At 48.6% G+C, this 60,948-nt stretch overlaps 1 protein-coding gene and 1 pseudogene across 1 annotated transcript; one reads left to right on the top strand and one right to left on the bottom strand.

Moving 5' to 3' along the window:
* Nucleotides 1–2,498: 2,498 nt before the first annotated feature.
* On the bottom strand, nt 2,499–5,572 carry LOC123366101 (annotated as a pseudogene).
* Nucleotides 5,573–13,435: 7,863 nt separating this feature from the next.
* FAM167A (family with sequence similarity 167 member A) lies at nt 13,436–44,591 on the top strand. The gene is made up of 3 exons (XM_045010707.1): nt 13,436–13,698; nt 29,148–29,705; nt 42,763–44,591. The coding sequence occupies exons 2-3, from the start codon at nt 29,334–29,336 to the stop codon at nt 43,024–43,026; spliced, it is 636 nt and encodes a 211-aa protein (XP_044866642.1). The 5' UTR covers nt 13,436–13,698; nt 29,148–29,333; the 3' UTR covers nt 43,027–44,591.
* Nucleotides 44,592–60,948: the final 16,357 nt, after the last annotated feature.

The raw sequence follows: 60,948 nt of genomic DNA, 5'->3' as shown, positions 1-60,948 counted from the left end.
TCATGTGCAGGCACTAGCTAAGGGCCTCTCGTATGGAGTTCTTGAAGAGGGACTTGGACTCTGGAGAAACCCTTCCATGAAAAGTGGGAAAAGTTCAGCGTTTTGCTAGGGAAGACGTGAGGATAGCCTCCGATGCCATGCAGAGACTCAAGGGTAGCCACGTGTACTGACCCTCCAAGCTGCATGCGACAATCCTCTGACATTTGAGAGCCGGGGCGTGTCTGCCGGGGCTTCAGCCCTGCTTCTGTTCGAGCCCCAAGCCACTGCAGGAGCCCCTGGTGGGGCTGAAGCTCCAAGACCCCCCTCCCCTTTGGGCAGTATCCGGAGGCAACATGGGGGGGGGGCACATGGGGTCATATCCCCCCCCCGATTTTTGCCAGGGTTTGCTGGCCACGCTCAGTCACATGGTGCTGCAGGGCCCACTCCCTACATGGCAGCTGCTGGAGCCGGCAAGCTGGGAGCTGCGGCCGTGGGGAGAGGCAGCAGCAAACAGCGGGGAGCTGCAGGGAGAGCCGTTGCTTTTGCTGCTGCCTCGCCACGTGGGGCTAACGCCGCGGCCCCTCCCTGCAGCTCCCAGCTGTTTGCGGCTGCCTCGCCGTGCAGCGCTACTGTAACCCACACACCTCCTGGGTCAGGGCCGGCTCCAGGCACCAGCGAAGGAAGCAGGTGCTTGGGGCGGCCAATGGAAAGGGGTGGCACGTCTGGGTCTTCGGCGGCAATTTGGCGGCAGGTCCCTCGGTCCTTCTTGGAGCAAAGGACCCGCTGCTGAATTGCGGCCGAAGAATGAAGCAGCGCGGTTGAGCCGCCGCCGATTGCGCTTTATCTTTTTTTTTTTTTTTTCCCCCGCTTTGCTGCTTGGGGCAGCAAAAAGCTGGAGCCGGCCCTGTCTGCTCTCCAGCCTTAGCAGCCAGCTGGCTTTTCGCTCACGCGGTAGAGGCTTCTGCACTGAGGTCCCAGGTTCGATCCCACCGCTGTCTGTGGGTGTTACATTAACACCTGGGAGCTGCAGGAAGGGGCTGCTGAGATGTGCCTGAGGGGGCATGACTCAAGCTATTGGGGGGGAGGGACCTTTAAATTGTGGGGGCCCCCCACTCTCAGCAGGCACCAGTTGTCTCTGGCAGACACCCCCAGTCCCACCACCCTGCTGCAGGGCAGAAACCCAGAGCTCCTCCCACAAGTGGGGTGGTGGGGAGAGCTCTGCGAGCTGCACTTTCTCTGTAAAAGAGCTACAGGCAGCTCACGAGCTGCAGTTTGGCCACCTCTGCTCTATGACATACAGTCACGTGAGGCAATGTTTAAAAGAGGAGACCTGGTCTGGTTCCACAGTCCTAGGAGAAAGGAGGGAGGAGCCCTAAGTTGTATATACCTTGGGAGGGAGGCTACTGAGAAGGGACTCAACTAAGTGGTGTACAGGACACAGTTGGGTTCCAGGACTAACCCTGAGTTCTCCATAAGGACCCAGGGGGACAGGATTTCAGCATGGCTGCCCCCTCCCCCCCCGTCCAAATCTGAGAGTGTAACTGTGGACGCTGAGGCTGAGAAAGTTGTGACAGCAATGAGCCCTTCTCCCTGCCCCCATTTGAACAGAATGGGCAGTGTCTGGCTCAGCCAGCAAATTCCACAGAAACAATCGGCATTCCTCAGGGGCTGTCTGAAAGGGGCCCTTCTCTTGCAGATAAAAGGAAACGGCAGAGACAAGCCTCAAAGAAAATTGGGAGGGAATAAAATTATTTTGGGTTGGGCTTTTTTTCTAAGTCAATCGGTTGAATTTTATTTAAAACTGGGGAGTAGTTACAAACCTTACCAGTGACTGCACCATCTAGTGGCCTGTTTTACAACTAAAAATACTCTCGTGCTATTAAAAAGCTTTCCAGCTAAAATCAGACATAGACTATTATAGGTCGGAGTACAGCATAGAAATACAATTGTGTTTTGTTTAAAATAACACCTGTAAAAAAGCGAACAGCTCTGAGTATCAACCTCAGTCTTAACCCAGGAGCTTGCAGGAATTAGGATGTCTAGAAGCTTGGGATTGCTGAAATCTACCACTTGCTGACTGATACGTGGAATTAACTAAACTTTAAAGGAAACTCAGCTATCTCCTCGGATGATAATTGGCAACAGGAGGTATACAGAGTGGAGGTTGATGGAAAAGACAATCCTTTTTTAAAACAATGCACACTAATGTATAAAGATCTGTACTTTTCTTCTTCTTCCGTGTTCTATTTTTCTGTGTTTCTCTTTTCTCCCAAACTTGTAACCATGTTTGGGGTGTATACAATGCTACATAATCCCCAAACACGGGGTCCTTTGCAGCATTACAGCCCCGCTCAGCATCTCAAGTCTTTGGTCTGTGAAAAATGTTGTCAAGGTCGGCGTTTGTGTGTTCTTATTTTCCATGCAAGTTTATTTGAAGACTAAAACTCTAGTTTTAATCTGTATTCTTTGTCTTGCAAAGTCCTGCCCACTAGGTTCTTTCTTTTAGTAAGCTGGCTTGCTCAGTGCTTTGCATTCTTCAGGAAAAAGTGGGAAAGGAAAAGAGTCAAACCTCCACGCTACATTCCTAATTTTGGGTTGTCAGTTAACCTTCCAAAGCTCTTCCAAGTCTGTTTTTATTAATAGCATATACAACACTTGCTGCAAGAAGTGGACTTTGGATTTATCTAGTTCACTGAATTCAACTACAATTGTTCTCGGTGCATTAGCACCCAGGACCTTGAAGACCCATAGGGAGAGTGATTTTGTCTTTAGCAAGTGGGCCAAGAGAGAAACCAGGTTAAAGAAATTGGTAGCCAACAGGTTTCCCAAATCTTGGATTTTGTCCCACATATTGAACTGGAATGTTGTCTGAAATCTTCTATCATATTCACAAAACTTGTTAGCCTAATATGCAAAAAAGGGGTTATATGTCTTCTCCTGTAGGCAGCAGTCTATGAGAACATGAACCGTCTCTCTTGCTGATCTTTAAGGCCAAGCTTCAAAAGTTTTCAAATGCATCCAACAAGTCCTCACTGCTCATCAAGACACCAAAAATATTTCTCCTGATGTCCGTGTTCATTCTCTGCTTACGAGCAAGCTCCAGTATCTTTGAACTCATCTTTCCTACAGGCAGTTTGTGCTGAGTCTTGCTGTTGGGAACACCAGTCATTGGTACTCCACTCTAGGATGACCCTACTATCCACTAACGGCCAACCCAATCAGCACTGAGGGGAGATTCCAATGACACACGAAGTTGAGTTTCTCTTCCAGAACCACTATGGTGGACCCGTGTTCTCTGCAGCTTGCCCAGCTTCTCAACTGGCTCAGAGTCGTAACCTGGGATTTTCTGCACATCATTGTTTTTTAGTGCCAGCGTAGTAGTGTAAGCAGAGTCAGGATGAGCTCTACCCTGACATCTGGTGGTGAATTGTAGCGAGTTGTGGAAAAGAACTTCAGGGGCTGGTCTTGTTTGCATAGGCACACCCACCCTGCCTCGCATGAGCCCACAGCTGCCCAAATGGTCACTTTGGCTGCTTTGGGATCCCCAGTTTCTCTGTTATTCGGGCAGGAAGAATAAAGTGTTGTTACCCTGATTATGTGAATCAAGGCCAGTGGAACTGTTTTATGACAGAGGGACTCACCATCAACTATGTAGCAATCACTAGACAAGGGACATGGAGAGAGGCTGAGGAGAGCTATGTATATTTGATAGTATAGGATCCCCCTTTGAGGGCCTGAAACACTAATTGTGCCTTCTCCTATCTCCACTGTTGAATAGCAGAGCTAATTTTGATTCCCTTAAGAATCTAGTTACAGGCTGCTGTGCTGAATTCACTTTGGGCTCATGGTGCACTAGCACTGGGGTTCCCCTACTACAAGCTGAAATCACTAAAGAGCTAAAATTCCTAAGAGCTGAGATCACTGAGTGCTGTGTTAACTAGTGGGGGAGCCTGAAAATCTATCGCTAAGTGGCTGGCAGAGTGGAGCAGTTTGTGGGATGGCTGGAGTGGCCCACAGGACAGCAAGTGAAGTGGGACAGAGCAGAGCAGTTCATGGGGCAGCTGGCGCATATCATGGGATGGCTCGTGGAGTGGAGCTGCTCGTGGTGAAGGCTGCAGCAGAACCCCAGGGAGAGGCGGGGCAGTCAGCCGGACCATGTAAGGTGCCCCTTAACACCCCGTGTGCCCCTTTCCCCCTCCCCCATTTCCACCCAGGCTGGGTGGGGAGGGACTCTGCAGATAAACTTTTGAACTCTGGGGCGGCACTGACCAGGGACAGAGACTTTTGGGTTGTTGGACTTTTGGATGATTTTTGAGTTGCTGGACTCAAGAGACTTTTGGGACTTTGGGGTGATCTTTTGGGTTGTTGGAGTTAAGTCCTCGAAGGGGAAAGGATACTGCCAAACTTACTTGGGGGTGAGTCTTTTGCTCCTGGTTTATGTTATGAATCCTGTTTGTGGTGTTTCCCCAACATGATGCTGCGTTGTTTCCCTCCTTTATTAAAAGGATTTTGCAACACTCAGACTCTGTGCTTGTGAGAGGGGAAGTATTGCCTCCTGGAGGCGCCCAGGGGCGGGATGGTATGTAATTGTCCCAGGTCACTGGGTGGGGGCTCGAGCCGGTTTTGCATTGTGTTATTGACACGGAACCCCTGGATACGGAACCCGGCCCTTGTTGCTGCCAACTCAGATGGGCAGAAGGGTTACAGTAGTATAAAGTGAACCCTAGACTGGTCCTGAAATTTCTTCCCCACAGCATGTGCTTTGTTCCAGGCCAGCTCCTTCAGGGCCAAAGCATTATCTTTTCTCAAGGAAAAACTCACATTTTCCGGGAGGAGCAGAATCAGTTCAAAGCCCTGTTCTGTAAAACTGCTAACAAGCGACTTCAGAATATTAGAGATCAGCAGCAAATGCACTACGTGAAACTTTATACAGACGGCCAATCAAGGCAAACAGGTTATCCCACTCTTTCCTTTCAGCATCCCTTTGATAGAATTCATCAAATTTCCTTACCACCGCTTCCAAAAAGTGAGCACCTGCCACAGTTCCCACGGGATGATGAAGAATGCTGTCCCAAATGACACACGCCATCATCCATCTATCCAGCAGGCATCATGACTGCAGTAACACAAGCATTCGTAAGAACATCTGTTAGCATTTATTCCTGTCCTTGCTACTGTTAGCCATGTATGTCTCTTCCAACTGTCCACTTATGGAGGCCAAATTTGGTTCACTCAACCTGCTAATTAGACCTTTCACTGTTTTCTTCAGTCTTCCCAGTTCTTCCTTCTTCTTTTCATCCACTGTCTCATCAGCTGTTCTCACTGGAGGGGGAACACACTTTGGAGCCCTATGGCGAAAGCTCGTCTCCTCTCTGGAGGTCTTGGCTTTGTTGGGTTTATTTATGCCACCAACCTCTGGGGACATGGAAAGATTTCTGCTTCCTTTCCTCTCATGCTCCCAGGTCCTTTCCACCTCTGCCTCCTCTGAGGTTTCTAAAGTGTCTTCTATCCTCACTTCCTCATCCCTGTCTAACTTCCCCTCCTCATCTGCCTCCTCCCCATCTAGCTCCCACCTCTCATCTAGTGACTCCATATTGATATCCTCCTTATCATCTTCTTCCCCTCATTCAGATCTAGGTGCCCCTCATCTGCATCCTTTTCCTCTTTGGCTCTAGATCCTCCTTGCTGCTCTCCTCATAGAGGCTGGAGAAGGTGGTCTCGGGCCCCAGGGCTTCCAGCATATAGCCCAGCCCATTCTGCGTGAAGCTGTGCAGCACGGAGGAGATGCCCCCCTCTTCCAGCTGCTGGATCCCCTTCTCCACGTTGGCCACCAGCAAGGCTTATTTCTGTACAGAGGCTGCGGCAGAGGCACCGGGTCCCTGCTGGAAGAGCTGCTTAACTTTCTCCTGGGAAAGCTGCAGGTGCTGGTCTCCAGGGGGTGATGAGGCCAGAACTGCAGCAGAGCAGGGGCATCTCCCTGGGCCCCATCCGGGCCCTCTGGCTACTCACCCCGGCTAGCCCCTGCCTTGCCCAGCTCCTGGTGGTGCAGGCAGCAGTGGCAGCTCCACTTGAGCCTGCACTTTTCCTTCCTCAGCTCACGGTGGCTCTTCCTGCCCCGGTCCCCTGTGGGCTGGGCTCCCGGCTCCCCAGGGGAGGAAGAGGGTGGCTCCCAGCCACCTGCATGAACTCCTGCACCACCAGCCACAGCTTCTGCAGCTGCCTGCTCCCAACGCGGCCTCCCCGGACTCCTGCTGCCCGCATCATGCTCCCCACAGTGGGGCCACAGTGACGCAGCACACTACCTGGCACCACCATCTTGGCTTGGTGATGTGGAGACATCTGGGCAGTTGTAAAGTTATTTCTATAGGGGATGGGTTTCAGGCCTCCTCTGGATGATGAATGAAGCTGAGGTGAGTGGGTGTTTTTATGGGCTGGGTTAAAACCCCATTAGATTCAGAGGTGAGAACTTGCCCTTCAGTTAACATTCCTGCAAACATAAGCCCCACCTAAAACAAAAGGTGTGTGTGCGAACTGGCCCAGGAGCGTCTGGGCTGTGTACTGTCATGCTTTGGGTGTGGGAGCCTGAGCAAACCCACCTACTGAGGTGACAGACAAGAACAGAGAGAGGCAGTGGAAAAGCAGGAGCCTGTTATCATAAAGAGCTTGGCCGGATCTACACTAGACACTTACTTTGGTATAACTACATCGCTCAGAGGTGTGAAAAATCCACACCCCAGAGCAACGCAGTTATACCGACCTTAACTCCTCGTGTAGAGAGACAGAGGGAGAGCTTCTCCTGCCGATACAGCTACTGCCTAAGCCAACGGGCGAGTTCTCTCCCGTCGGCTTAGAGCATCTTCATCAGAGCGCTACAGCGGGGCAGTTGCATTGGTGCAGCTGTGCGGATGCAGCGTTTGTAGTGTTGACCTGCCCTGTGTCTACGCTGCAGTGAACTGGCCCAGAAGTGCAAACTCAACCTTATCTAGAAGCCAGTGTTACATGAATGCACTGAAATAGACCCATTGCTGGTCCATATGAAAGTCGCTCCTGTACAGATGTTCTTATCCCATTACCATAGGATATCACAATTTGTAATGGATTTATTCTCACAGCACCCCTGTGAGGTAGTAGGACAGTGCTCTCATCTCCATCTTGCAGATGGCGAATCAAGGCACAGAAAGATGGGGTGACTTCTTCAAGGGAGTCTGTAGTAGAGCAGGGACTTGAACCCAGGCCAGTGCTCAAGCCACTGGCCCATACTTCCTCTTACCCCTGAACTTTGGACTTAAGAGGTATTCAGGTGGGGTAACTCTCAGCGCCTCCTGACTACAATGGGAGCTGAGGGCACTCAGCTTCTCATAGGAGGGACCCCTCCAGGATTAGTCCGGTTGGGCCTGTGGCTCATGAGGCTATCGCCTTGCAGATCCTCTAACACAACTGTCAGGGCCCCTCTGTCAGGAAATGAACTGGCACATGCTCAGGGATAGCAATAGCCTGGCATTGCCCAAGTGTATTGCAGCACAGTGAGGTGCATTGTGGGAAACTTACACCTTCTTCCGGAGCATCAGCTGTAAGCACAGATTTGTGATAATTAATAAAAGTTTGTCCTTGAACTGTACTTTTTATTCTAAGATTTCCAAGCGCTGGGTAAGTACAGTCGTCTCCGTGTGACAGATGGGGAAAGTAGGAATGGAGTAGGTGAGTGACTTGTCCACGCCCACACAACAAGACAGATGAGGGAAACTCTGTGGGTGAAGCAAGTTTGATCGTCAGGTGACCTCATTGTTATCCTACAAAAAGTAACCCACTAAGCCCCCTTTCTGGCCTATCACTGCAGGCGTGTTAACGGACCACTTCACCTTGAAGGGACCCTTAGAATATGTACTAACTGCTTTTGATAAACTATCTGTTCCACCTTGTATTTAGCTGTGACACTCTGAGTACCTCTCCTAGTGTGGACACAATAAATCGCTGAACTCCAGCAGTCGAGAGGCTGAAGCAAAGTTGATGGGGGAGCCGCAGCCGTCGATCCAGTGCCGCGAGGACGCAAGGTAAGTAATTTTAATTCGATCTTTGATATGTCGACTTCAGCTACGCTATTCTCGTAGCTGAAGCTGCGTATCTTAGATCGATGCAGGCCCCAGACCTGGAGAAGAGCTTTTATGTAGCTTGTGAACCTCTCTCAGAAGTTGGTGAGAGGTTCCCCCTAGAGGTGGTAGCTAGGTTGGCAGAAGAATTCGTCCCTCACCTTAGGGCATAGGCGTCGACTTCCCCACTTGCCCCTGGGTGCTCGACACTCCCACTCCACCCCTTCCCCAAAGTCCCAGCCCCAACTCCACCCCTCCCTGCCCCATTCCAACTCCTTCCCCAAATCCCCACCCAGGCCCCGCCTCTTCCCCGAGCGTGCCACATTCCCGCTCCCCCACTCCCTCCTGGAGCATGCTAATGCTGCCAAACAGCTGTTTGGCAGCAGCCAGGCAGGAAGCGCTGGGAGGTAGGCAGAGGAGCAGGTACGTAGTGTGCTCAGGGGACGAGAAAGAGGAGAAGGTGGGGTGGGGGGTGAGGGGAGCTTGGCTGCCAGTGGGTGCAGAGTACCCACTAATTTCTCCCCGTGGGTGCTCCAGCCCCAGAGCACCCCTGGAGTTGGCGCCTACACCTTAGGGCCGTCTACACGGGGGGTTAGGTCAGCTTAACTACACACGTGAATTTTCCCCACCCCTGAGCGACACTGGATTGACCTAACTTTTTAGCATAGACCTGACCTAGGTGTGTATCGACATGCCAGGAGGGGAGTGCCAATGTCGCATAGGCCCAGCCCACTCCTCCTTTCGCAGATTCACACTGGACTAGACATAATTTGGCACCCAGTCCGTTGTTCGGAGATGCATTCTGCAGGGCAAGTGCTCCATAAAAGCAGTGACTGATGGATAAATAAGCATCAAGATTGGGCCATCAATGGTTCTTTTTTGTACTACAGCGATTTAGTTACTGATGTAAGGCCTGCTCCCAAGCCTACTGAAGTCAATTCCTGTGTATTCCTGGCAACTTTGAATGTGCCGAGTTGAAATCAGTTACACAAATATGAATAGAATATGAACAGGGGGTCAGCGCCGGCTCATCATTGTGGTAACGCAGTTCTCCAGCCTTTGTTTGAGTGTGTATTGATTTTATTGTGCAAGTAAATGACTCATTTATTTGCTGGTTAGAACAGAATTTCTTATTAACGTTTAAACTCAGCTGCATGCCATTCTAATATGCAGGGGTCTGGGTGCTTTTCTTATGTAACTTGCAGGTCTTCCTCCTGGGCCCGCCTGTCTGGAACTCAGTGCGGGACTGAGGCCTAAATGTGCATTTTGTAATGATTATTTTATACTGTTGCCGCGAAGGGCAACACCCGCATGGAAGTGTAGGAATGATTATATTTTACACCTGATCAGAGGATCTCAAAGCACTTTACAAACAGTCCTGAATTTATCCTCGCAGCGCCCTTGTGAAGCAAAGTATCGTCAGCCTCCTTTCACAGAGGGGGAAACTGAGGCACGGAGCACGGGAGGGAGCAATAATCAGACAATCTTGTGCCTATATGGGGTGGGCTGGGGTCCTAATTTGTACCCATGCCCTTTATCCAGACTCACGCCCTGCTCCCCCCAGCAATATAACCCTAATCTCCCCATGCTGTTCCACAGGCTGTGATCACTACAGCTTCCCAACTCACACCTTTACTACAGTATAGTGTTAGTTACAGGGCATGGCTTTTAGCTCAAGTTAATTATTGTCAACTGACTTGGCGAACACATTGGTGAGTAGGGCCCGGCCCCTCCCCAGTTGTTTAGTCCAAGTCACACGTGTTTGGGAAGCCAAAAACCTGGAAAAAATTGGTGAAAGTCCAGGCAAAGGTGTTAGCTAAATTGAATTAACCAGCATCCAATTCACATGGGTTCAGAGAAACTTTAGTGTAAACAAAGCCATGCAGGATAGAAAGAACTGGCCTCGCTTTGCATGACTCCACCTCCCCACCTCACGCTCATTTTGCTCCGCCTACCCCTCTGTTTGCTCATTACAAATCTCCCTGTACAGTTGGAAAGGGATGTCTTCCTTTCCCACTCTGGCCCTTGGGCCTTGTTGGATGCTACCCTGTGCTTGGAGCAGCCCGTGGAGGGGAGCCAGTGTGGCCTAGTGGCTGGGCTTCTGGAGAGTTGGGTTCAATTTCCTGCTTTGCTAAGTAATCTTGGGCAAATCCCTTCCTGGCGTTTGCCTCAGTTACCCCAACTGTAAAAGGAGGATAATGGTACTGACCTCGTTTGTAAAGTGCATTGAGATCTGCAGATATAAAGTGCTCTACAAAGCCTATTATTATTATTATTTATGATGTATACCAAGGCTCAGTATTTCCTTCCAATCCCTTCTTAAAGGGTATTTTCCCATGAAGCCTGTCATTGAGGATCTGCTGCTGGCAGGCGTGCTCACAAGCACCTGCCTTTGAACCTTCGTCCCATGTCAGATCTGCCCAGGCTAGACTCTGGGGTGGGAAGCATGTCTCTTCGTGTTTTATGCATCTGTAAAATGCCAGGGACACTTATGATGCTCTCTATTCACCGACATACAATAATCACAACTCCATTTGACGTCATGTGGATCGGCAAACCCACAATAAGCCAGTCCAGTACGATGGACCTAGCAACCAAGTTTTCAGTGTGTTGACTTGAGAAAGCCCTTGATAAGTACTAGGCAATGATGCATTGACAGGGACATTGCTGGAAGATGAAGCCCACCAATGGCAATGTACGGGAGCCAGAGACCAAGAAATCTAATACGATGGTGGACAGGCAAGCAGATCGGGTCAAATAAGTGGTGTGATTACTGAGCGGCGGGGTGGGAAAGGGATGGGAGAAACACACAGTTTTATTTTCAAACACAAACTCCAGATCATATATTTTTTATGCATCCACACTGAATGTTTTCAAAGCTACATCCAAATTATGTGATTTTTTCGCATTAGTTAATATAAATAATAATCTAAACCCCTCCCTCCTGGCACCTGACTATATATAGAAACATGGTTCATTTAAGTGGCTCAGATGACTCATAAACCAGAATGAAGTCTTAAATCACTAACTCAGATCAGACACACACCTTGGGGAGAAGCCATCTTTAACACTGTAATGGACTGGCTGATGAATTCGCAACACTGCCCTCTACTGGATGGAATCCAAATTCCTCAAGAGGAAGAGCAGGGCAAACTCTGTGCAGCAAATAATTAACTTGATAAGTTTTCCTCTCCTGCCCCCACTTATTTGCAAATTATCCACAAATGAACTTTGATTTTTTTTCAAATGTGTTTGTTATCTGGACTGAAAATCATATTTCTGCCCCGTGGGCTGTTTGCGAGCTGTTAGCTTCATCAATGCCTTGGACATTTATGGTGTATGATTAGTCGGGCACATATTATTATCACCATTATTGTTATTTATTATTATCGTGGGAGTGCCCCAGTCATAAGCAGGACCCCCTTGTGCGAGGTGCTGTACAAACACAGAACAAGGAGACATTCCGTAAATCGCCTAGATACTTTGGACAATCCCATCCTTAGGCTGTGATTTTTCAAAGGAGGCTCCCCACTCCCTTTAAAAATTCCAGGTGTAATCCATCGACTGTAAAGAACTGGCTAGTGTGTTCGATGCCACAGCTTTTTCTTGATTGGGATCAGCACTGCTCAGCTGTGTGTCATAGGCCCTGCTCTGCTAACAGCTACAGGAGAGTCTCCTTTTACATACGGGCCTGTCCTGTGGGAGCAGGAGGAGCTGAGTTCTCGCTGCTGTGTGTGTGCCATGTGAATGGCCCTGGTGTGCAGCAGAGAGAGGAAGGCAAAGAAAGTAGAGTGGGAGACATTTTTTCCCCTGACCTATACAAAGGGGGAGGTCATGCATTTCTCTCACAAAAGCTTAAGAGCAGTATGTGAAGGTGGGGATGGGGAATGAAAGGGTTTAACCCTTCAGAGCACTAGCAACTTCCAAACTGCCAGACAGACAAATGCTGAATGCTCAATGTGTTTTAAAGAGACAAGGCCGGGGAGGCAATATCTTTTATTGGTGAGAGAAATGAGCTTTCGAGCTTACACCGCGCTCATGCTGGAGAGCTCGTCTCTCTCCCCAACAGGAGTCGGCCCAATAAAAGATTTGACTTCCCCCGCCTGGTCTCTCTAATATCCTGGGACCGACACGGATACCACAACACTGCAAACCACAGTCAGGTTTAAAGTCAGGCACAGATACTTAGATACTAAGGTGAAAAGTGCTTTACAAGTCTCCAAAGGGTTAAACTTTAACATTGCTAGAAAGGGATTAAATTCAGCCCGACACCTGGCAGCCACTGCTCTTTACTCACTTAAGCACAGTGTTTAAATCCATCCCAAGGCATAGGGCTTTGGTGAATCTGGGCTGAGCTAGCTTCTGGCCATCCAGGATCTCTTTCAGTCTCTGAGGCTATGACTACACTGAAAGTACTACGGCGGCAGGGCTGCGGCTGCACCGCTGTGTAGACGTTCTCTACAGTGACGGGCGGGGTTCTCCCATCAGCATCGTCAAGCCACCTCCCTGAGAGGCGGTAAGAGTTCTTCCATCAACCTACATAGGGGTCGGCACAGCGATGTCTCCTGGGGGGGGGGGGGGATTTTTCACACCCTGGAGAGATGGAGCTGTGCCAATGTAAGCTTCCATTGTGGACCAGCCCTGAGATTTGAAGGCATCTGAGCACCTTTCCAGTAAGAAATGTTTAAACACAAGGGGGGGTTGTTGCTAGAAAAGCACATAACACTGTTTCACTGGCTCGTGTAGCCAGGGCCAGACGGTGTCATAGGTCTTATAAGAGAAACATGTTTTCACTCATGTACCTAGTCGTTCAGAGCTCAGCCCTACTCAGGAGGTGCTCAGTAGCTCTCAGGATCTGGATCTGAACAAAGGGCTTTCAAAGCTCCCCCCACAGGCCCCCCATGACTGCTCTGTGGCCTCTGTCCAAGCAGCCTGGTCTGGGAACCAATAAGCAAAAGCAAAATATTCAAACCACCGCTGGTAATTGTCCCAAATAGGAATATCCTGGGGTGGCTCTGGAGTTGCTTCATGCCAGGGAGTCTTCATGCAAGAGCCATTGGCACATTTTGAAATACCCTGGACTCCTGTTGTTTTTATTACATCTTGTTTATTCCATCTGGTTTATTACATCTCAGGCATCTGGGCTTGCCATCCTCAACAAGTGCCAGCAACCCAGCTGCTTTGTCAGCTACACTGACTTCGCGTCTCATGCACCCGGCCCTCCTTTGCTCCTTACCCAAACGAGCTGAACCTGGGGGTGTTTAGGACCCAGCCCAGCTGCTGCTCCCTTTCAGGTCTCTTCAGGGTTATTCCTTGGTGGGAGGTAGGGTCCAGGGCTCAGTGGTGTGAATGAGAGGAAGACAGAAAATCTGGACTGAAAAGCTCCAACTGGAATAGCTCGCCTGTATCCAGGCAACAGGCCTGACGCAACCACCGAAAAAAAAGCCCTTAAAACACACACACACACATAGACACAGAGAGATTTCAGCAGCAAGCCAGAGACAAGAGCAAGACAGAAACCTGATGGCACCACTGACCGAGCTTCGCAAACCCCAAGTTGCAAACCAGAGGCTGAAGGCGCGACAGAGCAAAAAAATATGTCTCTGGCATAGTAATTGTCACTCAGCCCCCGGTAAGTTTGATTCCTTCTTTTACTTCTTAACGTGGGTTGTAGTAAACCGTAGTTTCACCCAGACGATGGAGCGACGTGCTAAATAAAAGATGCACTAGCAGGAGGATTGACTCGATGGCCTAACAGGTCTTTTTTTTTGGTCCCTGGTAATATGGACAATGGTCAGATATTGGTATCTGAGCCTGTGAAGTGGGTGGAGGTAGAGTGGAGAGCCCATTGGTGGGAGCTGTCCATGCTAACCCAGCATAGTTCAGGAACGGGCATTATCCTGTGTGCTCATGTGCTCCAGAGGTGTGCACCCCGGAATGCACACTTTTTGTGGCTTGCCAAAATCCATTCAGGGACTACACCCTGTGCAGCGCTGTTGTTTTGAATGGGCTTGTGGCAGGGTCAGAGCAGAATTTGGCCCTGAGTGGCTGCTGCATCCCCCCAAAAAACCCATCAAGGACATTCAGTTAGATTCCCAGCTAGCCTGTACAGGAACAGATTCCCTGCTCGGTTCCATGGCTGTAAGCGGGATCTGGGTGAGGGCTAACTTGGCCAAAGTCAATAGAAAATGCCTAGACTGACGCCGGTGGAACTGAGCAGAGTCTGGTCCACGTAAGGGAAAATCATCTGCTGCTCAAAGCCCCGACACAGTGCAAGTGAATGTTGGGGTGCTAGGTGTAGGCATGACGGGCTGCCCTGGGGGAGGTGTTTTCAGGTTTAGCTATTGTCATTCCGTCAGACACGGTGCTAGATCCTCAACTGAAGCAAATCAGCTCCACCAGAACTCTACCGATCTACATCAGCTGAGGAGATGGCCCATACAGGCTATTCTAACACTGGGAAAAAATCCAGAACTCTTGCAAAGCCTTTTACACTGGCTGGGGGTTTCTTTAATCATAGCACAGCAGAACACCGCCAGTCCACGCGCTGTATAATTGACACACCCGTACATTACTACGGGGATCTCTCTCTACTTCTCAGTAAAGATTCCAGCACAGCCAGCTCTCTTAGTATTAAGACTTCTCTGCCCTTATGAAATATACAACAGCATATTTGCTGTGATTACAACATTAGTAACATGAATACAACCAAACTGCTCCTTTCCAGTAAATAAACCCTGGTCCACCTGGCGATGGACTGATTATCTTTGCTTTGTTTGCTCATGGATTTCCTAATTTACAAAGTTCAGTGGAGCTCCCGGTTGTCAGTAGAAATTTGGGAGATTCTGCTGTAAGTAGATTCCAGTGATTTGTTTCTTTAAGTGCCATAGTTTTAAAATGTGGCGTTGACTGGTGTTCGAAGAGTTAACATTTCTCATCTGTCTGCTAAAGCAGGACTGTCTGTTAATGCTTATTTAAATGTTACCTCTTGTCCTGTGATCATTACAAACTCATTTTGTATATGTGTTCTGCTCATCATCACCTGATTTAGTTGGGGATTGGTCCTGCTTTAGCAGGGGGTTGGACTAGATGACCTCCTGAGGTCCCTTCCAACCTTGATATTCTATGATTCTAGGATCATAAACTCTCCGCCGCCAGAGTTTTTAAAACATAGCAGAGAAACTGAGTCCAGGAAAGAGGAGCCTGACCCTCTGGTAGTTAGCAAAGCTGGAATCTTTCGGGGGCAGTTAGCTGTCAATTCCTCTTTAAACAATCGTGGCTGGATTGACAATGCTGGTGAATGCCTGGTAAAGAAATGAATCAGCCGTGTGTTTGTATGGATCACATACTAAGGCACGGCACTGGATGAGACAGAGAGTATGGAACAATAGCTGTGGCAGACAATGGAGACCGACCCCCCTGTACCTGGATTGGACTTGGAGCCCAATATTACAAGCTGCAGGGAGCTGCCCTGAGCTGCATCCATTCCTAAAAACTTCAGTGGATGTGCAGGGTGCTCAGCAGCTCACAGGATCAAGCCCTGAATGGAGTAAAGAACGTCTACAAGAAACCCCTCGCCAGGCTAAATTCCCTCCTGTATGTAAAGAGTTGACTCCCTCCCCACAGCTCCCAGGGAGAGAGGTATTTTTCATTCATCCCTATAAGGAGTCAGAACGCTTTGCTTTACGTTTACACAGGCCAAGGACCCCTCAGCGCTTTGTTGCCTCTGTTCACACAGCCCCAGTGGAACGCAGCTGGTTCTGGAGTGAAGGGCAGCAGACAGCGGAGAGGCAGGGAAGAGCACAAGCCCAGATCCCTTGGGACCTTCAGCAAGAGGGTGTGTCTGACCTGTGTGCAGCTGGGCACAAGGAGCCTGCCTCACCCCCAGGCGAGGATCACCATTCTTGTGCTTTGTGGATCAGGGGCTGCTCCTTCCTGGCACTGCCAGGGCACAAACCATCCTGAAGCAGGCAGGGTGGGGGGGGGAGCAGTGCACAGCAGGGCTAACGTCCACACTGCCCCTGTGCATTCAGGCGCTCCAGGATGGATTCACAGCATCCTAGATTTTAAGGCCAGAAGGGCCCATTGTGATCATCCTAGTCACGCCTCCTAAGAATTCCACCCAGCAATCCCTGCACCGAGCCCCAGCCGCATTTCCCTGCCAGGGCATACCTCTGAGAACGCCATCCAATCTCCATGCAATGACCTCAGTGGGTCGTGTCCCTGGGCCAGGGGTTCCAATGGCTAATTACTCTCCCTCATTTGGGGTGGTGGGTCGAAAGCCCTGCCAGGAGCCCCCATCGATGGCACAAGGCTGTGGCGAGGGACCAGCATGTTTAAAAGAGCTCAGGGCCAGGCTTCCAACTGCTCTGCACTCACAATGGGGCCAGATTTTCAACAGAGCTCAGCTCCTAGGTAGGCAGGGCCGGATTTGCAAAGTGCCTGGCACCCAGCAGTGCCTGTGTTTTCAGAAGGGATCTGCACCCAGCGGGCTGGGCTCCCTTGGCTATACAGCTGCTTAGTCTGTTGTCAAATGGGACCTGAGTGCTTCCGAAAGGCCAGCCTTTAGCTCCACCCAGGGCAGTTCCAGAACTGCTTCTCTTTCCCACACGGGTACTGGTCAGACCCTGGCTGGGTTTGTGCATAACAGGAGGTGAGGACCAGCTGCAATTGGCTGAGGATGAGCTCCTGCCGTATGCAAAAAGCTGGACGCTGGCCTCCGGGGAAGAAGTCAGAATTAAACGCTACGGGTGAAATCCAGGGTCCATTGAAATCAATAGCAAAACTTCAGTGGGGCCAGGATTTCCCCCCCTAACTCGGGCTGTGCACACCTGGGAAGTGTGGGGAATTATTCGAGGTTGACAAGGCGGGGTAGCATCTTCGCTTGTGGGGACCCTGCCTACCTCTGTGTTTATACAGTGGAGCCCTGAGACTGACCACTGAGATTTGAAATTAGCCTGGAAAAAGTCCTATAAAATGTAGGGAACAAAATCTTCATTGCTCCCCGCAGAGTGAGGCCAGGGGGAGTCACGGGTGTTCAGGATCAGGATCAGGATCAGCGAGCCTGGGTATATTATGTGCTCAGAGAGACGCTTGGGAAAATACTAGTTTGTAATCTTTAGGGCCTCTCTGGGCAAACAGCCCTCCCCCTGCAGAAAGAAGAGCAGATTCACAAGGCAATGCTAGGTCAGTGGCACTGAATTCTCTCCGTCAGGGAGGACCGGGGAATGCAGTGCTGCTGGCTGGGTGTGTTTGACAGGGCCGGTCCCCTCCCTTTTCCCTGAATCCTTTTTCATCACAGCTTTGTTCTTTTTCTGAAGTCTGGTGAATTGGTTTCATCTCCCCTGCAAACCAGCGAGCGATAGGTCAGCCGGCCCCCACGGCTCCCCTCGCTGGATCTTCCGGATCATTATTTGAGAGAAGCAACAAAGGAAAGGGCCAGGACGCATCGCCTAATTACAGGTAGCAGCAAGTGAAAAAAGCTCAGCTCTTCTACTCGCCTCACACAGTCTGGGGACCAGACTTAGGGCCCGATGCAAAACCTGTTGAAATCAATGGGGGTCTTTCCATTGACTTCATTTGCTTGCGACTGGAATGTAAAGGATGCCACGCAATGCGAGCCTAGGGTGGGAATGTTCTCCCCCAGCTGCCAGGGCTGCCATAGGAAAGACAATATGTTTATGAGCTGGGAGGAGTCCAGAGCTGGTGCTGGTACATGGGACTGCGCGATCAGGTTTTATTACCGTGAAGAAGGAACAATGGTGGGAACACTGGTGATAACTCAGCATTAACTATTTCACTGCTGTTCCAGCTAGCATCAGCAGCCAGCCAATGTGTTTAGTTGTCATTGTGTTAGTGGTGGAACTTGTGGTATTACAATAGTACCTCCAGGTTCAAATCCAGGTTGGGACCCCATGGTGCTAGGTGCTGTACAAACACATCGTAAGAAACAGTCCTGAGCTGAAGAGCTAACAGACAAAGGGTGAGAGGCAAGAAGTATGATCATAGACTTTGGGGGAAACAGTCAGACTTTAAAATTGTGACATTTGGGAGTTCAGAAAAGTTACTTTAGCTCAGATGTGGAGCCTTGTATACCTCAGCCCCATGCGGTTGCACTCAGGGGGGAGCTATGCCTGTCTGCACCTGTGGAGGTGAGGTCCCCTGGGCACTAAGCCAGTACAGGTTCAAGAACTGGTCCTAGTAAAAAATGTAAAATGATCTAAAACATTCCCAAAGTGTTTTTTCTTGAACATATTTGTTCCGTAACGAAACGTGTTCAGATCCAGCCAGTCCGCGTATGTGTGTGTCTGTAGCCTTGTCTACACTGGCAGCGGTGTGTAGGGTACGTAGAGCTACACGCCGCAGTGAAAAGCAAGCTGTGTCCACATTGCGCTGTGTAGCTATGCATGGCGGTGAAAGGCTCTGGTGTGGGGGGAGACAATGGGGAAAGGCTCCGGCAGCAGGACACTATACTGCTAAAACTAGCAATGTAGACAGAGAAGATGCTGCTTGGGGGTGTAGAGAGCCATGCAGGGTACATACCTTAAGGTTCAGGTTTGTTTCTACTCACCTAGGCAGTGCCTCACCGTCTCCACTGCTGTTTATACCCATGCTAGGGGGGCATGCAGTGTCTGGACTCTACACACCTCCGTAAGTGGAGACACAGCCTGAGAGCGTGTCGAAGGAGGACATGATGCTAGATAGTGGTCCTACAGTAGAAAGGTTTGCTCCGCAGCGACCTGCATAATGCATTCATGGCTTCGCTACCCATGAGTAATGTCACCATATGAAAATCAGTCCTTTAAGCTGTACCGCTGCATGTCATATTTCCTACACACCTATCCCCAGAGGGCCCGATCGAACACATACTGAAGTCAATGGGAAAACTCCCAATGACATTGAAGGACTTTGGATCAGGCCCAGAGAGAGACTAGTCTTGAACACAGTTTTTTCCTTCTTGATTCTTGGGACTGAAGGTTGTTGCAGGCTATTGAAGGATATTATGGAAATGGAGACGTGCGGCAGGGACATATGGCAAACGATACAGTAATAGATCAGACATTCCCGTGCTCTAATGTAATGCCGGGAGAGCAATCCTCCACAGAGCCCTGGGGATGGACAGATGACAGGTCTTTTCAGTCTCTCCATTATGCAAGGACTGTTATTTATCCACCCGCTCTTTGTCCCACCAGTGCTGCGTATGTTTCGGTGTATAAGTGCACTGAGACAGATCCGTGCAACACAATTCCCCAAATATGCTCCTTTTGCTAAACCAAAGCCGCCGAATTCTGATACCCCTTCCTCAGGCGGAGTGAAATCTTCCTCCATGAGCAGCCCCATTCATTGGCCACTTGTGGAGCAAGGGACTATTCAACCCAAGAGTATCAGCATCCCATCCCTGATTGGAAACCGCAGGCCAAAAGGGCGAGCCACCATTGTTCCCAGCATCGGCACCATCTGCACCCTCCCCACCGCACACCTGTGATGCGGTTCCACTAAGAACTGGCTGGCATATGGATGCAGGGGGAAAGCTGCTTGTTAATGGTCACAGGGAGAGTGGAGCCAGCTTCCTGCCCTATTCTAATCTCTATGGCAACGTTTGCGAGCTTCTCCCCGCCAGCCCCACAGCAAACTCACTGCAGATTGTGCAGTGCAACTAGCCATTGCTTCCCGGCTCCCGTAGGTGCAGGTCAGCGGGTGACAGCAGCAAGCAATAGCTCTCCTCACCTTCCCCGAACATACCCAGGAAGTAAGTCAACCCTAGAGAGAGTGAAGCAATTTCTTCCCCCTCCTTTGGCAGGAGATGAAGCCGTAAATTGTTCAACGCAAACCTAAGGCTCAGGAGGGATAGAAAACTGCTCCCTTCAGGGCTCAATTCTGCCATGTGCAGAGCAGCCGGAGCTCTGAGTATCTTCAATGAGACTTGAGAAGTGGACATCAGAGCTGGCTGGACATTTTTCTGCCAAGCAGTTTTCCGTCGGAAAAGGTCACGCCGCTTTGATGAAACTGCATTTTTTTCATGAGTTTCTATGAAATTTCATTTTGAAAAAGAAAAAAATGGAGAAAAAAAAAAGTTCTGAAAATGCCTAAATGTCCCACTTTGACATTTGCAGACTGAAAAGTTGGGCTGTTTCCCATCAAAACAACCTTTTGTTTAGAAATTGATTTTAATTGATACAAAAAAATTAGAAAAGAAACATTTTGAATGTATTGAAATAAAAGGTTTGATTGACCCAATGTGAATTTTTGTTCAGAATGTCGTTTCATAAACATAGCTGACATTTTAGCTGTTTGTCCCAGTTAGGGACACATTTATTTATTTCTTTTTTATTTCTCTTTTTTTTTTGCCTGACAGAAAATCTGTTTTCCAGCCACCTCTGCTCGACACCTCGCAAGAGGCTGTAGCAAAGGGATGGTCCTGCCCCCCAGACGCTTGTCATCTTCCACTTGGACTTGTCTTAGACTTAGATTGTAAATTCTTGGAATCAGGGGTCATCCCTTTGTCCTGTGTTTGTTCAGCACCAAGCACAGTAGGGTCCTGCTCCATGACTGGTGCCCCCTTATCATCATGAGTACTCAGAAACATGCCGCATCTAGCCATTGGGAGCCTATCCTGCAGCCCTTACTCACATGAGTAATCTCATTGACATCAATGGGCAGGTGCTACTCATGTAAGGAGAGAAGGGCTGCTCTTAGCGATCCTGGTAAAGACTCACCTTGTGGTTAAAGCAAAGCTCTAAAACCCAGGCGATCTGGGTTCAATTCCCCAGCTCTCCCTGTGTGCGCTTGGCCAAGTCACTTGCTCTCAGTTCCTCATCTGCAAACTGGGACTAATAATCAGTCCTTTGTCTTCTGATTTAGATTCTGGGCTCTTCAGGGCTGTGATTGTCTGCACATATCTAGCGTGATGGGGATCTAATCTCATTTCATGCCTCTAGGTGCTACTACAATGCACATAATTAACATTGCTGGTGTGTCTAATTACCCCACCTTCCTGTATGCTGCCGGAGGGAAGCACGCCCACACCCCATTTTCCAGATCTTTCTAGTGTAATTGGAAGCTCCTCTGCCTAACCTCCTTATCTGGCAATTAAATTAAAGTCAATACACCTACAAGAACCAGCAAGATATTTACATAGCAGCCATAAGTAACTGCACCCTGTTCTATTGGTCACCCACACCCTGCCTCCTCATCTACCCCCTGCATCTTATAGCAGAGACCATGTCTTTGCTTCTCTGTCTGTACAGTGCTCTTTGGGCACAGTGTGAACCTGCAGAGGGCAGGGAATTAGCAGGCACAGACATGCCCCCCTGGCTCCTCTACTGATCATATGTGTATAACACTGACACCCCTGGTTGGAGTTGTCGGCAGCAGGGATCAAAACCAGGACCTCTGGATTTTAATGCATGAGCTTCTACTGTCTCAACTAACGTGGCCAAGGCTGTAGCAGGCTCATCGATTGCTAGTTGGCCTAGTTACCACTAGAGGGGGACAGAGAACCACACCGAGCAGGCATGGCTTACCCATGGAAAGGCGGGAATTCAGCATACACAGGACAGGGGGAAGGGGGAACAGGCATAGGCGTCGACTCCGTGGGTGCTCTGTGACTGGAGCACCCAGGGGGGAAAATTAGTGGGTGCTCTGCACCCACCAGCAGCCAAACTCCCACCTCCTCGTCTCCTTCTCCCCGCAGCCTGCCCCGAACGTGCTGCATCCCCGCTCCTCACCCTCCCTCCCAGTGGCCTAACAGCTGTTTGGCGGCACTTAGGACTTTCCAGGAGGGAGATGGAGGAGTGGGTACATGACACGCTCGGGGAGGAGGTGGAGAAGAGGGGGGGCAGGGGTGGGGACTTAGAGGAAGGGGGTGGAATGGGGGTGGAAAGGGGGCGGGACTTTGGGGGAATGGGGGCGGGGTGAGGGCAGAGCAGGAGTGGGGCCAGGGGCGGGGTGGGCTGAGCACCCGCTGGGAAGAGGGGAAGTCGGCACCTATGGGATCAGGTGGGCCCCCTCTAGCAGCAGCCCCTCCATTACACGGGTGTCCCTTGCTACTGGCGGTGAGAGCTGTTCGCATGGAACTCCCATGGGTTTGGGGCCAGAAATGCTCAGCACCCTCCGCTCCCATTGGCTTCAGTGGGCAGGCGGGACTCAGCACCAATGCAATGTTTCGTTACTCCATTTGAGAGGCCCAGGCGCCCCATTCATTGTAAGCCGTGCAGCAGAGATGAACGTCCATTAGATGGACACCCACTTGCAGTCCCTTCTGATTCTATGATTCTATGCCTGTTCCCTGAAATGTTTTGGCCCGTGGAGAGAACAGATACTGCCTCATGAGCCCAAAGGCCTGGCTGGATCACAGCCAGAGGAGACGTAAGTTCTGGCTGGATCATCAGAGCTGCTTGGTGAGCGATGCCTCTGTAACTGCAGTTGCTAAACTGTGAGTCTACCCAAAACAAAGAGCAGCTCCAGTCTGGATAGATCTACAGGCCCCAGCCTTTGCATGCCACCCGGCTGTTCTGCCTTGCTGGATGTGGTGCAGTGGTTCGGGCCGTGGGTCGGGAAGCAGGGCTCTTTTCTTTATCCTGACTGGCTGCCGTATGACCCTCTCTGTTCTCACATACCCCGTCTGTGAAGGAGGGGATGCTGGTAGGCCTAACTGGCCGCTCCGATGCGATAGTGACGAGTGCCATGGAAATGCTGATGAATTAATTAGCTAGGGCTGAACCTTGTGGTGTCCAGCGCGGGTGGAGATGGCCCCCAAACAGCTGAAAAGCGGCAGCTCCACTGTGTGGCGGGGGGAGGGAAATAGTAGCAAAGCAGACTCCGTGCCCCCATCTGCACGATGATGAAGATGGCTGGGACAGGCCTCCAGAGAGGATCTGAGATGGGACAGGGGCCTGGGTCTCTATGCCGTATGGATCCACTGAGCCAAAAACCTGCATTGGAGCAGGGTGGGGGCTGTGCACAGGCATTCGAGGAGGCTCACCTGTGAGTGCTGGAAGCAACCTAGAAGTGGCGGGGGCCACCGGTGCCTGGACCATGGCCCTGCCCCCACGTCTCTGCCCTGTGTCTTCTCTGAGGCCCCTCTTGCTCCGTTTCTTCCCTCCCCCTCCCCAAGGCCCTACCCACCATTCGCTCCTCTCCACCTCCTCCCACAAAGTCTCTGCTGCCCACCCTCCGCTCGCTCTTCTCCACCCCTCCCCTGAGGCTCTGCTCCGCTCATTGCACGCTCCTCTCTGCCTCTTCCGCCGAGGCCCCGCCCACCTGCTGCTCACTCCTCTCCGCCCACCGCTGTCCCGGAACAGGGGGGGCACCACGGGGCCAGGACCCATCACTTTGTCTTGCCTTAGGCGAGCAATGGTGGGAGGGGAAGAGAGGAGCGAGCGGCAGGCTGGGAGAGGCCTCAGGGGAAGAGGTGGAGGAGGGGCGGGAGGAGGTGGCACGAGGGCAGGTCCTTAGAGGAAGAGGTGGAGTGGGGGGCGGGGCAGAGTGGGGGCTCCCCCCACTTCTATGGAGCTTTGCTTCCGGCTGCCTTCAGAGGGGTGTCCCATGCCGCATCCGTGGCATTTCCCCTCTGCGTGGCCGGCCTTTTGGGGGGAGGCTTAGTCTCCCCTGGTCTCTTATACGCGCCGCCCATGGGCCTGGCTCATGTTGCAACGCCTGCTGTTGACTGTATTAGTGGCCACAGCATGATTGCCCAGGTAACCCAGCCAGTGGCAGCTAAAATTTCCATCCTCAATGGTCCTCATGTGGAAGAAGGACCATTAAGCTTGTTAGCTCTTCAGGGTAGGGAGCTTCTTTTTGTTCTGTGTTTGTCCTGTGCCTAGCACAATGGGGTCCTGGTCCATGACTGAGGCTGCTAGATGCCACTACAATACAAATCATAATAATCATTCAGACGGACTTTGCTTTTCTCACCAGGATCCGGCCCAGAAGTCTGGTTTACACAGAGACTTGCACTGGTTTAACTCAGTCAGGTTCCTAAAACCTACTTGGTTACTTTGGTGCACGTCTGCAGGAGGGAGAGAGGGGGAGGGGAGTCACTTATTTTGGATTAAAAGTAGCAAAAATTGATTTCACTGACGTTGGTTAAAACAATTGACCGCAGCCTCTTTGATTCTGAAAGCAGAAAGTTCTCACGTAGCCTCACGCTGAAATCAGTTTACGTTCACACCTTTTGCTATTTGTGCATAGATCACCCCTATTTTTATCACTAATGATACCAGGCTGTTCTGTAGCACACTGCGGCAGAGTTCAGTATCACTACCCCTATTTTAAAGAGGGGCGAACTGAGGTGAAGTGCCTTGCTCAAGGTCGGGAATAGACAACTGGTTTCCTGGGTGCCAGTCCAGTGCACGCTCCATGAGGCTACCTGGAGAGCTTGTCAGTAAAGTCCTTTCTCTGGGCCAGGGAAGTCTAGGGTTTGCATCTTGGTATATTCTTCTCTTCTCAAAGAATAAATGAGCTGCCTGTTAAAGGCTATTAGAATCGCTTGCTGCTCATCCAGAATAATACAGGCAAATAGCATAATGTACCGTCCATCAAACATAATGAAATGAAGGGGCTACGTTGCTTTTTGCACATCACTCCATTTGATACAAAGTATTAACCAAATCTCAGTTCTATGTCCTTTTTTTCTCCTCCAAAAAATCCAGCCTGATAAAATGAACCTGGTGAGTCTCTGGCGCTCGAACTCCCACAGTGCTGAATGCCCACGGGAATGCGTAGTGCTCTGCGGACAAATAAGACAAGGTGTGGGCTAAGCCACGGGACACCTGTCGGGGGGTGGGGAAAGGGTTGATGTTAAAGTCTGTCATTTAAAATGCCCGTTCCATTATACAGCCATGTAAAAGGCCATGAATTGCACTGTTTAATACGGAGTCATTCGTAGCGCAACCCCTTCCATTTCCTTTCATCAGCCTCTGATTGACTTCTAATGGCAATGTTATTATTACCTGTCAGCCAAATGGGCTTTGACAAAGCAAGTGGAAGGTTCCACATCCCTCAAATCCCTCCTCTCTCTGTGCCCTAGACATGAAGGCAAGATGGAAGCTGAGTCATTCTACAGGATGGAAGCTTCTCCTGACGTCTCTCCAGAGTTATATTAAGGACTTGAGCGCATCGCTTTCCTGCAGAGGTTCAGGCATTAGGTTGCAAATGACTAATTAATATCATTATCAAAATCATGTTAATGCAATGTGCGAGTTAGCCTGCGGAACCCACTGCCACATGATAATACTGGGGCAAATAGTAGACTGTGAAACAAACGAACAGTAAAAGCAGCTAGGGTAACAATATTCAAAGGCTAAAGATGTCACCGTACACTTAGAAACATAGGAATAGCCATGCCCACTGGAACAGATCAATGGCCCAACTACAGTATCAGAGGGGTAGCCGTGTTAGTCTGGATCTGTAAATGCAGCAAAGAATCCTGTGGCACCTTATAGACTAACTGACGTTTTGCAGCATGAGCTTTCGTGGGTGGATACCCACTTCTTCGGATGCAAGTCACGAAAGCTCATGCTGCAAAACGTCAGTTAGTCTATAAGGTGCCACAGGATTCTTTCCAACTACAGTAGACTACCATTTTGTTTTCAGTAGTGACCAGTGCCAGATGCTTCAGAGGAAGATATAAAATCCCCAAGATGCATCTCATCATGTAGTGCAATGCCAAGGTTGCGGGCAGGGAATATCTTCCTGTTCCCAGGGGCCAATTAGCTTACACCCTATGTCATGAGTATTGAAAGCGCTCGAGTATTGTTACCCTCCCTGCTTTTACTGCACTTGCTATAGTTATCGGTTTCATAACTGTCCAAGTCTGTTTCAGAGTTTACTATTTTCTCAGTTATATCATGTGGCAGGGGGTTCCACAGGCTGAATTGCGCATTGCATTAACGTGATTTGTTTTCTTATCTGTTCTAAAAATCAGCCAAGTGAGTCTCCGCTCTCTTCATAGTTCACAAGATGCCCTCTTCTTAGTCCATTGCAGGAACACAAAACCACAGCATTATCTACTCACTGCAAAGGCCCATTGATTTCAATGGGTGCACAAGGAATGCTGGCTAGAGCCATATTCACTTATAGACCAGGGAGAGCAGTCACCTGCCAGCAGTAACCAAGCAAACCAAGTCACTCTGTCCAGGCAGAGCCTTCTCAATAATTTGCTATAAATAATGTGTACTGGTTACTGTTCCTTCTTACCTATACAACATGTCGCATGTTGCCATGGATATTGGATCTATATTATGCATGAGTTGTAATATATTCCATATTGCACTGATAAAGTGGCATATGCTTATAGAGTGGAATTCACTCCTGTGCAGAAGGCAGTGCAAAGAGCTGAACATAACCTAGGATATGATGGATCTCTGTTTATCCTAGCCAGAGGCGGGGAGCAAATTTGGGTTAGGGTTACGAAACTGGTTCTCTTAGAACTCCACACACTTTTTTTACGTGCTCATAACTTTCAAAAACATTTCTGCATTAGCTCTCTGACCCCAGGTGAATATATCTGGGGGGAGGGGAGCTGGAACAAAATCCCTTTTGTCAGCATTGAATTTGGAAAGGGTGGGAGGGATAATAGGCTTTGCTGTTCAAAAGAAAAATCTATTTGCACATTTTGAGACAAGGTGGCCTGGGAGGTTTCACGGTGAAAATTGCCTATTTTTGCCTGGGGCGAGAGTGGCGAGGGTTCGAGGCTCCGAATGGCAGAGGTTTGTCTTTCAGTGCAGAAAAAATCTGATCCCCTGCCTGAGCCAAGGAGCCTGTGACAATGAGAGAAAGTGTAATTTCCCCACTGGGGAATACCAGTGAAGGGACAGCTGATACTTTCTGTCTGGCAGTAAGGGCCTGATCCTGGATCAGTAGTTTCAGGATCCTATTGTACTAGCCACATACAGACACAGTGAGAGACAATCCCTGCTCTGAATAGTTTTTGCAACCTAAACAGAGAAGACAGACAAAAGAATCTGTACAGCACCTAGCACAAAGGGGGCAGGGCAAGACGCTACCATAATCCAAATAACACTAAGTATTTATATCCCCATTTCACACAAAGGGAACTGCATCTCAGAGGCCCACATCCTCAAAGGTATATAGGCACCTCACTCTTGTTGATTTCAATGGGAGTTGGGTGTTTAGATACCTTTGAAAATCTCGACCAGGGAGAACAAGTGACTTAACCAAGATCACACAGAGACTCTGTGGAAGAGCTGGCAACTGGACCCAGGTCACCTACCACCTGCTGTAACCACTAACTCATCCTTCCTCAGCAGTGTGCGCGGATCCCAAAAGCCAACCTCTGATGCTTCCCTCAGACATCCAGACTAGCCGCAGTGAGAGCCGCCAGCTTGAATCAACTCTAGCTTTGCAGCCCCGTCCTGCTCCCAAGATAACGCCCATTAATTTGGGGAGCAGGAACAATCCTGTCACTTGACTAGCTCTCCACCCACAGACTGTCTGTGTGTATATTATCAGCTTCCCAGTCTGTTTCCCTGCCGACACGCAGCGGTGGGGCAAACCTTGCTGCCGGCTGGTGTTTATTTTAAATTGAATCTTCGCTGAAAAGATTTGCGAGGAGTAATTATGGTCTTAATTTCAAAATTACAGGGGCCCTCGTGGGCGTCAATAGCAGGAAGAATTACTGAATCACTCAGATTACAACATTTAATGTATTCAGCTAGAAGGCTGGATATCCACTGGCAGTTCTTTCTGGGCATGCTACCAACCCAGCAGCACGTATTTTTGTTTTCTGTTTTTACTCCTTTGGATCTATTCCTAGTTCAGCCACAGACTTAGCGCGTCACTTGAGAAAGTCACTTAACTTATCTGGGCCTAACATCATCCCGTTCCATGTGACAATGGTAATGCTTAGCTATCACATGTTGGCCTCATTTATCTCCATTTTACAGATGGGTAAGCTGAGGCACAAATAGGGGATGTGATATGGCTACAGTCACACAGGGAGCCAGTGGGAATAGAACCCATATCTTAATCCACTGCCATCTCAGCTGACTAATAAAACTTGCCTACCTCAGAGCAGTGATGTCTGTAAAACATACTGATCGCCTCACTGAAAGGTGCCGGTGGTGCAGGGTTAGTCTCAGACGAAGAGGTGTGTGAGCAGAGTGGAGATGTGTTAAAGTTTAAAGGTTTGTTTCCAGTTCTGTTCTATTCTATCGATACCCTTATACTGCGCCCACCACCGTACATTCATTAAGCGACGTGATTAACACCTGTCATGTGTTGCTTGCTCTCTCCTCCTCTCCGCAAAGGGTGCAGTGGAGTGTTTTGTTTTGGTAGGGTTTTAGGTCTTGTTCTGTTTTTCAGTGTACAGATTGCTCTGTGTTTATGTCAGAGAAGGCAAGGAGCCCACAATCCCATGTCCAAACACACTAAACTTTGGAAAGATTTGGGGTCTGAACCCCAGTCTTGATATGTATGTCACAGTCACCCCTTTTATCTATAACAGGCCAAACTCTGTCCCCTCCTCCCGATCTTCTGAAATGAGGAGCTAGATCTGAATATTATGGCTTGGGACCAAAAGTTCGGATGCTTGAACAGACCTAATCCTTTGTATCTGAAACATTAAAGTCTGAAAAACTGGGCTGGAACAAAAAAAGTTAATCAAATACGTCCCAACTGCCTTTGGCTTGAATTCTGACTAGAAGTCTGAGTTTTTACTTCATCTGAGCCTGTTTGATCGAGAGCCTCACTTCACCAGCGGCCAATGCTGGATGCTTCAGAGGAAGGTGTAAAGCCTCCAGAAGGCATCTAGTTATGCAATGCTATGTTATCACTAGAGGGGAACTAGGCTTTCTTCCTGACCTCGTTATGGCCTGAAGCTTAAGGATTAAGAGATCTTCGTGACAAAGGTTTCTCTAAAAGTTAGAGCTTGTTAATTCTTGCCCAAGAACAGAGTCAGGAATCTGTAGTGAAGTAACATAACCCAGGAAGAGCTTTGCATGGTGGTTTATAACGTCTTTTCACTCGCTGCATTCCAGCCAGGTTTTAGGAGGAGCTGTCATTCAGCTGTCATTTCCTTTTTTTTTCCTTGCAGTTAAAACAATTGTTCGTTATTTTTAGGTGTTTTCCGTAATTAAAGTGACGCCGGAGCGGAGAAGCAGCTGATGTGGCTGGCTGGCTTACGAGAGCTTGCTTTTGTGCATCAAATCAACAGATGGAAGCTGTTCTCAGAAGAAGGATCCCCTGAGTTTTGCTGTTGCCCTGAACTTTACAATCAACCTCTATAACATTTTACTATACAAGAGGATGTCTTTGCCCAGAATCCAAATAGAAGAGGTGGTGGACAGTGCAGATGCCTCCTCTGAGAATGCCACACCCCCCCATGACCACCTGAGAAGCCTGAAGGCTCTGACTGAGAAACTGAGACTGGAGACCAGGCGCCCTTCCTACTTGGAGTGGAAGGCCAAACTTGAGGACCAGACGTGGAAGAGCCCCAAGCCCTCTGTGGAGGAAGAGGTTAAAGAAGAAAAAAAGGCCACAGAGGAAGCCGCCCCTTTAAGAAAGGTGCAGGTGCATCTCCAAGGGAGTTCTTCCCAGGAGAAGGTGACTCTTACTTCAGGGAAACTAAGTGGCTTTGAAAGCATTCAGGAAGCTCTGAATTGGCTCAGGAATGAACTGGTAAGTGGTTTCCTTTCCAAGATAAATAATGGTCTTAAAAGAGAAAATTAAAGTGACTGTCTAGTCCAATGGTTCCCAAAGTGGGGTCTGCCGTGGGTTATGTGGGGGTCCGCCCCTTGAGCCAGAGTACAGCAGCAGCGGGGCTGGAATGCGCTGGTACAGTGTTATGACAATTTTGCCACAAGGAGGACACCATCTTGTTCTCCAAATGGGCCCCTCTCCACAGTGTGATCTCACCATATGTGCCAGGTCACCCTGTGTATAGGACACCATCTTCTTGTGCAAAATTACAGGGGCCCAGCTGTGCGGAGGGGTCCATTTTGAGAATAAAATGGTGTCCTTGCACTTTGTGACCTCACACGCATGGTGCAGGAGAGCTCATGCTGGTGGGGGCATTCCAGTAATACCATGACTACACCACAAATATAATTTTAGTTAAAGTGAAAATAAGGGTGATGTGTAGGGCCCTACCAAATTCACGGCCATGAAAAAAGCATCCCGGACCGTGAAATCTGGTCTTTTGTGGGCTTTTACCCTATACGGTACCGATTTCACAGGGAGACCAGCGTTTCTCAAATTGGGGGTCCTGACCCAAAAGGGAGTTGCGGGGGGTGGGGGTGTCACAAGGTTATTTTAGGGGGGGTGCAGTATTGCCACCCTTACTTCTGCGCTGCCTTCAGAGCTGGGTGACCACAGAGCGGCGGCTGTTGGCCGGGTGCCCAGCTCTCAAGGCAGCGCCCCGCCAGTCGCAGCACAGAAGTAAGGGAGGGTAATACCATACCACGTCACCCTTACTTCTGCACTGCCGCTGTTAGAGCTGGGCGGCCGGAGAGTGGCGGCTGCTGACTCAGGGCCCAGCTCTGCAGGCAGCAGCCCAGAAGTAAGGGTGGCAATACCATACCGTGTCATCCTTCCTTCTGCACTGCTGCTGGCGGCGGCTCTGCCTTCAGAGCTGGGCTCCTGGCCAGCAGCCGCTGCTCTCCAGCTGCCCAACTCTGAAGGCAGCACCGCTGCCAGCAGCAGCCCAGAAGTAAGGGTTGCAGTACCGCAGTCCCCCCCCACAATAACCTTGTGACCTCCCCCAAACTCCTTGTTGGGTCAGGACCCCTACAATTACAACACTGTGAAATTTCAGCTTTAAATAGCTGAAATCATGAAATTTACCATTTTTAAAATCCTCTAACTGTGAAATTGACCAAAACAGACTGTGAATTTGTAGACAAAAATGGATCAGTGATTAAAATGTGGAAGCTTTACGAAGAAAAAATTATCTACTGTTGAAACAGAATATCAAGTCAGCAAGGATCAAATAATAAATAATAACTAACCCAACAAAGAGAATAATAAGAACATGAAACCTCTGTATACAAAATGAAATGGGTCTTGGTAATTTAGTCAGATGGCAAATGGATCCTTGGTGGAAAAAAGTTTGGGAACCACTGGTCTGGTACATTCTGTCTTTGGGGCTCGCTAGTTACAGCAGTGAACATTCTTCTATGGTTTTTCTTTCTCTGGCAGGAGCAGGGGCTGGTTTGGGGAAGATAAGGTTCTGACAGCATTTTGTAGGAGGTGGAATCCAACCATCAGGGTTGCCACTGGGAAAACTCTACACAGCAAGCAATCTCTTTGATGAACTGTAGCCTTTTTTATTTCTGTTTTGCCTATTTGGAAATTGCATGTGATCAGGTCACGATTCGTACACAGGGACTGGTTATTCAAACAAAGTGGTTGTGAAAAAGATATTAGCCTCATGAGATAGTCTATCTGTCTCATGTTTTTTTATGGTCCCCATTACTCTAGTATCTGAGGGAATGATAATATTCAATGTATTTATCTTCACAACACCCCTGTGAAATAGGGCAATGTTGTTATCCCCATTTTATGGATGGGAGAACTGAACCGCAAAGAGGCTAAGTGACTTGCCCAAGGTCACACGGGAAGTCTGTGGCACAGCAGAGACTTAACCCCAAGTCTCCAGTGCTCTAACCACCCACTAATCCATTCCTCATTGTCACAGTGAATTTATTCTCTATTATTCATGCCATGTGACTGTTCACCTGAGTCACATGGTTTTATTCCTGTTGCCTGATTAGTCATCCTAGGCATTCTAAAAGAAAAAGGTTCTGTGTTTGTTTGTGAACGCTCTGCCAACATTCATAATTGTTTGCCAAATTTGCAGTAATAATCATAACGTCTCTTCTAAATGGCGGCGAAAGCACTTTGGGTGTGAGTGTGCTTGTGAATATTTATTCGGACTAGTGCTTTGCTTTCCACAAGAAAAAAAATCTTGTGAATAAAATTTTCTCCACCCAAATATTGGCAAATAAATGAATAAACTTGACTTAATGAGTTTCATTCACAAGGATATTCACACATACATTTTACTGCATGTGCCCAGCTCTGGTTTACCTGTATCTACATTATTTGCAGAAGTGATGTGTGATTTTGGTCGTGTCAGTTTTTGGGTGTCCAGCTTGAAATCCTTGCCAGGGGCCTGATTTTCAGAGTTCAGGTGCTTGGCCCTTTTCTGAAAATCAGCTTCTTTAAGGAGTCTCAAGTTGGGCCCCCCAAAATCACTAGTCACGTTAGCAAATCTTGGCTCAGTGCCTCAGATTAAGATCCATGTCGAATTTGGGTTTATGACTCAACCCTCACTCCCCAATGGCCTTAATCTGAAAAACAGATTGAACAGGCCCAGTGATGGCCAGGTGCAGGTTTCGTTTTCCAAGCCCAAAGTTCTAGAGGATTTGCATCTGGATTTTGGATTCTGCCCTTCACACAGGTAGAGATTTGTTCTGAGCCCAGCTGTGCTGTTCCAATCTGGGGCTTTGGTTTCGGGGTGGACGCACACAATGGGATGAAAGATAAAATAAAAAGAAGAAAAAGACCTATCTACAGGTCCCACTCTCCTAATGATACCCATGGGCACTCACAAGACACTCATCACTGGATCTGACTGCATTTCACGTAATTTAGAAGAATTTCCCTGAAACAAAGAGCATGTTTTTGACTCACCACAGCACTTAATCCCCACCTAGAATGGACCAAAGGTGGGGAACAGCTGCCAGCAGCCGGTTAGAGCATATCAAGGCTTGAAGTTAGCAAAATACCCTAACAAACAAAATACCCATTTTACACTTCGCTTTAAGGGTGAAATCCTGGCCTCACTGAAATCAATGGCAAAGCAACCATTGACTTTGGTGGGGCTAGGATTTCATCTTACAGGTCAAATTCTGCCTCAGTTGCACCCCAGTGAATAGGTGTTACGCTTGCAACTCTCAGGGTAGAATTTGCCTCCTGAGGTGGCTAGGCTTTGGTTTACTTATAGCAGGAGCAAATACCAGCAAAGAGGGCCTGCCACTGACATCTTGCCCTGGGGAGCTCGGCATGCCCCCAAACACCCTACCTGTGGGCCTTGGCAAGCTACCAGGTGAGCAGTATGTATTTCTGGCCTGTGTTATACGCACAGAGATAGGGAGCTGGGAATTCCATGAGCTCCATCCCGGGACAGCCACTCCAGCTGAATGCAGGTGCAGCAACAGGGCATCGCATGAGAGGCGACCTCTGAGGAACTCGGGACACGGACAATTTAAGGAGTAACCAGCATCCTAAACTACCCTCTGGAACTGACCTGGCAGCAGAGTACAGAGCAGCAGTCTAATTGGCTTTTGCCAGTCTGCCCTGAGCAACAAAGTGGCCATCTGCAGTCTGCGCTAGCCTGAGTGGCCTTCCCTAGAAGTAATGTCAGAGCTGGTGGTGCTCATCTAACCCCTGAGAGGTCAAAGGCACATGCATGTGGGGACACCCAACCAAGAAACGGGTCAATTCAAAGTGCCCAGATATAAAATTAAAGCTATAGCGTAGAGCTAAGCCCTTGCTGCAAATCTAGAGGGCATGATTTCTTCCAGGGACACAAGGCACGGCCTTCAGCTCCTCAAAAGGAGCAACTTTGACTCCACAAGGCTGGAGGTCCAATCAGAGAGGCCAAAGGGGCAAATCCAAGACCATATTGCAAATCTAGGGGAAATTTTCATGGGCTTCAACTCTAGTGGCCCAGGAGGAGATAGCACTCCCTCAGAGTCACGACATAACACATATTAGGGCCAGCCCCACAGCTAGCGTACACTAGTATAGCTCTGCTGAAGTCAATGGAGTTGCACCGATTGGCACCAGTTGACCATCTGGCCTTTAAAGTCTGATAGATTCTGGAATGCAAATTCTTTCCCAAGGCGCGTTTTGCGACGGTAACTGCAAATTGCGCAGCTCAGCACATTACAAGCTTCTCGAGGGGTTCAACACCGCTCAGTCCCAGCATGCTCGAGCCCTGGAAATTATTCCCATCTTTGATTTTTATGCTAGGTGACCAGTTCTGAGTATTCAAATCATGTTAAAGGTCCTTTAACATCATAGAGTAAATCCTAAATGCCCTGCTCAGTCAAAACCAGTGGTTAAGTCAATGGGAGTAAAGGCTTAAGGAGTGGGCCCATAGAAAATAAGGCCTGGTCTGCACTAGAGTTAGGTCAACGCAATGCAGTTTACGTTGATCTACCTATGGAAATGTCCTCACTTAAATTTTGTTCCTGATGACCTAACAGCCCAGCTACACCAATTTAATAACTTCACCTCCATGAGTGGCGTGGAGTCAAAGTCAATGTAGTTGGGTCGACACAGTCTCACGTAGACACTGCGTTGCTTATGTCAACTGTTACTGGCTTTCAGGAGCCTTCCCACAATGGCCCACACTGACAGTACAATTGAAACAAGCGCTCTTGGTGAGGACGCACCACCGACACAAGGAGTAAAGTGTAGACATACAAAAGTGATGTAATTACTGCGGCAGCGGTATGCTGACGTAAATTAGGTTGACTTAATTTTGTAGTGTAGACATGGCCTAAAAGTAACATTGCAACATTGGATTTTCTTGGTATTTCCAAAGCAGAGTAAATTAAACAGTGTCCTGAGGGTGGAAGGCCCAACATCTGCCCTCACCACAGATTCAAGTTCTGCTCCCAGATGTGGTTAGCTCTGACTGAAGTAACGGACTTCGGCCTTTAATATTTACTTGTTAGCATGGATCGGCCAACGGTTCAGACAGACGAAGGGAGCTGGCTCCTGCCCTGCAGTAAAGCTGGTTGGCATGGAGGGTGTGGCAGCATGGAAAAGAAAGTGGAAGGAAAAAAAAAAGTGGAAAAGAAAGTGGAAAAAATCCAAAAACGGAACATTTTTCATTTTGATGAAATTATTTTCCTCTGTTTTGTCAAAATGCTTTTAAAGAAACATTTTTTCTCTTTCTTTTTGAAAAATGTTTTTGGTAAATTTTACCAGCCTAAAAACAAGCCTCAGTTCTCAGCTTCTTGGTGTAAGTGAGCACAACTTCTTCATGCCTCTAACGATGGGTCTGAATTTGGCTCAGTGCTCATCCCTGATGGAGAAAATACTGTCTAATCAGACACTCCCAGATCTGATGCTTTCTTCAGAGCGGTAAAATAGAGCTAATTCCAGCTGGTCTGTAGAAGGAAACTCGTACCCGAATATTAGAGCTGTGCAAATAACCGATTGGTCAGTTTGGTGGCCAAACTAAAGAAGTAGGGGGAAAAATGGTGGTTTGTGTCGAACAAACTGTTTCAGTCAATCTGCAATGAAAGAGTTCATTTTTGAAGGGGTTGTAAAAATCTTTTTCTAAACAAAATTAAATAAAATTGAAATCAAATTTGAAACAAAAAATTGTTTTGAATCGAAAAGTTTCATTTTGAAAACATTTAAATGAAACATTTTGATTTTATTGGAAATTGTTTCGCTTTCTTTTTGCAATCCAAACACTTCGGAAAATTTGAGACAAATTTGCGACATTTTTTCAGGCAACCCAAATCTGCATTTTTTGGCAAACTTAACCTTAGTCCAGAAAATTTTCGCCCAGCTCTACTGTGAATATAGTTGGTGTGAATGGTCAGATTTACTAAGGTAGATCTGACTGCTAGTGAAGTCATTGAGAGTCTTCCCACTGACTTCAATGGGAGTTGGCTCAGGTCCTAATTAAAAAGGCAGTAATGGTACATAAACCTTAGTGAACCTTGGTGTCTCCATTTCAGATCAATTTCTCATCCACATCAAGAGCTCTGTTACTCTGCAATAGGTTTCCAAATGGGCCTATTTTTATCCCAGCCTCTGCTCCCGAAATGAGCTAAATGGGCACTTAGCTGAATTCAGAAGAAGAAGTTCGAGCAGGAACACTGTTGACATGCACCTCATCGCAGATCGTGCTGGTGTTGTGGGGGGATGGGGAGGAGTCCGTTGGTTTTTCGGAGAGTGGATTTAGTGAGAGATGCAGGACTGGCCGCCCGGGTGAGCGAAGCTCTCTCTTTATGACAGCATGGGCCATGGCAATGCAAACTTCCGTCTGCGGCCCCACCGGTGTCCCTCAATTCTAACTCGGTCAGCTAGCCAGGACCATTCTCCTCCCACCACCCTGCTCTGCATTGCTGCAGTGAGAGATGCTGGGAAATAGCACCCTGTGGCACACAGGAGTTCCCTGGGGCAGCTTTTCTGGGGGCTGCCCCCTCGTGACACAGCCGGCTGAACTCCTTGGGCTCCACTGAAGTGGGGGGCACAGGCTCCCAAATGATGGTCCAAGGGCCCCTTGCTGGTGGTCTGCAGAGAGCTGGCTGTTCCTATGGTGCTGGTTTCTTTTTCTTTCCAGCGGGTGTGTGCCATGTGGGTGTGAAATATTTTCCTAATATTACTGTCCCACAGAACTAACGACTACCGTTAAACGCCGAGAGGGAGGACAGTGCAGTGATTAGGGCACTAACTTAGAACGTGGGTCGCCGTAACAATGAACTTAATCCGCTTTCAAAGCAGAGTACAGAACATGGATTGACTGGCTTGTTAGCACAATATTCCTTGTGCTGTATGGACACAAGTCATCTGAGTGGGCACTAACTAACGTTAATGTGGACTCACCTCCCCCCCGCCCTGTGTAGACAAGCTCAGACTCTCTGTGCCTCAGTTCCCCATCTGTACGCTGAGCTTATAGCACTTACATTAAGGATTGCAAGGTGCTCAGATACTACCGTAATGGAGACTTTATAAGCACCTTATCCAGATGGACAGGACTATTATGGGGTTGCACTGAGAGTGGAGTGATGTGCATGGAAGTGAATGGAAGGAGAGGTGGGTCCATGAAACTCCCTATTATAATGTGCTCTCCACTGTAAATATCTGATAAAGGGCCTTCTGGGCTGGTGAGGGTGAGCAAGATCCGTCCCTTTGGTTAGGACGGAAATACTGAGAGTTCACTGATGCTCCACATGAAAATGGAAGTTATATACCAATAGCTGGGACACGTACCTTCTGTGGTTTCACAATGAGACAAAACAAATGGTGCATTTCTGAACTACCTCCAAGGCGTCCCTTGTTGAAAACTGAGCAAGTAGGAAACGGGAGAGCAAATTCTCCTTAAAATGCAAATAAATCAACACTGAGGAATAATCCTACATTGGCAGGGGCAGGAATTCAGGGCTCAGTCTTGCACCATTGAAGTCAACAGGAGTTTTGACTTCAATGGAAGTAGGACCAGACACTAGTTGTGCTAGCCGGTCTTTTCCACCTCTAATCTCCAGGATTCCATGACAAAATAAGAGTCACTCTGTGACGGGTTGGGTCACAGAAACTCCCTCACAACTGTCCCTAGATGTGCTGGGATACCACTAAGAACAAACCCCCCTGCCAGAAGAGGCTTCCCTCCACTCCTGTCTTGCTGAGTTAGACACTTCAGTCGGCTGCAGCATAGACCCACACCTCTCTGCAGTTCACTGAAACTGAGATCCGCTCAGCTCAGGGGCTACTTAGTTAACAGAGACTGTCCCAGCACCCAGTATTCAGTCTTTCTGGGAGCCTAAACCCCAAATGAATTTGTTTTACCCTGTATAAAGCTTATATGGGGTAAACTCATAAATTGTCCGCCCTCTGTAACACTGATAGGGAGATATGCACAGCTGTTTGCTCCCCCAGGTACTAGTTACTAACTCTGGGTTCAATAATAAGCAAAAGTGATTTTATTAAGTATAAAAAGTAGGATTTAAGTGGTTCCAAGTAATAACAGACAGAACAAAGTAAGTTACTAAGCAAAATGAAACAAAACACACAAGTCTAAGAAACTGCATACAGGTAAATCTCACCCTTAGACATGTTCCAATAAGCTTCTTTTGCAGACTGGACTCCTTCCTAGTCTGGGTCCAGCAATCACTCACACCCCCATAGTTACTGTCCTTTGTTCCAGTTTCTTTCAGGCATCTCTTGGGGGTTGAGAAGCCATCTCTTAAGCCAGCTGAAGACAAAATGGAGGGGTTTCCAGGGCCTTTTATATTCTTTGTCTTGTGGATGGAAACCTCTTTGTTCTCCTGTGCAAAATCACAGCAACAAGATGGAGTTTGCAGCCACTTGGGCAAGTCACATGTCCATGAATGATTCAGCTTTTGTTTACATGTTAGTTTAAACGTTCCCAGGAAAGCTCAGATGTGGATTGGCGTCTCCCAAAGTCCATTGTCAGTTAAGTGTTTCTTGATTGCGCACTTCCTGAGAATACTCCTTTCTCAAGAAACTGACCAAATGCTTCACTGAGGCTACTTAGAATCAAACACATTGAGATACAAGTACATAGCCAATATTCATAACTTCAGATACAAAAATGATACAACATACAGACGGTATTATCATAACCAGCAAACTACAACCTTTCCATAGACACCCCACTTGACCTCCTCTGTACAAGACCCGGTGCAACCATCAGACCCTGGTTGCAACAATGATCTATACTGTCACAGTTCATGTCAGTAACGTCACACACTCCCCTCTGATTATATGACAGGGTTCAGTTGCGGTGTTCTGCTCTTCTACTTTTTTAAATGTAAATGGATCTTTTCAAAACAGAAATCATATTGAAAGGGATTTCTTACCTGCGACTTCTGAACTGGATTCTGGAATATCCAATTGACTATTTACCAGTGATGCTGTCAGTTGTTCGTTCTTCACACAGCTGGACTGTTTACCTGTGTGTTTATGGTTGGTTTCATTGTCCAGGTCAGATGAAGTTGAGCAGCTGGCCCTGCAGGTGAATGTTTAAATTGAAAAACAACTGCAGCCATTGACACGTAAACACTAGCCTTGTTAGCTATTTCCAGTGAGTTGTGTAGAACTCTGTCTACCTGACAGTGTCTCTTTATAACGGAGGTCATTGATAATTTACAGTGCCTTCTGTCAAACTCGGATTAGGTGTTCCCATTACTGTCAACTAAGAACTAGAGTAGCAGAGGCAGAGTTAGGATTTCTAGCATCTGCCCCAAGCTCTGCTAACTTTCTGGGTGCTCTTGGGCAAGTCAAGTCTTGGGGGGAGGGATAGCTCGGTGGTTTGAGCATTGGCCTGCTCAGGATTGTGAGTTCAGTCCTGGAGGAGGCCACTTACGGATCTGAGGTAAAATCATACTTGGTCCTGCTAGTGAAGGCAGGGGGCTAGACTTGATGAGCTTTCAGGGTCCCTTCCAGCTCTATGAGATAGATATATCTCCATACATAACTTAACCTTCCTCTGCAGATCTGGTCCAGTCTACCATCAGTGACAAATGAGTTGCCTAGATGGCTCAGAGATCAGCAATTTCAGTGTTGCCGCACCATTGTTTCCCCATCTGTAAAATGGAGGTGACACTAATACATGGCTCCTGAGTCACATTCATGGGGAGGGAGCGATCAATTGGTCTCAGAGATTTGAGCTCCTCCAGGGAAAGGGGCTCTGTAAGTGCAAAGGGCTGGTGGTCAGACTCTCAGAGCTGCTGAGCACCCAGAACTGCCAGTGAAGTTCATGGGGTCTGTGGGTGCTCAGCACCCCTGAAAATTATCACATCAGGGAAGTGAGCTATATAGAGGCAGATCCACACTGCTGTAAATTGCCATAGTTCCATTGCAATCAGGGTTATTTTAGACTGAACAAGCCGTTGGTGATGCCTGGGTTTCTTCTGTGTGTCTCGAGCCAACCCCATGCGAGTGGAATGTGGCCTCGTGGATTCCACCCGCAGCCCGGTCACCACAAATACAAGCCTCAGGTGTGTAAACACCCCTGAAGGAGTTGTCACTGCACAAGATGTTTGTTAGTCATCAAGAAGCAAAACTCTGAACATCAGATCTCACTCAGAGATGGGCAGAGTCTCCAGCATCGTTGCGCCATTGTGCCGATAATCCTTTTGTCAGCCATCACAAAGCTTTGTTTCTTTTTCCTTTATGTGTTTTCTGGAAGGAAGAAGGCAGCTCTTCTTAAGGGAGCTCAGCCAAAAGAGAAGCAACGTCCCACCCATCCCCTAACCCCACCCCCCACAGCAGCAAACAAAGCCAGAGGAGAGCTTTATCTCCCTGGGAAAATTTTACTACTATCAGTCACTGCATCTCATGTTTCTGGTGCCTTGTCTCTCTCTTTGTGATTCAGCCGGTGGGGATGATAATGCTGCTTAGCACACTCAGCACTTTTCGTGCGGAGATCTCAAAGTGCAAGGAGGTGGAGTTGGCAAAGAGAATGAAAGAGACTTGCCCAGCAGAGCTGAGACTAGTACTCGTGGCTTGCCTTGTTAAAACCCCAGCTGTCGCCAAGGGGCGGGCAGGAAGGGGAGAGGAAAGTCTGAGATTAGAGATGTGAGCACCATCTGCCATCTTGGTATTTTGGCTTGTGTGAAAATGTCATGGTGCCCTAACAGCGTACCAGGGCCTCATCAGAAAGGCCAGAGTGGGTCCCCAAGAAGGAAAAGCTGGTTTCCTGAAAAAATTGGAAATGTCCAAGTGGCTTTCATGGCATGGACCCCTCTTTTGTTATTTCAACATTTCTGTGACTTTTTAAAATAATTTTTACTGAGACCGTTAACCGAAAACAGTAGTGAAAACATAATCGAAACGGTTGTCGATATCCTTAATAACTAGAAACTTTCGGCGGCCATTTTGCTAGCCTCTTTGGCAACGTTAAAAACGCCTGCAGAAAAGTGTGAAAACTTCCCCCAGAAATGGAAACATTTCAACAACATCAATACTTTGTAAGGCTCAGGGGTGGAGGTTGTGTGGGGAAGACACAGGAATGACATCACAAATGTTGACAGTGCTACAAGTAAGCTGCCTCTGGGCCTGGTGTAATTGCATAACCGTGACTCAGTCCTCCCCCATCCACTGAGATGAGGATCCAGGGTTTTCACCATGTTCTTAGGGCCTTCGGGCAAATTCTGCCAGGGCGTGACAGGCTCCGCCATCCATCTGTCACACTGCAGTGAGAGAAACCCGCCCCTGATTAATCCTAACTGTGTTTAACCTCAGCCCTGAGCACACCCGTCGAGCACGAGGCCTCACAGCACCCCAGGGAGGCAGAGAACTGACAGAAAGGGAAACTGAGGCCCATAGTTGCTCAGCAACTTACCCAAGGTCCCACAAAATGGCAGAGATAGAACCAGGCCTCACTCCCAGTCCCTGGTCCTGCGAGGCAGTGGTTCCACCCCCAGGCCTGCATTGAGACCATCCCTGGGCAAGGCACCAGGTCTTTCCCCTGCAACATTTACCTGTGCAGAGACAGAGAGGAAGCAGCTTGTGCTTCTCCTGCTCAGGGCCTGCCAGGGGCTAGTTCAGCCCCTGATACAAGCTGGGGCAGTCCCCTAACTTGCAGTCCTGTTGCAATGGCTCTGAGGGGCCTTTTCAGAGCTGAACTGCTGGGACATAGGACTGCTCTGGCCACTGTCCCTGCCACCCTCTATCGCCCCTTGTCCCTGTGTGTGGGAAGAATGCACTGAGCCACAAGGGCAGACTCTGAGCCCCCCGCCTCAGGGGCATTCCCCCAGGGGGCCCTCCAGCCCCTCTGTGGCACCAGCCCACAGGGCAGGGATTAGCTGGACGCTCTGGGTCAGTTTCTGAGCCTCGCAGGAACTGATACAGGCTCAAACGGGAGGGAGCCCAGAGAAAGGCGACAAAAATCATAACCCTCCACGAGCTGACTGCTGGGAAAAGACGAAAAGAACTAGCTCGGTGTCCGAGTGTGGCTGGCTGTGCTCTGGCCTGGCCAGAAAACCACCAAGGGCCTGATCCAAAGCCTATTGCCATCCACGGGAGTCTTGCCACTAACTCCAGTGGGCGTGGGAGCAGGGCCCAGGCTGGGAAATGAAAACCAGCTACCAGTATTTCAAGAGGGCAAGCCCCAGAGAGAGGGGTGGTTAGGAGGTACCAGGTAGGAGAAACAGACTGAAACTGATTAAAGCAAAATTTAAGCACTTTGGAATGGCGAGACTGGATCAGATGCTGGTTCCCTCTGGTCCAGTATCCTGTCTCCAGCAGTGGCCAGTACAAAATGTTTCGAAGGAAGGTGTAAGGACCCCACAGTTGGCAGGTGTGACGCAATTTGCTCTCCACATGAGATCTCAGCCTGGTCTGCAATAGTTACAGGCTGGCGGAAGCCCCGGAGCACGAGGTTTTTATCTCCCTTCCCAAACTCTTTATTTTGTTGGTATTTATTAATTTAACGCTGGCTAGTCTTATTATCCGTATAATGTCCAATCCCTCTTTGAGTCTTGCTAATATTTTGGCTCATGATATCCAGTGGCAATGAGTTCCACAGCCTAAGCATGTGTTGGGTGAAAGGGCATTTCCTTTTATGCTTTTTGAATCTGCCACTTATCAGGAAACAACCTCTAGGTCGTGATATCTACTATAATGCAGAATAGAGTCTCCCATAGGAAGCCCCATCACAGGAGTCACTTAAAACTGGATGGGACAAGCCCCTGGAGAATGTTATACACCAGACCCTGAGCTGATGTGTATCTATAACTCCATGGTGTTAGGCTGATTTACACCAGCAGGGGATCTGACCCAAGGCGGTGGGAATAATTCCCTGGAAATTCTTTCCCCTCTCTAATTGCTGTTTCTCTTAATTGCTGCTCACTCAGAGATAAATTAAATTGCCCTCAGCTAAAGGGAAAGGGAAGCTGAGTGAATCCCGAGTGCTGCGGTGACTGATCGCACCCCCCCCCCCCCCGTCTCTGTGTTTCAGACAGAAATGCGCCTGCAGGACCAGCAGCTGGCGCGGCAGCTCATGCGTCTGCGCAGCGACATCAACAAGCTGAAGATCGAGCAGACATGCCACCTGCACCAGCGCATGCTCAACGACGCCACCTACGAGCTGGAGGAGCGGGACGAGCTCGCCGACCTCTTCTGCGACTTGCCGCTCGTGAGCTCCTTCAGCCTCTCTGCACCCCTCAAGCTCATCGGTGTCACCAAGATGAACATCAACTCCCGCAGGTTCTCGCTGTGCTAGAGGGGGGGCACGGGAGGGAGCCTCCGTGGGGGAGGGCTGGGGGAGCGGAGGTGCAGACAGAGGGATCCCTCCACTGAACTGCCAGATCCGAAGACTCACGAGGACGCAGAGGGGAAGAGGTAGAAGGGAGCAGATCCCACAGCTGCTCTCGCCTCCAGGCCGTGCCGCTGGATCTCAGCCCTGAGACAGTATGGAGAAGCCTACAGACAAGCTGGGGTATTAGAACCACCGTTCAGTCTGCTCCTTTGCAAGTGCAATCCCACCTCCTCCTCCTCCTCAGTAAGTAATTGTAAAAGACAGCAGCAGTGCCAGAAGGATCGGCGAGGCAGCGGGAGGCCACTGGACCTCCCAGGTGCTTGGAAATCAAAGGGAAGGTTAGAAGTACAGCCACACACCAAAGCAAAACCCCTTTCATCCAGCTGGGGCCAGAACCCGTGGCTCCTCTACAAACCAATGATACCCCTCTGTTTGGAGGGGTCGAAGGTTGCTATCTTGGATAGAAAGCTGGTTTCCAATGGCAGCCGCACCTCCAAGGCATGAGGGATAGTGGGTTTACGTTGTGCACAATCCCAAAAGAACGGCAGAGAAGCTAGGCTTGTCCTGACGTGTGCCTTTGCGGTGAATGGTAACTATGGACATCGTACACATTTATACAGCAATTCAGGCTGGTCTGTGCCCCCTGAAGGATATGATCAGGGCTGCAAATGTGCTGGATCTCATTCTTGACTTGCTTTCTCTACAACAGCTGTATGAGTCAGCTCTGTTATCCGACTAAGAAACATAGAGCAATATACCAAAACTGTGATGGCCCACATCCCCATCCCACTCGGCCAACGCTCCACAGGATCAGCCTCCAGCGTGCCAGGATAGCCGGCTCCAAATAAAACAAGGAAATGTAAAGAGGAAAATGGATATTTTCCCTAGTGATTGTAGTAGTAAGAATTACTGTAAAATTAATACAAGAAGGAGAGCTATTGCCAAGTCTGCTGTTGATCTGTGGCATGAGCATGTGCTCAGCAACACGGAGAGTGACCAGTTACTGCCAAGCAGAGCCATTGGTCTATATTGTATCAGGATTGTTTCATGACCCTGCTGCCGTCCCTTCTAAGCCTTCACCGAACACAGATCTCTGGGGCAGTGCCCACCCTTCTGCACAAGCATAAAGGCACATCTGTCCCTAACTTGCATTACTCATCATGCCAGGCCAGCTGTGCATTCACCTACCTGCGAGATCAGCTTCACAAATCCGTTTCCCGAGTGTCAGCTTGGAGGAAGCTCCTCTGGTGAATGGCAGAGGGCGGAGACAGAGGCATCCGCACGGCTTTGATCGCAAATTTTATATTGTATATAAGCCAATCAGACTCCACAGGGACCAAGAAAGGAATGACAGGGCAGTGAAGTCTTTTGGGGTTAGTTTTTTTCCTTCCCTTGAATGATTTGGGCTTTAGTAGCTGCAGGGTGTCAATATCATTTAATAGGAAAGGACAGTAGTTTTCAGAGTGAGAAGGGGTTCAGGATTGTCACTGGAGGTAATTAACCAATCCTTAGTGCAGTAAGGCATGCCAGTTAGCCACCTCTTGTGCATGGGGTATTAATCTCCCAGAAACCGGTCAGGGGGTCTGTCACGGGGGTGTGACCACTGCTAACATCCAGTCTTGATTAAAAGTATCGACAGTATCCTACAGCACTGGTCCAGCACTGCAGTATTCTGTAGCAATGGCTGATTACTGCAGTATTCTGTGGCAACGGCTGATTACTACAGTAATAGTAATACCCACCTCTTTACAGTGCTTTTGATTAGCAGATCTCAAAGCAATTTACAAAGGAGGTCAGTATCGTTATCAATACCCAGAAAGGCACTGGAACAAATTACCAATCATTAGTAAGCACCTAGAGCATAGCAGGGTTATAAGGAATAACCAGCATGGATTTGTCAAGAACAGATCATGCCAAACCAACCTAATTTCATTCTTTGGGAGGCTTACTGGCCTAGTTGATATGGGGGAAAGCAGTAGATGTGATATATCTTCATTTCAATAGGCTTTTGACACAGTCCTATATGATATTCCCATAAGCAAACTAGGGAAATGCCATCTAGATGAAAACACTATAAGGCAAGTGCACAACTGGTTGAAAGACCATACTCATAAAGGGTAGTTAACAATGGTTTGCTGGGGGATGTGTCCAGTGGGGCCCTGCAGGGGTCTGTCTTAGATCTGGTGCTATTGAATATTTCCATTAATGACTTGGATGATGGAGTGAAGAGTGCTCTTATAAAATTTGCAGCTGACACCATGCTGGGATTGCTAGCACTTTGAAGATTAGAATTCAAAATGACCTCAATAACTTAGAGAATTGGTCTGAGATCAACAAGAAGAAATTCAACAAAGACAAGTGCAAAGTACTTCACTTACAAAGGTAAAATCAAATGCACAACTACAAAATGGTGAATAACTGGCTAGGCCATAGTACTGCTGAAAAGGATCTGGGGGTTATAATGGATCACAAATTAAATATGAGCCCACAATGTGATGCAATTGCAAAAAAGGCTAATATCATTCTGAGGTGGATTAACAGGAGTGTTGTATGTAAGACCTGGGAGGTAGCTGTCCCACTCAGCTCAGCACTGGTGAGGCTTCATCTGGAGTACTGTGTCCAGTTTTGGGTGCCGCACTTGTAGAAAGAGGTGGACAAATTGGAGAGAATCTAGAGGAGAGCAATAAACGACAGAAAACCTGACCTCCGATGAAAGGTTAAGAAAAACTAGACATGTCCATCCTGGAGAAGACTGAGAGGGGACTGAGCATTTTAAAACACCTTAAGGGCTGTTATAAATAGGACGGTGATCGGTTGGGCTCCAGTGTCCACCAAGGGTTGGAGAAGAAGTAATGGGCTTTGATGCAGCAAGGGGGATTTAGGTTAGATACTAGAAAAAACTTTCTAACTATAACATATATGAGGCGAGGTAAGTAGTGGACTAGGTCACTACAGGAGGGTGTACAATCCTTGTCCCTGGAGGTTTTTAAGAACAGATTAGACAAATATCTGTCAGGGATCATCTAGGTTTACGTAATCCTGCCTCAGTGAGGAGGGATGGATTAGACTTAATGCTGCCTGCAGTGCTCAAGCGTGTGGGTACCTGCCTCAGGCCAGACTGTTATCAATCAAGGCACGAACCCCAAATTGGCTGTGAGTTCTACACTTAGATTCCACAGCCAATTACCAAGGGTAAACTCCTCTGGCGCTACAGCAGCCTGAGCATGGAGTCGCAGACAGTCCCACTGGGTCTTCTGATCTGTCTCACCAAGCAAGTGAGCAGACCTTTGTGATAGATGGTCCCTTACTCCAAGGATCACAGCAATATTCAGGTGACTCTCAGTCCCAAAGGTTCAGTCACTTACCCCAGGTCACTTGCACCTTAGATCTCACACCAAAGACAACACCTTATTTACAAGGTTAAAGCAAGTCAACATAGATACACAAATGAGTTACAATCTTAAATTGCAAAAGGTAATAGAAGCTTTTATAATCAGCAAGCTCTGTATGTCTTTTAGGGCTAAGCAACTGGGGATCTCTCACTTATGCCTAGAAACACTGTGCCCCCCAGAGGCCAAGCAGCATAGAAATACTAAATTCCTTTGGTTTGTGGTTTTGATCCCCCTACTGCCATGTACTCTGAGTTGCAAACTCAGTTGATGGGAGGAATCCACTTGCATGACTCATCTTTACGTGGAGGACAGCAGGACAAAGAAATCTTTTGTCCTCTTGTTGACTGCATGTAGGGAAATTCCAGTTGCAGTGTCCTATAGTGATCCATCTGGTATCGATGGTCCTTGCCTTCTGGGAAGGATGTAACACCTTCTGCTGAAGATCAGCCCTTCATGCTAATTAATGTCTCTCCTGTCTAATACTTTACACAGTCATTTTCACAGGGGCTCATAGAACTGCTTTCAGTGGTTCTCAACCTATTTACCATTGTGGGCTGCATATGTGACCCACAATGTGTTATGTGGGCCCATCCAAGGCTACCTGTATGGCCCTAGGATATCACATGGGCCACAGCTGTGTTCTGATTGGGCCGCAGGTTGAGAACCACTAGATATTACCTAATATAGGATACAGAGGTTATATGTGAGATTAATGCAAGCAGCAACTCACAAGCATTCAATAAAGTCTAAACACATTCTTACCATTCTAATATTTATTTTAACACTCTTAACCGACTGATTCTAGCTATGTATTTGCCGGCATTCAGCTGAGATGTGGGGGCCTTGGCATGAGCTGGCACCTGGTATGCCAGTGTTGCAATGACCTCTTGAGGTCCCTTCCAGCCCCACAGTTCTATAATTATCCCCATTTTACAGATGGGGAAACTGAGGCACTGAGTGGTCCAATGACTTGGCCACGGTCACCCAGCAGGCTAATGGCAGAGGTGAGATTAGAACGCAGGGCTCCTAAGTGCCAGTGTGATACACTATTCACTAGGCAACACTGTGTCTAGCAATACTCTATGGTCTCGGACCACTACTGTAGTGTACCTGGAGTAGATTGTGTAATCGTTACACTGGTGCACACTTACTCATGTACATTGTCCCTTTAAATTCAATAGCCAGCTGTGCATGTGCTAACCAATGAGAGTCAGGATCTCTATTTTTTTAACACAGGGATGGGAGTAGAACTGATCAAAATACCAATTACTGTATTTTTGCAGGACATTTTGAAACATGCTCATTTTCCAAAAAATCCTGTCGAATTTTTTTTTAATGAAAAACCAAAAATGAAAAACTGTTGGCTTTCAGAAATATGTGCAGTAAATTTTTTTGCCAAAAAGCCAAAAAAGGTACTTAAAAACATTTTTTTTTTACCAAAACCCAGAAAATGTCAACCAAAAATGAATGTTTTCATTTGGATCTAAAAGCCAGTTTGCACTGAAAAAATGCTTTGATGAAAAAAATCCGACCAGCTTCAGGAGGGAGTAGGTGCCTCTAACTAACTGAAGGAACGGGGACATGAGTGACTGGTTATTACATAAATAAACACACCCAGATTGGATTTAGCACAATGGAGAGTCTTTTAGGATAGGAATAGACGGATCTCATTTCTGTACCATCAAGGACTCTCTCAGTCACTGCAGAAAGTTAATGTACTGTAAGCACAATAATAATGAAATCAGAATAGCCGGGGTTAAACATTTCAAAGATGGGGGTTTAAGAAATGAATCATTGTATTTATTAGAGATGGGACGGTCAGAATTGCCAGCTGTTAGTCAAAATGCACGTTTTTGTAAAATAAAAAATGATGTCAGGCTTGATTCCTGCCCCTGATCGCTCACCGGCTGCTGTAGCACATTACTGAACAGCTCCACCTCCAGCCAGGGGGATATGGACAGGCTCTGAAGGATCCTCAGCCAGAAAAGCCATCTCAATGCAAGTACGACGATCCTCCAGCTTATGTCATCAGCAAGAACTGAACCTGTGACCTTCAGCCCTGCGCTCTACCATTTGAGCAACAGAAGTACGTCCATTATCAAGCAGCACTAGTAGGTTGCTGTCCTTTGTGTGGACCAGGCACTAACAAGGGATGCAACACACAAGCAGCGTGCAAGGTCTTCAATGTGATCTGCACCCGTCTAGATTTGTAGACCATGCACATCACTGTGCTAGCCAAGAGCCTTCACCAGCAGCTGCCCACCCTGTGGGCTTGAGCACGGAGGCTATAAACAGAGGGAAAATGAAGGGGTGGGTTTTGTGTGGGTGGGAGGCAGAGGTAGAGGAAACGACAAAAATCAGTCACAGTTTGTTGTTGTTACTCACCAGCAAAAGAACAGTGGGTCCGGACACTTAACAAAACAACTGGCTATGGCAACAACAGCAACCACACTGACATACTTGGTGAGAGTGGGGGAATGGGATTTTGCGCCCAAAGGGCCAGATCCTTCACTGGTGTGAAACAGTGCAGCTTCCTTGAAGGAGGGCAGGATGGTCCAGGGGTTGGGTGCTAGGCTGGGCTGTAGGCAAGCCTGGGGTCAACTCCCTGCTCCACACAGACTTCCTGCATGGCCTTGGGCTAGACTCTATGCCTCAGTTCCCCATCTGTACAATGGGCATGGCAGCACTTTACTGCCTCACAGGGCTGTCATAAGTAGAACTGCATTAAGGCTTGTGAGGTGCTCAGACATAGTTGGGATGGGTACTTGCAAGTGCCTCAGGTAGCTAGATGGCTTTATGCCATCTACCTGAGGATCTGGCCCAAATAATCATCTGCAGAGTTGACTGGTGTCTTTTTTGTTCTGAGAAGAAAGAAGTGTCTGAGTTCCTTGACTTGAAGTAGTCACACTCCATGGACGGTTATGCCACATGTGTATGCAGCAGTCCTGGGATAGCAGCTTCTGTAAAGCAGAGCAATGCCAGACTGTGATTGAAAAAACCACACAGCCATTTGCAGCTCCCCGGGTGTCACGTCACGCCCCACACTCACAAGCCAGACCAAGTGCAACAAATGGTTCGTCGCTCTTTCAAGCCAACTGGCCTGTGGTTTCAAATGGCATCGCTGCAAAAGCAGCTGAAATGCAGCGGGGCCCCATGCTGAGTTTTGCTCTGAGGTTGCTGAGTTTGTTCAAACCTGAAGCTCAATGTGAAACTCAGGGAGAGCGAATCCACATGCACTAAAGCCGTTGCAACGCATCACACGAGGCCTGGTGAACAAAAACAGCCTTAGCACCTGCAGTAGGGTCTAATCCTGTTGATCTCTCACCAAAGGCAATAGCAAAACTCCTATAGGAGCAGGACTGGCCCATGATGGATCCAGCCCCAGAGGCCAGCAGACTTAGTACAGCATCTGTAAAGGGTTTGGTTTGGTTTCTTTTTCCTAAGGGAAGCATCTAATTCTTAACCTTTTGGCAATACAAAGTGCTATTACATGAGCAATGAGTGATTTGTATTTTCATGGTTTCCACTATTGTTTCTATATTACCGCTATGACAAGTGAACTGAAATAAAAAGATCATGACAAAAATACGGTGTGCCGATCTCATTTAAACAGAAAAAGCCAGGAAACTGAGAGTTAAAACTGTTACTCCCGGGCTGAATTTATACATGGCATCCTCTAAGGCATGTCAGGCATCGGGCAGCGTTACTTCTTTTGCTGTCTGAATAATAACAGACCTGAAACTGAGTATCCTCCTCACTATTGTGTTTTTGGCTCTCAGAGAGGAGCTATATGCTAAATGGGTTTTATTTTAGATAAGGGAAAACATAAAGAAAAGAACCAAAGTGAAGTCTGCTTGAGAGAGCACAGTGTATGTTTCTCCCCTCTGTAACATGCTACACTGGAGCTGAGCACAAAATGCCAGCTGCTTCCGCAGAGTCCTTGGATTGTAAAGGTGCAGTACATAGAAAACAAATCCATACAACATTTCCCTGGCTGCATGTATCACGACCTGCCACCATCAGTGAACTTCCAGAGAAGCTGATTTCTATTTGGAGCAGAATGCAAAGTGTAAAGGTAAAATTGGCCTGTCTGTCCAGCCCAAAACCTATGCATGATCTGGGCCAAGAATGTATAAGCACCTCACTCAAAACCCCAGGGAGCTTTGTGCTCTATGGAAAGCTGGAGCCCCAAACTCAAAGCTATTCTTGAGGAACATGAGCACTTGTGAGCCCAAACAGCAGACATTAGCCCAACCCCTTGAAAAATGAAACCGCTGAGCTCAACATGACAGCACTTAAAGATGTGCCCTGAACTGCAAAATTTGGATCTGGACTTTGACCAGGAGAGCTCAGATCTGGGGTGAAATTCTGCCCCATTGAGCTCAATGGGAGTTTTGCCATGGACTTCAGTGAGGCCAGGATTTCACCCCAGCTCCTTTGGTTCTGCCCGTTCTAGCGAGAATGGCCATTGGTGAAGCATAGGCCAGGCTTCCAAACCTCCCCGCTGCAGCTGAGATCTGGGGCTGACATTCATGCTCCTTTCTATCAGTCAGGTGAGGATAATTCACCAATTGATGAACCCTGGGGGACCCTACATGATTTTCAGAGTCACTGAGTTCCTGTTGACTTCAGGGGGAGTTGGGGACGCCCACAGCTTCTGAAGATCTGGCCATAGCTCCAGGCCTATCAAAGCAAGACAAAGTGAAAGGAAGGCCCAAGGAGCCTGATGCATCTTTAACTTTCCATTGGCTGTCCTGAGCTTCTAAGATCTCCCACTCTTCTCACCCCTAGATATTCATTCTGGGCTTCTGACAGGGACTGGAGGAGCTGTTGCATAATGTGGTTATACAACTGGAAGTTTAGCCCTGCCAGTTCGAACAGGCTTTTTATAAATTGCATCGCGCTGGAACATTTCGAAAGATTTGCATTTTTAGATTGCTGTCTTCCTGCTTTGGAGCAAGGGGTGCAGCAAGGAGTGGTTCCCCTTCCGTCATATCTTAAAAGGAAACCTCTTCAGGGTGGGAAATACCCCAAACAGCGTTAGATTTCTGTCTGAATAGACCTGAGCCTATGAACTGGAAACCATATTGCAAAGGAGTCGTCCATTAGGAGCACTGCTGTATTCCCAGAGGTAATTGTTATTAATAATACTTAGCACAAGTTTACAAAGATCAGCTAATTGATCTTCGCGACCCCTTTGCAAAGCAGGTAAATGCCATTATCCTCCTTTTACAGATATGAGAAATGAGCTACAGAAAGGCTAAGCAATTTGCCCCAGGTCAGTGGCACGGCCAGACTTTGAGTGCAGGAATCCCTGGCCTCGATTTTCAGAAGTGATTTGGGTGTCTCAATTTCTGAGTGCGCAAGTGGAGATGAAATCTAGCCGTCACTGGGCCTGTTTGGGTCTGGTTTGTAGATTAGGGCCGGTGTGGAGTAAGGTGTGAGTTGCAAACCCCAATTCAGATGTGGATCCGGAGCTGAGGCTATGAGCCAAGATGTTTCAAAAACAACTAGTGATTTTGGGGGCCCAAGTTGAGACACTTTAGAGTCCTGAGCACCCACCCTTCCAAAATTAGGGTCTCATGTTGCACACCCCAAAATCACCAGTCACTTTTGTAGCACTGGAACCCTGACTACCAACCCTGTTGTCAGACCACTAGGCAGTGCTGCCTTGCACGTGGGTACTCATGTGGTTAATAGTTCACTTGGGGTCAAATCTGCACAGGCTGACTGGGCACCAAATGCCCCGTCTGCCCACACAAAGGGCTGTTTGCAGGCACAAAGGTTGTCTGCAGCCACACTGGAGCCCCGCCGTCCATCAGAGGGGAGGGCTGGCTGGTCGGCCCTGGCTTCTAATGCTTTTGTGCTGCTCTCACAAAAGCCCACCTAGACCTCAGCCTGGCTTGAAGCCGGTCGCTTCATTTCCTCCTCCTGCAAAGAGCCGACTGGTTCAGCACTTCTGGCCGAATAGGTGAACAATTAAGTTTTCCCCTGAGATTTCCCCGCTGTCACAGGGCATAAAAGCCAGGGGCAGGAGTGGGACGAGCTAACTCCAGCATGGACTTTAGAGGAAGGTCAATGAGTCAAGATCCCGAAGGTGGAGCTCGAGAAAGAATGGAAAAAGGGGCTTCGTTTAGGCCTTTCGGTCTTCCGGGCTTGGAGTCCGACAGCAGCTTCTCTCGCCAAGGGCTCGATGCTGCAAGGCCCTGAGCAATTTCCGGAGGTGCTCAGCACCCGAGCTCCCGCAGACGTCCAGGGGAGCTGTGAAGAGGGTGGCCAGCTTGGTAATATTTAAAACCTGGACACTCCAGCGGGAGTGAGGGAACCTCCCCTGCCCTGCCTATTCCCCACAAAGCCCTGCCCCTGCCCCACCTCTTTCCTGAACTCCCGGCCCTGCCCCACCTCTTCCCCCGAGCTACTGCCCCTTCCCCACCTCTTCCTCAGAGCCCCCACCCCATCCCGCCTCTTCCCCGAGCCCCCGCTCCATCCCGCCTCTTCCAGCTGCGTAGGGGCTGGAGTGGGTGATGACCCGGCGCCTCCCCTGCTTGCAGGAACTGGTTTTTGGGTGTCCGGTCAGTAGATCTGACTTTCTGGCCGAAAACCAGGCACTTGGCCACCCTGGTTTTGTGAGCGATCAGCCCCTCCAGGTCCTTCTCAGCAGCGAGCAGGATCGGGCCCCATAGCATTTCCATTGCCTGGCTCCTGCCTTCCCTCCTCAGGGATTGGGGCTGGCAGTTGGCCCCAGTTAAACCCAGCCACGTTCCCCTGCGGCTGGGATCCTTGGCAATCTGGGCACTGACGTCACTGACGCTTCTCTGCCACTCACAGGGTGACTAGCTGAGGAATAACAATGACTAATGAATAACTCTGCGTGTTTCTAGTGTGCCCTTCCCAACACGCCTGGGGGTAGCTCACAGTCCAAAACACGATCAAACCGCACCAGCCAAAAAACCAACGAGGCCTTCTCCAGGTTCCATTTGAGCCTCCTCTCAAATGCGAACAGCGGGCAGAGCCCAGAACCAAGGGGAAGTGTGGGGGGGTAAAGCTGGAGCCCCCTCCCCCCAGTCCCCGCTCACTCTGAGCCAGTCGTTCTCAGACTTGAAGACCTAGGGTCCCACCCGATGGCTCAGAAGCACTTGCTGTTGTAATTCTATTCAGCGCAGTTACATTGGATTCGGATACTACCCACTGGAGCAAAGGAACCATTTTCAGAAATGCCTCAGGGACGCAGGCACCTACGTCCCATTTTCAAAACGGGCTCAGGCACCGAGGAACGTAGGCCCCGATCCTCACAGGTATGTGGATGCTTAAATCCCATGGGAGTTGGACGCCTAAGACCCTTTCAGGATCTAGGTCCTAAATCCTCATCAGACTTAGGGTACGTCTACACTGACTGAAAATAGTCAGCTAGATGTTCAAAGCCTGGCAAGGGGGGTGGATCTTGGAGCCTGCACTCCAGCCCAAGTGTGAATGTCCACACAGGTATTTTTAACACCATAGCACGAGCCCTGCAAGCCTGAGTCTGTGGACCTGGGATCTGAAACTCACTGCCGTGGGGCTTTTTTCTTGCAGTGACACATAGAAAATCAGGGTTGGAAGGGACCTCAGGAGGTCATCTAGTCCAACCCCCTGCTCAAATTCGACCCTTAAAGACATGTGCAGAGGTAATGTCTGTGTTTTTGTGTATTTACATATGTACGAGTAGCGTCAACAATGTAATCAACAGTCCCTGTCTGTGCTGTATTCTGATCATTCAGAGATCAAAAGAACATCCTAGCATTTAAATGAATTGTAAAGCCGACAGACTCCGGTTGTCGGTGGGCAGGATTGAAATGGCGACCTCGGGAGCTTAGTGCATGAGCCTCTACCACATGAGCTAAAAGTCAATTGGCCCTTAGCTCAGGCTGTAGAGCACACTCATTTTATCACTCTCTCTAAGTGGGCTCGGTGCCACAAGATGGGACACAACACCACACCCAGGAGGTGTGTGGGTTACATAAACACGGGCGATCTCTGTATTCATCTCCCTTTGAAATGTATAGCAAATCTTCTGTGAATGGAATTACCTTATGTTAATTCATATAGCTAAGTACCGATGATGGACCTCCTTCAAAGTCATCCTAATTACCTTTTGTTCCCCGAGGAGCTCCAACTTGTCAAAGAGGACATGAAATTGCATAAAAGATCCTTGAGTCCTGATCCTGTTCATCTCAGATCTGCTTGAGGCTTCATACAGGGGAAGCTTCAGCCATAAGGACTGAGATTCCGATTCTAACTGGATCACCCGGAAATATAAATATTGGGCTATAACCTCTGGACTATTTCTGAAAGAACTCTTTGCAACTACAAAGCTCACCATCTCTGCTATGAATCTGGATCTTAAGAATTGAACTCATGTCTGTATGTATATTGATCTTTTATCCATACTCTCTCTCTCTCTCTTTTGTTTTTTAATAAATTTTACTTTAGTTACTAAGAGCTGGCTGTAGCGTGTATTTGGGTAAGATCTGAAATATTCAGTAACCTGGGAGGTAACGTGTCTGGTCCTTTGAGATTGGTAGAATCTTTTCTTTTATATGATGAAATAAGATTTTCAGAAATCATATTTATCTTAGATATCCGGATGGAGGCCTGAGGCTGGCTCACTTTAAGGGAACTGTGTTGTTTGGGTTTCTGAGTAACCAGTAAGGTAATAAAGAAGCTGTTTTATACTGGTTAACATAAGAACATAAGAACGGCCATACCAGGTCAGACCAAAGGTCCATCTAGCCCAGTATCTGTCTACCGACAGTGGCCAATGCCAGGTGCCCCAGAGGAAGTGAACCTAACAGGCAATGATCAAGTGATCTCTCTCCTGCCATCCATCTCCATCCTCTGACGAACAGAGGCTAGGGACACCATTCTTACCCATCCTAGCTAATAGCCATTTATGGACTTAGCCACCATGAATTTATCCAGTCCCCTTTTAAACATTGTTATAGTCCTAGCCTTCACAACCTCCTCAGGTAAGGAGTGCCACAAGTTGACTATGCGCTGCGTGAAGAAGAACTTCCTTTTATTTGTTTTAAACCTGCTGCCTATTAATTTCATTTGGTGGCCCCTAGTTCTTGTATTATGGGAATAAGTAAATAACGTTTCCTTATCCACTTTCTCAACATCACTCATGATTTTATATACCTCTATCATATCCCCCCTTAGTCTTCTCTTTTCCAAGCTGAAGAGTCCTCTTTAATCTTTCCTCATATGGGACCCGTTCCAAACCCCTAATCATTTTAGTTGCCCTTTTCTGAACCTTTTCTAGTAAGTATTGGTAAATCTAAGTATTGGAATATCCCCCAGCTTTCGGGGGATTGTCTGCCCCATTCTTTGCAGTTCACCCTAATTGAGCGACCACGGCTGGCCCCCCTGGGATTCCGGTCACAGCAAGACTCTCAGCCAAGGACCTCTAGCTATTATATTCCTGACTGGTGGTGTCCTTGCACTCTGCGTGCTCGCAACCAGCAGGAGGCCTGTGTCACAGAATTCCTCACCTGCTGTCACCGTGCACCCTGATAAGGCTCATTACCATCTGTGCTAACACTGTTGGGGACAGAGAACCTGACGAAGTACAAGATATTTTTAGAATCCTAGAGGAGATGAATAGAGCACTCCTATCTCTCAGCACAGGCTGCTCCTGCCTATTGCTCCCGACCCAGTTAGCTTGTTAGCTCTTGCTACTCTCAGTCCTTCTTGCGAGGCCAGTGTTCTGTTCTGACACCAATGTTGCCCTTGTGCCAAGCTGCAGCAGATGTTTGGGGCCTTCTTCCAGTGGAGACGAAATCAGTGATGTGCAGTCTACGTATATTCTATGTGTAATCTATTTAATTTGCACATATAAACCACTCCTGGAACAGAGGTGGCCACAAACAACATGCAGGACAACCCCTTCTTGCAGGAATCTCAGCCCAGCATCAATGCATGGTTCCCAGAGAGACACCCAGTACAAGAACTGACTCTACCCAGAAACAAGGCAGAGAGTAAGCAAACTTTCCTGCTGTTCACTCAGCTCCCGCTCCAAAGGACCACCATCTCTATGCAGACCCTTGCATAACAAAACAACAGCATGTGGCATGTCTACCCAAGACTGAACATTTGCTCGCACACTAAGAAAAATAATTTGGAAGATTATGTGTAACAGCACCACCTGGTGATAGCTACCGAACGGTGCTTTAAACTAAGAAAACAGCTAGTGGGCCAGATTCACTGGTACAAGCTGGTTGCTTTACACCGATCTGATGATGTAAAGCAGGTGTAAACCTAGCTCTACTTTGCATCAGCAAAGCAGCCAGAGTGTAGAGATGCATTTAGCCCTAACTAGTGATCGAGGTTAATGATGATGCCTGCTGAGAGCTGATGTGAATAGCAGCACACATAAAACGTGTGTGTAACTGCTCACACTACTCACTGTCCGATGACTCCAGGCTGGCTCTTGGTACCCGCTGGTGGCTAGACTGCATATAGACGCTTATGAATCTGCTACTGCTTCTGAGCTATAGAACTTTCCCGCTAGCTCAAACAGATGAGGCTGATGCTTCCAGATTAAAGTCCTATTCATTTCCCTGAGACCATCCAGCCAATCATGGACCAGGATCCATTGTTGTGCTAGGTGCTGTACAAACAGACCAAAAAGACGGTCTCTGCCCCAAAGAGACCACTGCTCTCTCTACAGAACAGATATAATGTCAGGGTCCTTTCACCTTTATGGGAGCAGGGTTTGGCAGGATCTGGCATCTGGGTAGGTCATTGGCATTCCTTGTATTGTCCCAGGAGGTTATTACATAGCATGCACCGAGCAAGGATTTCAGAGCCCTCTTGTTGCATCCAAGGCATTGGTTTTCTTGATAATGAAATATGAGAACCCTAACTCGGTGGAAGAAAAGGAATTATTTACCAGGATGGGTCATTTGCACAGAAGGGGAAGAGCCTTGGAGCAGGGTCCCAACTGAAATCAACGGGAGCTTTGTCATTGATTTAAGCAGGCACAGGATCATACCCCAGGTGCTGGGTTGTGTAAATCCTTCCCTCAGGCCCCCAGGGCAGAAGCAGACGCAGAGCCACACAGCACTGCAGATGGGGCAGCCACGCTCAGGGCGCTGTTGGGCAGGGAATGACCTTGATGCCCCCATTCTGGGAGCAGAACAGGGAATAATTCCTTCCCTTACGGAACCTGGCACCTCCGGGTCCCTAACTGGGCAAAAACAAAAGGAAAACGGCTGTTAGTGTGTGTGTTGGGGAAGGAGAGGGGAGGACTCTAACTTAAGAAAACAGCAGAGCTTTTGGGGAACGACCCACAACCATTTTTTTATCTGCCCTTGGGAAACAAACCACATTCATACAGAGTATTCATCAGTAGCCCAGCTCTCGCCAGCACCGTCATCACAAAGAGATCACACAGACCAAGGAAAACATCTCCTTCCACTAACATTGTGCACCTCTGAAGCACCTCCAATTCTCATTAGCAGCATAGGGCCTATGACACACAGTGGAGCAGTTCTGATTCAGTCCAGCAGGGGCAGCGAAGCACATGCACAATAGCTAGGGAAACCAGATAGCAACTGTGAAAAAACGGGACGGGGGTGGCACCTATATAAGAAAAAGTCCCCAAAACCAGGACTGTCCCTATAAAAACGGGACCTCTAGTCACCCTAATAATAGCCAATAGATTACCAGGCCCATGGGGACAGAGCCAAGGAGGTTTTGAGCAGCTCATGGTTTACCTACTCCTGTGTATTGTTCACCTGGGAGACTTATGGGTTTGGGAGGGTGCCAAGGGCTTTGGCGAGGGTGTCTTATGGCAGCAATTCCCCAACAATGGCCTCTAGCGGCATATACCCCGTATCAGATCTAGTAATGTTACAGGGATCTGGCTGTACGTGGGACGTAAGTGGACAGACACGGTAAGAGGAAGTCACCGGCTGGTAGAGTAGTTACTTAGCTGTCTTCAGGCTCAGGGCCTGGCTGATCAGAAGCATCACTCTGGCTAAAGCTAACACACTGAGCACATTACTGCATCTCCTGCTGCGCATGTTCCGTTGACTGCAGTGGAAGCAGGACTGGGTCCGGTTTGAGAATGTCACTGGAGGATGGGAGAACCGGGAACGTGGTGCTGAGAGATGTTTTCGTTTTGGAACTGTGGCATGTAAAGGACGTTTCTCCTTTTCGTTCTTCTCCCCCGCTGTGTACGGCCCTCACCTAGAAACTACTCACCGATAAAGACACCTTTCCCTTCCAGAGCCCCATTCATATGATGGCCTCAAAGCACTTTACAAAGAGTAGTTCACTGTGCTTCATGGCTAGCTCTTGTGGCACCCATTTTACAGGTGGGGACACTGAGGCACAGAGAAATTAAGTGAACGACACAGTGCGTCAGTTGCAGAGCTGGGGAAATGGAACCCAGGGAGCTTTTATTGCTTTGCTGTAGCCAGCATGATAGTCTCCATCTTCCGCCACGGCTCCAGACTCACAGCCAGCGTGAACCAGGAGCCCTTTCAACAGGAAATACATATTTCAAGTCTCGGGTCTGAGAAATGTCATCACAGGCCAGCCCCCCACATTCCTCTGAACTCGGCTGGCTTCTCTTTGTGAGCGGCACATGGTGCGCGCTGTCTTCTCCTGCCTTCCTGCGGGATCCCGATCCTCTGGAGTCTGTTAATGACAATCAATAGCTCTTCTCCCTCTCTGCAAAAAGGGAGGGGGCCTGTTTTCCTTTCCCACAGGCAGATCCTGTCTACAGCCCTCAAACCTAACCGGAAAGCAGGTTTTGTCCCTCAGTCCAGGGCCAAACCCAGCTCTTGTTATTCACACAGAACTCTCATCCTCCTCTCGGTGGCCCCAAGCCAGCAAAGTCCTTAAGCACATCCTTCACTTAAACAGGAGAAGCCTCAGTGACATCAGTGGGACCAGTCACAGGCTCAAAGCACCTGGCTGTACCTATTTTAGGTATTCACGTGGGCCCCCGTCACCATGGCACCTGGGCACCTCAAAGCCTTTAGGTATTTATCCGCACAACACCCAACGGGCAGAGCTGTTATTGGACAGATGGCGTCCTGGGGCCCAGAGAGCCTGCGTGACTTGCCCACGATGACACAGGAAGTCTGTGGAGGACAGAGAATGGACCCAAGGTCAATTCCCAGGCCAGCGTGCTAGTTCCCGGTTCCCAGGCTTCCTCTCCAGTGCTTTTGAATCAGGCCCAAGGCACATGGTTCCACTGACTTCAAGGAGTGTTTTTGGGGAGGAGAACAATACCATTCCCTACATCCAGGGCTTCATTTGTGCCAGGGCTTTTCCAGGGCTGAGCCCCGGCCCCTCTAGGTTTGGCAGTTCCTAGCCCCGGCACCTCTGGGCTTCCCGTCTCCGACATGAATGTCAAAAAATGGCTTGCGCCCCGGCATCTCTTTCATTACGAATGAAGCACTAATTTCTCTCTCCCATCATTGCTGTGCCTGCTTCAGGGGGCTGATCCTGCAAGCCTCACCCAGGCACGTATACTCCGTCCTCAGGCGTAAACGGTAAGGATTGTGGGGACAGCGCCTCATGAGCCCTGCAGATCCCCGGTCGGGTTGTGTAATTAGAGAGGGGATGGCCTTGTGCTGAAGCCCCGAGCTAGACCACAAAGAGATATGGGTTCAGGTCCGGCCTTTGCTACGGAGCAGAGGCAAGTCACTCCAGCCCAGATCCTGAAAGGTATTTAGCCTCCCAATGTCTATTGATTTCAGTGGAAGTTAGAAGCCTAAATGGCACACGGCACCATCCGCGGCGGCAATTCGGCGCGCTGCTTGGAGCGGCGAAAACAGTAGCGCCGGCCCTGGTGCTACACCAGGGATCACTGCAATACTCAGATTACTTCCAGTTCTAAAGGACCGGTCACTTACCCCAGGTCAATTGCACCTTAGATCTCTCACCAAAGACAACGCATGTAGCCAGTCCTATAATAAGTTACCTAAAGATTCATTAATTAGGAAAAGGAAACAAGAGAGTCATTTACAAGGTTACAGCAGGTAAAGACACACACACAAATGAGTCACAGTGTTAAATTTCAAAAGGTTGTAGAAGCTTCTATAATAAGCAAGCTGTATATGTCTCTTTGGGCTAACCCAGTCCAAGCACCTGGGATCTTTTGCTTATGTTTAGTAACCCTTGTCCCTCAGAGTCCAAGCAGCATAAAAGATACAGTTCCTCTTTGTTAGGACTTTTTATTCTTCCCCTCTTCTTCTTCAAATTGCAAAGTCAGGTGTTGGGAGGAATTCAGTTGCACATCTCCTCTTCATGGGGGAGCTGGGGGTGCAATCAACAAAGTCTTTGGTCCTTTGATGTTCCACGATACTTGCTCTGATGTTGATGGTTCTTCTTTTGTTGACCAGGACATAACAGCTCCTGGTGGAAAGTAGTATTGCACCCTTAGTGATGCTCCTCTCCCCACTGGTGAGTTGCAAAGCAAACACTTAAACAGGGCCGT

Source organism: Mauremys mutica, chromosome 3 (genome assembly GCF_020497125.1).
Source record: "Mauremys mutica isolate MM-2020 ecotype Southern chromosome 3, ASM2049712v1, whole genome shotgun sequence".
In the NCBI taxonomy this organism is placed as follows: domain Eukaryota; kingdom Metazoa; phylum Chordata; order Testudines; family Geoemydidae; genus Mauremys; species Mauremys mutica.
The sequence above is the reverse complement of the archived record's forward strand: the minus strand, read 5'-3'. Positions and strand labels throughout refer to the sequence as shown.

What these genes read in the sequence shown, in the direction of transcription:
- FAM167A (XM_045010707.1), top strand. Translation starts at nt 29,334, where the DNA reads ATGTCTTTGCCCAGAATCCAAATAGAAGAGGTGGTGGACAGTGCAGAT. An exon ending in ATTGGCTCAGGAATGAACTG is followed by an intron (nt 29,706 to 42,762) that starts GTAAGTGGTTTC and finishes TCTGTGTTTCAG; the next exon opens with ACAGAAATGCGCCTGCAGGA.